Source organism: Micromys minutus (assembly GCF_963924665.1).
Source record: "Micromys minutus genome assembly, chromosome: 27".
Taxonomy (NCBI): Eukaryota; Metazoa; Chordata; class Mammalia; order Rodentia; family Muridae; genus Micromys; species Micromys minutus.
Genome location: NC_137962.1, coordinates 21,950,817 through 22,013,950, shown reverse-complemented (window position 1 = coordinate 22,013,950; position 63,134 = coordinate 21,950,817). Strand labels below are relative to the sequence as shown.

Sequence of the window (63,134 nt, the reverse complement as noted above, 5' to 3'; positions counted from 1 at the left end):
GAACTGGCGGCTCCTCCAAAATATGCAGAGGTCTGACTGGGGAGCTGAGAAAGGGGTTATATTGAAAGGAGGGCCGTGCCGGGCTCCCTCAGTGACCCTCTCTGAGTTCCCAGGGGAAGGGGCAACCTAAGCTGGAATGCTAGGGGCCTCCACGTGGAGTAGAATTCCTAGTCCCTGCCTCAGTTTCCCCACTTGCTGCCCAGTTAGAGTTTTCTGGAGGTCTTCAGCTCCCAAACCTGGTCGTTTAAGGCTTTCCTCCTCTATCCTGCTTCTACAGCTAGATCTGCAGGAGAACTGAACAGGCAGGTGTGGCTGTAGTGAGAGCTAAAGTGGGCGCTGGGTGGTAACTCAGAGGGACAGGAGGAAGGAGGGAAGATCAAGTGCCTTCAGGACCCAGGGGATGCCTGGAGGTATGAGGAACTTGAATCCATCTCCTGGGGAGGTGGTTGGCATAGCAATGGATTTCTCAGAGGCAGACCTGGACACCTTTGTCCCAGCTGGGGATGAAGACAACAAGGTGTGATCTGTGTAAGGCTAATAGTAAATCTACTGCTGCCTACAGTCCAGGGACCCCCATGGGTGGAGAGTCCCCAAAAACGAGAGGCCAGGAGAGGAGATTCTAGATGGGACCCTCTTCCAGGAGAAGAAAGCTGGAAGGGTCTTACTCTTTGACACTTCTCCACCCTCTGGGAGGAGGGAGAGGACGAAGGAGACAAAGGAAAAGGAGGGTACAGGACAAGGCAGTGCTTGGGGACACAGAAAATATCTTACTAAACCCTAAACACACAGGACTGGAGCTGTGTGGAAGCTGTCTTCCCCCAACTGCAGCTGGTGCCCTCAGCCATAAGGGTTCCAATAAAGTTGCCTGCCAACCCTTCAGTCAGAAGGAGACAGACTAGGGTGTCATTAGATGAATACGCCTCCCCCCATATTTTTCTTACCGAGGGAACAGGGAGATAAGACATAGGTGAGAAGCCAGTTGGCTTGGATGAGTGGTCTTCCTGTCTCCCACACAGTACCTTCTCTAGGTCTCATGAACCCTTCCAGATTGTGGCAGGAAGGGCCAAAGATGGGCAGAGTCCTGAACTTACACCCTCCGAGGTCTGAGGAGCCAGAAGTGGCAAAAGGCTGAGTTGAGAAAGCGAGACACCAGGCAGGGCTCATGTCTGCCTCACATCCTCTTGGGATGTCCAAGCAGGTGGTCAAAACGCAAAAGAAAAATTCTGGTCAGGGGGAATGTAAAAAGGTCAAAAGATTACAGCGTTTGGAAGATCTCTTCTAAGATTAAGACTCTGCTGCTCTTTCCTCCAATGGCGGGGCGGGGGTGGGGGGCGCTGACTGGTGCGGGATGACAAGATCCAGCATCCGGCACAACATAATTCTGATCTTTTGCAAAGCCGGAGGGATGCTTTACCCTTTCTCCTTCCCAACCTCAGCGTCAGGATCCCACCTTGCGCTCCACCCACTGCCACCCCCTTTACTCCATCCTTTTAAGCTCACCTAAAAAAGCCCCTTTCTGCCCGGGTTTCCGCGGATGCTTTGGCAATGTCTGGCACAATCCTTGGCAGAGAAGTGAGGAAGAGAATCTCCACCCCGGCTTAACTTGGATGAAATCTGTCCGTGCAACAGGTGTGGGGAGGCCTAGCCAGCGTCCCCGAACTTCCCCCCTTCTTAAGGGTCGGCCCTTTCCTGCAGCCCGGTACGGAGGGCCGGGCACCTGTTGGGGCAGGAGCTGCTTTCATGGCACGGGTCGGGGAGCTCAAAACCATTCCTCCCTCGTACCACCGCGGGGTTTGCTTTGGGTGTCTCCAAGACTTGCTGGGAGCCGACATTGCCGGATCACCTGAGACCTCTCCCCATCGGCTGCCCGCCCTCCTTTAGAGCTCCATTTTCCTGTCTCCGCGTTCTCCCTGCCTCCAGTCCTCTCTCTCCAACCATCCTTCCCGCCGCCCGCACCCTCTCGATGCTCCACCGGGGTCGCGTCGCGTCTCGTCGCGGCGGCTCTCGCGTTCCCCTCCCCCGCGCCAGCCCTTTGTTCCCCGGCGGAGCAGTTCCTGGGTTGCGAGAGTCCCTGTCTCCGCATCTCTCCTCGCCCCGCCTCCTCGCCGCCGGGATCCGCCCCGCCTGCAGCCTCTCCGCCCTTCTTCCCCGCCGCCCGGGCCCCGGAGGTGCCGGGGACCCACCTTCCCTACTCGCGTGCGCCCGGTTCCGCGGCCCCGGCGGGTCCCCCCGGCCGCCGCGCCCTCGCCGCCCGCGTCTTCCCGGGAGGGGGTCAGGTGGGCGGGCACTATAGTGGTGGGAGCCGGCGGCAGATTCCTCAGCCGCGCTGGCGCGCTCGGGGTGGGACCGGCTGGGCTGGGGGGTGGGGAGGGGAGCGGTGATCTGAGCTGCGAGCAGCTGCTCTTCGCGGCTCGCTCCTTCCTTCGCGCTCGCTTTCTCCGCCGCCGCCCGCAGGGCTGCGCGGCTCGGTGGCATCTCGGGCGCGGCCCGCCGTCCTCGCCCCCGGCGCCGCTCGTTCCCCCCACCCCACCCCGGACTCCCCCATGTATGACGACTCCTACGTGCCCGGGTTTGAGGACTCGGAGGCGGTGAGTGCCCACGGGGGAGAGTGGGGGTGGGGGAGTTGGGATGACACCTCTCTCTTCAACCCCTCCCCCAGTTCTGGACTTTGAAAAAAACGCCTTGGCAGCGGGGCAGCGCGCGCGTAAGCTGGGGGGGGGGCGGGAGGGGGCTCTCTAGTAAAGTGGGGAGATGGTCCCTCATAGCCAGGTATCCCAGGTACTCCGGCGTGTGCCCAGAGGGACGGCTCGAGCAGGTGGCCCCAGAGCTCAGGACATTAAGGGGCTGAGGAGGGAAGGACAGAAGGCCTTGACACCGAGGTTCTAGAGGAAACATGGAACGTTTGGAGTTCCAAATCCTGGGTTCATGGGGTCTGAACACAACAGGGAAAACTGAGCTCCAGGGGAGACACTTGGGACCTGTGCCTCAAGTAAATGACAAATTAAGGAGCTGGAAGAACATTAGAGAGTCGGGTACCAGCCTCTGCAGACAGGAATTCTAGAACTTGAGGTCTCTTATTCCTTTTTGCCCACCACCCCTTTACATGGCCTTGACTCGAAACCACTGCCTCTAGCCCAGCTTCTTGGAAAGGCCACCAACCACAGGGGTGGGCCATCAGTCGGAGTTCAGTGTAGCCCCCTGCTGAGGTTTCCTCTGAGGTTTCCTCTGAGGTTTCCTCTGAGCTCCCCTCTAAGGGCCTGGAGGTGAGGCCAGGGGAGCTCAGGGCACGGGGATGGAAAGGAAGCTCTTTGCTCCGAGAACCAGGCAACCAATAAATATTTAATTCTCCTCTTTGCTTTTATCTCCTGACCCACTGAGACAAATCAGCTCATTAGGCAGTGATTCCCGGAGCTCAGAGAGCGGAAAGAATGCCTGGAAAGATGGTAGGAGGGTGGGATCAGCTTCAGAACCCCTCGGAGTCACCAGTCTTCCCTCAGACATCCCACACGAAGGTCTTCTTGGGAAAGGACCCGACGACGACTTGAAAAGGTCCCCTGACAGGATTAGGTCGCGCCTTCTGTCTCAGGCCCAGGAACGATGTGTAGTAAACCTCAGAGCGGGCATGTGTCAGTCGATTCTGGGACCAGGCTCCTTCCGGGCCCAATTTTCCTTGGGGCTTCGGGGCTAATTACATTGCAGCAAGAGCAGAGATGGTTCTGAAGCCTCTGGTGGGCACCTCTTTCTGACAGTTGAAGGGGCAGCTGGTGTAGCCCAGGGAGTCAGGATGAGCTTGAGGAGAGATCTCTCTGTGGGGCTGCAGGGCCTGAGGAGCTTCCTTCTCATCCCTGGTGAGAAGTCAAGAGACTGACACATGGATGTTACTAGAGGGCAGCTTGCTGACCCCTCGCTCCCTCCTGACCCTCCCTGGTTCTTGGATCTCTCCTCCCCCCCTTCCCCCAAAAACTTCCCTTCCTCCAGCGAGCTCCTTGCTCTCCCTGCGGCCCCCTCTGAAGTAGGAGGGAGATCAGGCTCTAAATAAATCCACTGGGCTCATCTCCCTCCTCTTCTTCCCCCGTGCCAGGCAAGAGAGGAGCTGCAGCCTGCCCACACACTCACCAGGCAAGGGGGGCACCACCAGGGCACTGTGCCAGCTCCAGCAGCTCCAGATTACTGAGACTCTGGCTTTTTGGGGCATTGCGGGTGGGAAAACAAGACCCTACCATTCTACGAGGTAGACCGTTACCTACTTCCTAGTTGACACCAGACCAGCACAGGCAACCCCCCTGAGGGCATGGGAAACAAGGAAAGTGGCCTCCATTCTGATCACAACTCACTAAGGAATTTAGGGGGAGACCCTGTCATTCTCTAGGGTTAAGAGGTCCGGAGCCTAGCTACCCTAAAGACGTGAAGGACTAAATTAGGTTCAGAGCTTGGATCAAAGGAGGTCAAAGCCACATTTCTCCCTACACCTACTGGGTGCTGAGGAAGTATCAGACACACTCACAGTAGGTGGTCATCCTGTCTTGCCCCTGGCCCTTTTCACCTGCAGGTCTCTATCCCCTCAGCCAGACACACCCCATACTTATGTCCTGGGAGATCCCTGACCCCCATATCAAGATTTATCAAGATTTTTCAAGGCTTTTTTTTTTTTTTGGCCTTAGCCCAGTTCTCCTGTAGCTGGAGAGATGGGGGGAAGGGGGCAGCCGACGGCCTCTACTTCTGCAAAACAAAAGGCTCCCCCATCCCCCCAGTTCTGGGGCAGCCTCAAGCCATTTGGTTTACAATAGACACAGTCTTTAGCTCAGATTCCGGGGCTACCAGACACCCAGCTGACCACCCCTCTTGCACGTGCAGGGCTGGGCCCTAGGCCTGGTTGACAGCGGGATTGTGAGTTTGCCTTTTCCAGAGAGAGTCCGGTCCCTGCAGCTTGTAGGCAGGTATTCATAGCCAGTGGCTTTAAGAGACTCTTCTTCAACCTCGACCCTCTGCAACCACTTTCCTTAAACACACCCTTTCACCTAACCTCTTAGCTTTTCTGTGCCATTGACACCTGCACAGAAGGAGAAACTGAGTCGGAAAAGTTTTCTTCTCCCCTAATCTTAACTTTCAGCTGCTTTCGTCAACGTTGAACTTACCTTATTTATCTGGCGTCTTCCTCATGGCCCTGAAGGTGAACTCTGTAACCCTCCAAATGTATGCCCCTTGCCCCAAGACCCTACTATGGGCAGGGCTCAACAACTATCCCTCCACATTACCAAAGGCACCCCATCCCCGGGGTCCTGCATCTCAGCTGGGTTGCCTGGCACCAGCACAGTCTCCCTCCAGACGCTGATATCCCTTGGGCCCGAGGAAAGGAGGAATACAGACCAGGTGTAGGTGTGACAGCCCCACCTGTACCCAGGGAGATAGCCTGTATCGTTCTCCCTCATGTCTTCTTTCTGCTTACACCTGTCCAGTTCCCTGTCCCCACAGGTGTGAGAAGGAAAGAAAGCGGTGGGGGAAGCAAAGGAGAGGTAACTTCCAGGAGTCTGTTGCTTTGTCCTGGTTTTCACACGCCCAAAGTACTCATCCATTTAACAGCTTTCCAAACCTTGTTGGAAGCCTGCTGTTGGGGTACACCAAAACTTGGGAGATAAAGGCAGGCATTCTCTCTCTCTCTCTCTCTCTCTGTGTGTGTGTATGTGTGTGTATGTATGTACGTAAGGTGCGAGGTCAGACATACACATGTCACTGTGTATGTTTTAATTTACTGTATTTACATGAGTGTAAGTATGTAGGCTCTGACACACACATGCTGTTCTTTGTGTGTGTGTGTGTGTGTGTATAGATCACAGGACAACTTTTGGAGATGGGTTCTCTACTTCTGTTGGTTCCTTGGATTGATCTCAGGTCATTCGTGTTTGATGGTTTTGGGGGAGCAGTAGGTCTCATAGCCCAGAAAGTGTTTAAGTCTCTAGCTACTAAATTTGACCTCCCAAGTGCTGGAACCATAGGTGTGCAACCCCCCATCCAGCTTCAGCCGGTATCTCTTAGCTAGGTGTGCTCTTTCCTGCCATCTTAAAGGGATAATGTCCAGGCTGCTTCAGGCTAGCGTGGAGAGAAGAGGGCATGGTCCCCTGGTTTTAACACCGTCTCAGATATATCATCGTTAGTATTTTAGTATTTAGTACAGGGGAGAAAAGCAAACAGTGAAGACTTTATTCAGGGCTATAGTATAAAATAGGTGTGGGGTAGGGTAGCAGGCCCTGAACTTTGCACAAAAGGATTGGGCCAGCTTCCCTGTAACCTTTGAGATGACCTTAGACACACTGGGAAAGCACACAGCTTAGGGGGTCAAGTTGTCCCCTAGAGGATGGAAAAGTCACATCAGAGCTAAGAGGAGGCCTATATGGTCCCCTTTACACAGACTCTCCCATCCCAGGGTTCAGCTGACTCCTATACCAGCCGCCCCTCTCTGGACTCAGACGTCTCCCTGGAGGAGGACCGGGAGAGTGCCCGGCGAGAAGTGGAGAGTCAGGCTCAGCAGCAGTTGGAGAGAGCCAAGGTATACCTGCTGGCAGGAGGCTAGGCTGGGTGCAAATCTGGGTCTTAGGTCCCCAGGGTCATGTCAGAGTGTACTTAACATGTGGAAACATGTATGCCTGTAGCAAGCAATAGCCCTTTTGTCTGGGGCTTCTGCCTCCCCATGAGATACTCTGAGGCAGCTGTTCCTCATTGCCCCGATGATCAAATTCCCCAGCACAAACCTGTGGCATTTGCTGTGAGGACCAATGTCAGCTACTGTGGAGTTCTGGATGAGGAATGCCCAGTCCAGGGCTCTGGAGTCAACTTTGAGGCCAAAGATTTTCTGCACATTAAAGAGGTAATGAACCTTATTCTCCCCAGGAGCTTACTCTAACACTTAATTCTTCTGTTCGCTGTCACAGGCCCCAGCCCTTCTTTACTTCTATTTCTAAAATAAGCCCCCACCACCCAGCTCTCCAGTTTCACCCGTGTGTGCACCTAGATGCCCCTCACACAGGACCTGATTAGGACCCCACCATTCTCAGACCTGGCATGGGACGGTAGAGTAACTAACCAGGGGTCTCCTGTGACATCTGGGATTCCACACTTGGAAGAGCACAAGGGCTTGTGGCTTGAACTTGGCTGTCCTGTTCTGTGATGCAGTGACAGCTCCTCCATCCTTCCTGTGCCAGCTTCCCAGCATCTTCCCTGGGTAAGCCCCTCACAGCTCCTCCCTCTTCTCACACCCTCCCAGAAGTACAGCAATGACTGGTGGATCGGGAGGCTAGTGAAAGAGGGTGGAGATATCGCCTTCATCCCCAGCCCCCAACGCCTGGAGAGCATCCGGCTCAAACAGGAACAGAAGGCCAGGTGAGAATTCAGCACACACACACATACACACACACACCCCAAACACATAACACTGCCCTCACAGAACACATTTACACCACGCAACCGCACCCCCCCCCCCCCCGTACATGCTCAGCTGCCACAAATGTAGTTACTAATTTGTAAAACTTTAACGTGTAGAACAACGGTATGGACAGTTTTACCATGCCCCCTCTTTTAGGAGATCTGGGAACCCATCCGGCCTGAGTGATGTCGGCAACCGACGTTCTCCTCCTCCGTCTCTAGGTAGCCTCCCCTCAGCTTGCCCACCTTGGGTAGGCAAATAAGACAGTGGAAGGGGTTCTTCCCAGAACACTTATGGGAAGGGGCTGGTGGACAGATCAGAACAGCAGGGAGAACCCGTTACCTCCCCTGGGGAAGGGACTCCCAAGCCCCTGGGGGCCTTTTCCCTCCACCAACTTTAATCTTTTATTTCCTTTTCCAAAAAGCCAAGCAGAAGCAAAAACAGGTAAGTCAGAAAGGGACCTGGGCCGGAGGGGGGGTCATGGAGTTTTGGTTTTAGGGATCATCCTGGTCAGCCACCGCTGACATCTAAGGAACAGAGGGGAGGGTGCCCAGAACTGTCCACTCTGCCCCCAGAGCAGTCAGGCCTAAAGTGGGCGCCGAGACTGAGATTTTGTCTGACCCCCTGGTCACTCTGCAGGCGGAGCACATCCCCCCGTATGATGTGGTACCCTCCATGCGGCCTGTGGTGCTGGTGGGACCCTCTCTAAAAGGTTATGAGGTGAGGAATTTCCCAAGACCAGAGTTACCCCCTAACAATGCTGCCTCAGAGGGAAACGTCTGTGCGGAGGGTTATGAACTCTGCTTTGGGACACTGTCCAGCTGCTGGAGCCCCCTGTCAGTGCCTTGCCCCACCCCCCTCCAGGTCACAGACATGATGCAGAAGGCTCTCTTCGACTTCCTTAAACACAGGTTTGATGGCAGGTAAGCTGCCCTGATCTGGAATGGGATGAGCGTTGGGAGGAAAATAATATCCCCCTCATGCAAGCCCAGAGCTAGCCTCCTCTCCTCCCACACCAGGATCTCCATCACCCGAGTCACAGCCGACCTCTCACTGGCAAAGCGGTCTGTGCTCAACAATCCAGGCAAGAGGACCATTATCGATCGCTCTTCCGCTCGCTCCAGCATTGGTGAGGAGTCCTTTGTTCCTGGTCCTCTGCCTACCTGGCACTAGCGAAAACCTTTAACTCCTTGTCCTCTTGCCCACGCCCCACCAGCTGCCCTACGCACTGCCCTCCCCACTCGTCCAGTCCACTGCCTGCCCAGGCTTGCCGGTCCTTCCCAGCCGCCACGTAGCAGCTCTCAAAGCCCTGGCAGTTAAGCAGCGGCCAGAGCCCCTGGTGAGCTGCTCCCCTTCCTTAGCCGAAGTCCAGAGTGAGATTGAGCGCATATTCGAGCTGGCCAAATCCCTGCAGCTAGTGGTGTTGGATGCTGATACCATCAATCACCCGGCACAGCTAGCCAAGACCTCACTGGCCCCCATCATCGTCTTTGTCAAAGTATCCTCGCCAAAGGTAAGTGAACCGGGGTCACTGGAGTCCCACAGATGTTCCCTAGAATACAGTGCACCTCTGCTTGGGCCCTGCCTGGCGTGACCGGTTCCTTTTCCTGCCATTCCTTAACACCGAGTCCTTCTCACCAGAGCCCCGAGAAACACCACACCATCTCTGCCCGTCTCCCTTCAGGTACTGCAGCGGCTGATCCGCTCCAGGGGGAAGTCCCAGATGAAACACCTCACTGTACAGATGATGGCGTATGATAAGCTGGTCCAGTGCCCACCAGTGAGTGCCTGGGTCAGCGGCTGCCACGCCCTATTCCAGAGGTGGAGCTCAGCGTTGCTGTGGAGATGCCAACCTCCCTGTGTCCTCTTCCCTCCAGGAGTCGTTCGATGTAATTCTGGATGAGAACCAGCTAGACGACGCCTGTGAGCACCTGGCTGAATACTTAGAGGTTTACTGGCGAGCCACCCACCATCCAGCGCCTGGCCCTGGACTGCTGGGTCCACCTAGTGCCATCCCTGGACTTCAGGTGACCATTTCTAGTGGGCACAAACGTGCAGCCTACCCCAATCAAGGCAAAGCTCCTGGCCTGACCAGGGATTATTCTTGGTCTCTATGTGAAGCCAAGGGATTGCTGAGATTGTCAGCTCTGCCTGCACCACAGACCCAGGTCAAGGGACTTCCTGATTGGACAGAACAGTGTCTGAGATTAGAGATGGTCCTCCTAGGGCCAAAAAGGTTCTCCCAGGCACTTGTTAAACAAAATTATTTTATGCATATGAATACACTGTAGCTGTCCTCAGACACACCAGAAGAGGGCATCAGATCCCATTACAGATGGTTGTGAACCACCATGTGGTTGCTGGGATTTGAACTCAGGACCTCTGGAAGAGCAGTCAGTGCTCTTAACCACTGAGCCATCTCTCCAGCCCTCCTAGGCACTTTTTAAGGGAGAGCCTGAATTTTCGAGGAGCTAAAACTCCCATTTTTCTACATCTGGCCTGGAAAGTGCTCCATCTTACTTCTTCCTTTGCACTGCTTACTCTTTTAAAGACCTAAGAACTGAGAGTAAGGGAAGAAGAACCCCACCTCCCTGCCACAGTCCTAGGAGGAACAAAGGCCAGACTTACCTTACCTTACTTAAGAGCTATTGTTTGGCCCCCCAGAACCAGCAGCTCCTAGGGGAGCGAGGTGAGGAGCATTCACCCCTGGAGCGGGACAGCCTGATGCCTTCGGATGAGGCCAGCGAGAGCTCCCGCCAGGCCTGGACCGGCTCTTCACAGCGCAGCTCCCGCCATCTGGAGGAGGACTATGCAGATGCCTACCAGGACCTGTACCAGCCTCACCGCCAACACACCTCGGGGCTGCCCAGTGCTAACGGGCATGACCCCCAAGACAGGCTCCTAGCCCAGGACTCGGAGCATGACCACAGTGACCGGAACTGGCAGCGTAACCGGCCTTGGCCTAAGGACAGCTACTGACCACCTCCTGCCCTACCCTGGCAGGAACAGGCACATCGGCTGGGGTGTCCACCTCAGGCAGGTTGGAGTTAGATTGGCATTAGGCTGCCGCTAGGTTCAGCTCACACAACCCTCTGCCCAGCCCCGGGTCCAGGGCTGACTGTGGTCCCAAGGTTCTGGGAGAAGCAAGGGGCCCCCCTCACCTCCTGGGCACAGTGACCCCGTAGGTTCTCATCCAGGTACTAGCCGTGTTCTGCATCCTTGGCACCTTCCCCTGCAGAAGAAGCTGCCCCAGTGGGCAGTGATCTCAGGTCAGGATCACTTAGCAGGGGCCTTCCAGTCAGAATGGATGCCCCTGTAAATAGCAAGAGGGTGAGAGAGTGGGCAATACAGCAAGAAACACGTGGCTCCCGAGCGGGCGTAAATCCTAAGCAAAAGGACGTCATTTGTGTCACTGCCGCACATTAGAAATGAATCAATCAGAGTTCAACATGGCGGCGCTTCTGTCCGTCAGCTGGGGTGGGCACTTACACCTAAGGAGCAGTGCAGGTGAGGCAGGACAGACAACTCATGGCTGTAGCTCTGTTAGATAACAGCCCTCCTCACCAAACCAGGAGGCTTAGCATCTGGCAAGACTAGGGAACTGGGGCACAGTCAAGCCCAGTGCCGGCCTGGACTGCGGGGGAGGGTGGAGTAGCTTCCGGCCCCCCTTGCTTTTCTCATTCTTTGCCCTTGCATCTGTCATTTCTGTTCCTTCCCTCCCTGACTCATAGCTGCCACTTGTTAAGATAGGGTTAGATGAGAGGAACAGGACACAGTGAACAGCCCCCGGAGGCTGTCACCTGGCCACCCCTGCCTTATGGCTCTAGCGTGTGACCTACAGAGCATGCTCCATTAAGAACCCACCCCACCTCATTGTCATCTCCAATAAAACACCACGCACAGTCCCTCGGGTGTCTCTGGTCTGTTTGCTCATGTGGCTCTCTGTAACTCTGCAGAGGTGAAGTATTCTGGCCCATTCTCTCCACGGATTCGTGAGTGGGGAGGGGAACCAGCAACTGCAAGAGGCACTGTATTTACGGGTGCACTGCACCCCAGGCCTGATGACTGGAGGTAGTTGGCAGTATACAAGGGACTTGCTCCGAGAAGCTAGGAAGTAGAAGCTAGGAAGCAAGGACTTGCTCCGAGAAGCTAGCTTCCCACTGCCCACTGCAGGCCAGAGGGCTCCACAAGCAGCTGCAAATTGAATTCACATACTTGCCTCCCTTTGAGGGGCAAGGGAGGTGTGTGCCTGAGATGGAAGAGCCATCTATAGTCCACACAGCTCAGAGCCCGCCCCATGAGCAAGGGAGCCAGGACCGGGTTCCACACAGAACAGCAGGAGGGGTACACACTGCCATCCTGCTGCCATGCCCTCCCATCTGCTCCCAAGTGCCACCTGCAGACGAATGTACTAGTTGAGAAGCTAGGCCGTCCTTTCACTTTCTCAGCCAATGCTGCGGTCCTGACTTTGTTTCCCAGAGAAGAGAGCGGAGCTAGGGGTTGACACAACTTTAATATTCATGTATTTATTTTCAACATACAAACTTATCTTCTCAGAGAATAGAAAACAGAAATTTCACTGACTTAATGACGGACAGCCAGCTCTTCCTGCCCCCATATCTTAAAAAAAAAAATTCCCCATGGGGAGGAATGCCCTGAGTGCACAGCACCCGTGGCATAGGGCTGCGCAGTTCCAAAGGCTCTCTACCTGCCTCAGACACATGGGAACCAGCTGTCGGAGTGGCAGAGTCCAAGGTCCACAATTATGATGCCAGATCCCCTGGGTCACTCAGGGCAACAAGCACTGCAGCACAGTCCCACGTGTGCTAAGGAAGTCCTCTCCAGGTGACCAGGTGCTTGTTCGTGCTGGAGATAGTGCTAGGCAGCTGCCCCACAGCCAGGACAGCAAGGCTGCAAGGGGCAGAGCTGAGCCAAACCTGACGTAATATGTTCCTCCCGCCTACCCCACCTTCCTGTCCCCATGGAGCCACCTCACAGGCTCCTGACTGCTTCCTCCTAAGCCCCGTGACCCAAGAATGAGAGCCTGCAGAGATAGGAGTGAGGGCTTTAGAACAGGCACCAGCTTCAGAGCATGGCTTCAGGTCCACTCAGGTACTATGTCAAGCAAAGATGGTCTCTTCCCTGCGCTTCTTGGTGAGGATGGTGCCAGGCTTGTGCTGGGCATCTGGGTGGTTTGCTAGCTCTGGAGGGCAAGACGACACTGGGCTCTCTAGGATGGCTTGCTTCAGTTCATAGAACACAGCTGAGTCCTCCTTGGTGAGGAAGGTGATGGCTACACCACTCTTGCCTGCTCTTCCCGTGCGGCCAATTCGGTGAATATAATCTAGGGAGCAGAAGGATGTTACTCGGGACCAAGCCAGATGTCCGGGTGTGTGGTACCCACTCTTAAAGGAACCCTTCAGCCCACCTCCTACTGTCTACAGCAGGTGAACCCAGAGTGCTCTCCACTCTCCCCGTCCCCCTCTGCTGCTGACTTGTCACAGGGCAACACTAAGCCCCTCCTAGCTAGCGTCATTCTTCACACACCATGCAGCCTTAGCCTAGACACTGGGATGTCACCCAGACTAAAGCAGAGTTTTAGTGCACCCCGACTCTGAGAGGGAGAATATAAGCAGTCCCCCCTAGCCCTGAAGTGAAGCTACCTTCGCAGGCACTAACCTTCAATATTTTTGGCCATGTCATAGTTGACAACCATAGATACATCTTGGATGTCAATACCACGACCAGCCACATCTGTAGCCACCAAAATATCCTTGGCTCCAGCCTTGAGGTTGGACAATGCAAATTCTCGCTGCTCCTGGCCTTTGCCACCATGCAGTGTACAGGCGTTGTACTGTAGGGGACAAAAAAAGGTTCAGGGAGAGGGAGGGCTGAGAGCAGACCCTGGGAGAGAGTAGACAGTAGGACAGAGTTCAGTGACGTGAGGAAAGGACTTGGGAGCTAGAGCAAGAAATGAAAGAAAACATGGCGTTCTGGGGGACAGAGGCCCAGCAGTGTGCTGAGATGACAGGTTCTGAGGGAGAACCGGGGCAGGTAACGGGCTAGGAAGGCTAAGGACATCAGGAGCTGAGTGGTGAGGACAGTCCACTTACCCATCACATCAGCAGCCTCCCCTCCCCCATCCTCTCGGTGCAAACCCCCTACAGCGGCACACTCTGCCTCCCCCGCCCCACCCGTTAGACAGAGAAGGCATCTGGCTGCTGTTGCTGGACTAGAAGGGATTCCACACGTTTCTTTTGGCCCCGGTTTGTTAGATGGTGTAGAGATTAAACAGGGAGTGGGAGCCGGCACTCCCCACTCCATCCCTAGCCTCAGAGAGCAGCAGCACTAGGGTTGGCTTTGCTCTGCTGCCAGACGTACCCCCATCTTCTCCAGAGACTTGGCCAACACGTCGCAACCCTTCTTCTGGTTGACAAAAATGATGATGGGTGGATCAAAACCTTGTTCCAAGATTGCCAGCAGCTTTTTCCTGGGGGTGGGGGAGGAGAATGAGGTACACAATACCCCCCAGACTTAGTAAACCCAACACTCAACCCCAGCAGTGCACAAACTCCAAGGTCTTCCACAGAGACCTACCACCCCACAGCCGCGCCACATACCTCTTTTCTGATTCGGACATGAGGAAGACCTTCTGTTCCACCCGCTCATGGGGCTTGCCGGCAGAGCCGATGTACACCACAGCAGGCCGCCGAAGATAGCTCCTGGCTAGACGCTCTACCGCTGGCGGCATAGTAGCCGTGAACATGACTGTCTATAAAACAGGAGGCTCAGCTGGGCCCAGGCAGATAAGACTCCATACCCTACTGTCAGCACAGGCCGCCCAACACAGGCTAAAACATTAAATGAGTCCTGCTATAAATCTAACACTGTCACCCTGGGAAAGTGTTCTTTGGCTTTTCCTCTCATGCAAGAAAGGACTGGGAGCATCTGCTACCACCTGTGATCTAGGTAGCATCATGACTCCTTACATCATCTTCATCAACACCAGTTTTTCAAGACAGGCTTCTACATGTAGCCCTGGCTATCCTTGAACTTGCTCTGTAGACCAGACTGGCTTCAAACTCACAGAGATCTACCTGCCTCTGCCTTCCAAATGCTGGAATTAAGATGTGCCACTGCCCAGCTATCTATCTATCTATCTATCTATCTATCTATCTATTTATTTATTTATTTATTTAATGCACAAGTGCTCTCTCTGCATTACACCTACACACCAGAAGGGGCATCAGATCCCTTTCTGGATGCTCATGAGCCACCATGCAGTTGCTAGGAGCTGACCTGTGGAAAGGTGGCCAGAGCTCTTTACTCCTGAGCCGGCTCACCAGCCCTCAATCCTCACTTTTGTTTAGCTCTTTTGAGACTGGATCTTGCCGTGCAGATCTGACTGGCCTGGAACTCACATATAAGACAAGCTAGCCTCAATCTTGGACAATCTTTCTGCCTCCTCCTGAATGCTGGGCTTTAGGCATGAGCTACTATGCCTGGTACTGTTTTCTTCCTAAGTAGCACGATTCTTTAGAACCAGTTTTCCAGGCTAAGCTAAATGGCTCTAGACCTTGGACTGTTAAAGGACTATACACAAGCACTACTGGCATGCAGGAGGCGTGTGCAGCAGTGTCAGCATGCAGGGGGCGTGTGCAGCAGTGTCAGCATGCAGGGGGCGTGTGCAGCAGTGTCAGCATGCAGGGGGCGTGTGCAGCAGTGTCAGCATGCAGGGGGCGTGTGCAGCAGTGTCAGCATGCAGGGGGCGTGTGCAGCAGTGTCAGCATGCAGGGGGCGTGTGCAGCAGTGTCAGCATGCAGGGGGCGTGTGCAGCAGTGTCAGCATGCTGGAGGCGTGTGCAGCAGTGTCAGCATGCTGGAGGCGTGTGCAGCAGTGTCAGCACGCAGGGGGCGTATGCAGCAGTGTCAGCATGCAGGGGGCGTGTGCAGCAGTGTCAGCATGCTGGAGGCGTGTGCAGCAGTGTCAGCATGCAGGGGGCGTGTGCAGCAGTGTCAGCATGCAGGGGGCGTGTGCAGCAGTGTCAGCATGCAGGGGGCGTGTGCAGCAGTGTCAGCATGCAGGGGGCGTGTGCAGCAGTGTCAGCATGCTGGAGGTGTGTGCACTGCCGCTAACGTGTGCACTGGGCCCTTCCTAGGCAAGAAAGGTCTGAAAACAAGACTTGAGAACTGGTTCAACTTCTCCCAAGAAAGTTGCCTTACTTGACGGTATTTATGTTTTCCTGATTCAAAGTTGGCCAACATCTTCTCCGGGTCCTCAGCTTCATCTGTGTCTGGCTTCTGGTTGCTGACGGGCATATGTTCTAGAATCTTCTGAACATCTGGCTCAAAACCCATGTCAATCATCCTATCTGCCTCATCCAGAACCACGTAGGTACAACGGCTAAGCACAAGGTAACGGTTCTCCAGCACATCAATCAGACGTCCTGGGGTGGCGATCACAATCTGGAAGATACAGCGTAATCATGGCTTTAGGAGACAACTCCCTTCTTTCTTTCTCTGCTGTGAACCCACCTAGGCAACAGACCATCAATGCTAAGGAACTTGGACCTCAACCTCCAGCCAGATTTCGTACTTAAGGTCCTCAAGAATGGGCATGAAGCCATCTGCTACCTCCAACTTCCTTCAGGAATGAATGAGGTTTCTAAATAAGATCCAGGGTTAGGCAGATGGCAGATCAGGAGGAACTAGCTTAGATGGAAAAAAGGCTGGGGAGCACTGTGGAAACAGAGGCCGGGGAGCACTGTGGAAGGAGGGAGGTCAGGGAGCCCTGTGGAAACAGAGAGGCCGGGGAGCACCGTGGAAGGAGGGAGGCCAGGGAGCACTGTGGAAACAGAGAGGCTGGGGGGCACTGTGGAAACAGAGAGGGGGGAGCACCGTGGAAGGAGGGAGGCCGGGGAGCACTGTGGAAGGAGCAACATGCAGGGATTACACTGAGAGGTCTACATAGAATCACTGTTCAGATCCTTACAGGGTCTCTCCATCTCTGAGGCATGCGTGCTAACAGCATGCTTTAATAACACAGGCTTTAGCTATGAACCACCTCCTCCTTCACAGGGCCCACTGATAGCTGTGTTGGACTACAGATGAGTTATTAACCTCATCTTCATCTATGAAACAGTATGCAATCTCTATCACTAGCTGATCTCATAAGGCTGTTGTGATGTCTATTAATTATTAGCATTATTACGAGTATGTATTAGTGTAATTAACTAAAGCTGATTTGAGAAACAAACCTCACAACCCATGCGTAGCCTGAAGCCTTGGTCTTCTCTGGAGATGCCACCAATGACAGCCACGGTGCGGATGCCTAGTGGCTTTCCAAACTTGATGGTCTCTTCCTCAATCTGCTGAGCCAGTTCACGAGTGGGAGCCAGGATGATGGCATAAGGGCCCTGGTCTGACTCTTCGATCCTGTGGTAAATGGGGGATCCCACAGCTCCATAAGCTTTGGTTTGATCCAACCACAAGCAGGAACAAGAGACAGTCACTCTTAAGAGCATCTATGGGAATGGGCAGGTTGGTGATCCCATGTAAAAATCAGACTACAAGGGAATACAAGGCCTCTCTCGACAGACAACAACCAAAACAGCTGCTATTCTAGTCTGCCTCACCTGTCCTACCCACCAATCCATCCAAATGATAATCAGCTGAGCTTACCTGTCAATTTTGGGAAGAGTGGTGATCCAGACCAGTAATGGAATGAGGAAGGCTGCCGTCTTGCCACTGCCAGTCTCAGCCACACCAATGATGTCACGATTCTGTAGCCCAATGGGAATGGCCTGGCGCTGGATAGGTGTTGGCTCCTACAGTGACCCAGAACAAAAGCAATGGGTCGAGAACCATACTATGTAGACAGTGCTAACACAGTGGGCACAGCATGCTACTACCATATACCGGACACATAGAAAAGGGGGCCCAAGGGAAAACATAAGCCTAAAGGCCCATACTCCCGCCACAAAGTGACAGGCATAGTTAGTTTGGTACTGTGGGCAGAAAAGACACTAGCTAAGGAACAAAGTTCTTGAGTCCCAAACTATATTTACAGTCCTAGAATATAGGACACAAACTGGCAGATGCTCTGGGCCAGTCTGCCCCTTTACCTTGTAGCCACACTTATCAATAACTTCCAAGATATGTGGGGGCAGAGACGAATCTTTCCAGGACCGGATGGGGTTGGGGATCTTGCCACCTTTGGTGGTGATGCTATAGTCTTCACGGAAGATGCGCCAGTCCCTGTCTGTCATCTCATCTAACTTCTTCTGGGACCAATGGCGATCATCCCAGCGTTGTTTGGCTTCCTTCTTTCGAAGTTTGCGGAGTCTTGCTCTGAAACAAGACATGATTGGAGGCTAAGCAAAATCAGTACACTCCTTTTTGTAGATGCTGGGCTCTGCTCAACCACCCTAAACCCAGTTACTCACTCCTCCTGTTCCTTTTCTTCCAGGGTTCGCCTCTTTTCCATTAGGTCTCCATAGAAACGTGACTGTTCTCGCTTCTGCTGCTTTAGGTCAATGCCCGCGATGAAGCCTCGCCCCAACAGCTGCACCTGGTGCCGTTCTTTGTACCTGGGATGGAGACAAGAGGGAGAAAAAGAGCTGCTCAAGGCAAGGGCAGACTGCCAACGTGTACCAATTCTCCCCCAGCCAGCATCTTTCCTGCTCCGCGAGATGGGTGAGTGCAGGTCTACCAACTTCCTCACCCAGCCCCGCTTGCTTCTTCTGTCAGCTCTTCAGGACCACCCAGTGTCCAAGCCCCAAGATGTGGGCACAAAGCCACTCACAGGGGGTTGTAGTCAATGGAGGTGTCTTCAGACGCATCCCACTCAAACACAAACTTTCGGTCATTGAGATGCCTTGTCCGGCGCCGTTTTTTGATGCCACCCAGGTAACGCTCCTACCAGGGAAAGAGCACAAAGCTCATCAGCCTCAGTTCCTGACCTGAGACCAGAGAGACAAATGACTAACTGCTTTGTGGGGTCTCAGCCCGCACCTTAATCGCGTGCAGCTCCTTGCTCTTGTCCTTTTCTTCCCGAATCTTCTGCCGTCCCTCCTCATCCTCATTTCCATTGGTCTCCCGCTCCATCCTTTCCCTCCGTTCCCTCCGTTCCCTCTCCTGAGGATCTTCTGCAGACAAAGAAGGAAAGCTGCAGAAAGATCTCAGGGGGAGGAAGAAGCCACAGAAGGAATCCATTCAATAGGAACAAATGGGGGAAACGAGTGGACACATGGTAGACAGGGGACCTGACAGATACTTCCATAAACATTCACCACTGTTTCCTTTTCCAAACTCTGGAACAGACAGGTCCCTATCTTCCCTCCCTTTCTTTTTGCAATGGTTAGAGATCAAACCCAGGGCCTTTTGTATGCTAGGAAAGTCCTACTTGAGCTACTGCTCCAGTCTAGGTTTCTGTCTCTCTCCATAATTTTACCCCATCCTTTCTACACAGGACAGAAAACAAACCCAGCATCTTCCTGCCCAAATCCTGGAACTGTTTCCTTTTCTTCCTCTCTTCTTCGAGCATCTTCTGGCGCTCCTCCACCTCCTGCTGCCGCCGCTTCAGCGCTTCAGCCTCCCGCTCTGCTTTGGAGAGGAATTTGGGCTTCAAGACAGAAGGGAATGGTTAATGGTATCTAGGGGCTGGAAACAACCACATCACTGCTAGAGACCCAGGAAGGCCCTAAATACTCGCTTAAGATGACAAATATTCTGATAAGAACACAGAGGCCTAGGACTCCACTATGGACTAAAGCTTTTGCTCATCATAAACATGACACAGTCGGGTGTCATAGCCGTAACACAGCAGCTGCCTAGCATGGTGGTTCCATGAGAAATAACAGATCAATACTCTGAGGAGACGAGTGCCCATAGAGGTGATTGTAAGGACAGAGATGGCGTCTACATCTGAGAGCAGGGGCCTCAGCAGACCAAGCACTGAGACTTCTGGAACTCCAGAGTTGAGCTGCCTGGCTGTGGCATTTGCTATGGTAGGCAGAGCATATTAATCCAGGCGCCTAGGTCTTACCTTAGCTTCAGCTTCTTCCTCAGCCTTTTTCTTGGCCAGAAGTTCCTCCAAGGACAGTGGCTGGATCTGAGCACAGAACATGGGAGCTTGGTTTATGAAAACTGTCCCTCATGGAACTAGAGACATGGCTCAGAGGTTAAGAGCACTGGCTGCTTTTCCAGAGGACCCAGGATCAATTCCCAAGAACCACTTGAAAGCTTACGACTGTCTATAGCTCCAGTTCCAGGGGATCTGACACCCTGACACAGACATACATGCAAACAAAGCACCAGTGCACATAAAAAATGAAAAGGAATCATTAAAAAAAGAAAAGAAAGAGAAAAGGAAAAAAGAAAGAAAGAGGACTCTCTTCCTTAGCTGGGCACTGGTAGTAGTGGGTGTGGTACACAAGATTATGCCCGGCACAGAGAGGCAGAGGCAGGAGGATCTGAGTTCCAGGCCATCCAGGGCTTCACAGGGAGACCCTGTCTCTGGGCTGGGCGTTGGTTATCTCCCTTGAAGGAAACAGAGGCATCAGCCGGCCTTTACCTTAGGTCTCTTGTCACCATGCTCATCCTCGTCACCCTTCTTAGAATCTCTGTCCTTCCGAGACTTGAAATCTTTTCCTCGACCAGGAGACAAGCTTTAAGGAAAAAGGAGAAAGGTCCATAGCTGTCTTACCCCAGACCCTGAATGAGGCTCAGGCTGAGCCTTCAAAAAATAGACATTTTCCTATTACTCAGGACTGGCCATGGCCACTCACTATGACCTAAAGCTTTCTCAAGCAAGGCCTAGTCCCCTGCCTGTTCTGAAACCTAATTATGCCCCATCTTGGCTCCACTCTACCTGAAGCTCCTTCTGACTAACTCTTTCAGGAAAGTGGACCCTCACCACTGCTATCAAAAGTTCCAAAAAAGCCAGGCTGTGGTGATGCATACCTTTAATCCCAGCGCCTAGGAGCCAGACATAGGCAGATAGAGCTTTGTGAATTTGGGGCACCCGCATGACGGGTCACGGCCTCAGAACCACACATAACTCCAGTCCCAGGGCATCCAATACCCCCTTCCGATCTCAGTACGATCCAGGCACATGAATGGTATATATGCATACGTGTAGGCAAAACACAGACACACACACAAATACAAATTAATCTATGCTTTGTAATTAAGAATATACTTTTCTTAATTACGTGTGTGTGTGTGTGTGTGTGTGTGTGTGTGTGTGCTCCAGAGGCCATGGCTCCTATGGAGCTGTAGCCACAGGCACTTGGTAAGCACCTGATGTGGGTGCTGGGACTGAGCCTAAGTCCTCTGGAAGAGTAGCCGGTGCTCTTAAGCACAGAAGCAGATCTCCAACCCAAATTAAAAAATTTAAAAGATATTCTACAAAAGTTATTTTGTGTAGCCTAGGTAAAACATTGAATTTTACAGTGGAGCTATAGAGATGTTTGATTAACTAGTAAGCTTTTCAAATAATTTCTCAGTTCCGAAAATAAACTGAACTTCAAAATGTGAGCTGAATTACTTTGCCTGCTGGGTTGTGTGTGTGCAGAGGCCACAGGAAGGTGTCACATGTCCTGCCCCATCACTCTCTTCACTACTTCTTTGACATAGGGTTTCTCACTGAACCTGGAGCTAGGCTGGCAGCCAGGAAGTCTCAGCAATCCTCCTGCCTCTGCTCAGTGCTGAGGTTGCAGGGGGAGAATGTTGCAGCACTGACATTCATTGTGGGTGCTGGGATCTGAACCCCATTTTACTTTCTTCTCTTGTTTTTCTTTTTTCTTTTGTTTATTTTATTTGCATTTATTTTCTGCTGAATTAACCCCTGTCCTATAAGTTCTTGTTTCTGGTTTCTTTCTGGGATATCTTTCCCTTTTGTTCATTCAGCCTTTTCTGGTTTTAGAAAAGTTTGTTTCTTTTCCATGAGGATCATCTTAATATGGAGAGAAGCTCACGAAAGAGTTACTCCAACCACAGCTCTGCAGTGCAGCAGTGCATCTGAGGTACTCTGTCCCCTGCTCTGTCCCCAGCCACTGTCTGGCCTGGGCACACCTATGGGCTCTGTCATACTGCTGGGATGCTGCACACGGCTTTTCTGAAGGGGCATTTTTCAGATACCTGTTGGTTTTTCAAATATGCACACCTTTGGTGGCCTAGGCAATTACACAGGTGTTAAAGTGAGTGCAAAGTCATGGAAGCAGGGTGTGGGGGAGGGATAGCGGGCTTAGGAGGGGAAACCTGGAAAGGGAATAACGTTTGAAATGTAAATAAAATATATCCATTTTTTAAAAATGAGTTTAAAGATTTGACCTTCTTAATTTACTTCATTTTGTAAATTTCTGGGTGAAGACAGTAATCATTTTCACAGGTCACAGACTGCTTTTAGGAAGAGCCTGGACATTTTGAGGAAACATGCTGAGCTGAGCAGAGGCTCACACCTGCAGTCCCAGCTCTCCCAGGGCCGAGGCAGGCGGAGCAAGAGTACAAGGCCATCCATAACTGGTCTACACAGAGTTTCGGGCCACCCAGGGCTATGAAAGAAGACACCAACCAATTAAACAAATACACGGAAAAGGTACACTTTCTGAGGAAAAGGATTCTGTAGAAACTAACAATGGGACCTGCTTTTTCCCATGAGCTCAGCTGCAGAGTAGGAGAGCAGGATGCACCCCTAGAGCCCAGTCCTCCTCACCTGGATCTTTTACGGTCCTTGTCCCGTCGGTGGCCATCCTTGTCCCTCTCGCGCTCCTTTTTACCCCGGTCCCGTTCCTTATCTCTCTCCCGTTCTTTGTGCCGTCGTTCCCTAGAAGACAGAAAATTGAGGAAATTCCTTGCTGGTTCTAGAGTTTCTTACCTCACTGAGGCCTGAGAAGTCCCCATGCTCTTTTCTCCTCAAAGTAATGGTTAACAAACTGAAGAAAGTTTGAGGAAATTCTAGTAAGATCTGTGTGTGTGGGTGCACACACGGGTATGGTGTATATGTACATGATAAATGCATGGTAGTATGCAGGTACAAGCAGGACATCAGGTGGCTTCCTCTATAGCTCTTGGCATTAGAGACAAAGTCTCCAGGATGGCTATACTTAGTTGCATACTTGACTATGTCTTGAACTAAAACCCAAAAATGGAGGGTATATCTGTGAGGGATTTTTGCTTAATCTGAAGTAGGAAGACCCACTTCTAATCCAAATCTGAGTTAGGAAGGCTGCCTTTAATCCAGATCTAGTCTGGTCACACCTTCTGCTGGGAGCTTATTTAAGGATGAATGATGAAGCCTTGGCTCTCTGCCTCCTTACCTCACCTGTCCATTCCTTCACTGAGTCTAGAAGCCTGAGTGACAGTCTCTTGCTGAACTGGAAACTCCCCGTTTTGGCTAAGCCAGCTGGCCAATGATCTAGTGGAACCTGCCTGTTTCCTGGGAATACAGGCATTCATAGCTTTTTACTTGGATGCTGGGGATTTGAACTTGGGTCCTTATGCTTACCACTGGGAGACCTCTCCATTCTTTCCACTTAAAAAATCCAACCAACCAGACAACCAACCAAACAAAAACAACAACAAAACCCCTTATATGTGTGTTTTCCCACATGTATGTCATTGCCCGAAAGCACCACATGTGTTCCTGTTGCTCAGAGAGGTCAGAGGAGGGTGTTGGATCCTCCTGAACTGGAGTTACAGACAGGCGTGAGCCACCATGTGGGTGTTCAGAATTATACAGACGGAGCCTGGGTCCTCTGGAGAGTAGTCAGCACTCGGAGCTGTTCTGCCATCTCCCTTTCCCCCAGAGTATCTGGAGCTTACGGACTGGCTGGGCTGGCTGGCTCGGCAAGCCTCTCCATGGCTGGGAGTATGGCTGCATGCTGCCACATGCAGCTCCTTACCCGTGTGCTCAGGATCCTAGCTCAGGGCCTCATGCTCGCAGACAGAGCGCTTTCCCACTGAGCCCAGGCTTGACTCTACAGCACAGATCCTAATCTCAGGAGGGCCTTCCAGAGCACTGTCAGCTCATGCTATGTTTTAGTAGCAAGGACAGATCAGGGGCTGTGAGAACAGGGGAGCCACCTGCCTCAGCCAACTGTAACTTCACCTTACAAGCTCCTGTTCAATCTTCAGGAACTGGTCACTTAGCTGGGTATCATGGGAACACCTACAACCACAGCCTCAGGAGGCTGGGACAGAGGTACTTCAGGTTCGGGTCCACTTGGCCTACAGGGAAACTACTTCAGAAAACCAGAGGAAAAAGGAAAGGGAATGCTGAGTGTCCCTGGAGGTCACCCGGGACAAGGGGAGGCTCGTGTATGAAAAGCAACTGCTTAACATTGGAAGCACCCCCTCCCCCACTCGTGTAGCAGAATACAAAGTCACTTTACCTTTCTGTAGACTTGGAATGGGACCGAGAGCGAGAACGGCTACCTCCTCGACGCCTTTCCCGTGAGCGATGCCGTTTCCTGTCTTTAGATGGGGAGGACTTCCGGTCTCGGTCTCTATCACGATCTCTCTCAGGAGTCCGAGATCGCTTCCTTTCCTCCTTGGGTGATGCGTCTCGGTCCTTTTTGTCAGCCAGTTCTCCTGCCATCTGGGTGAGAAAGACAAGTACTCATCATGTACAGTTCAGCAAATCTCAAAACTATCAATACATATATTTGTATACCTGCTTCACGGATGAGGAAGCTAAGGCACAGGTACATATACTAACTTGTTTGAGGTAACACAAGTTCTAAATAGCAAAGACCTGGTAGTCTATCTCGAAAAGCCCATACTTATTCATTACACTATATCGTCTCCCTGTGATTTCTTCCTATATGTTCACCATTTGATTGCTGAGACAAGGCTAGCTGGGACTATTATCAAAAACAAAAAGTAATCAATACCATCTAAAAACAAAACACCAGGCTGGAGAGATGGCTCAGTGGTTAGAGCACTGACTGCTCTTCCAAAGGTCCTGAGTTCAATTCCCAGCGACCACATGGTGGCTCACAACCATTGATAGTGGGATCTGATGCCCTCCTCTGGTGTGTCTGGAAACAGTTACAGTGTACACACAATAAGTAAATAAAAATTTTTAAAAAAAGTTAAAAACAAAACAACAACAACAAAATCATCAGAGGAGAAACAAAACACTTTTACTCAGTGTTTTAAAGAAGTGCACCTCTAGGAGTTGGAGAGATGGCTTGGTCTAAGGTGTCCACTGTAAAACATGAAGACCAGAACATGGACCCCAGTGCCCATGTGAGGAGCCATTCGGGCACACAGATGGACCCTGAAGACCAGTGGCCAGCCTGACCAAGGTGATGAACTCTGGGCTCAGTGAAACCTTTGTTTCAAAAGATAATGCAGACGGCCATTGTGTGGGTCTGTGGGTGAAGGTGCTCGACGCCCAGTCTGACAAACTGCGTCTGTTCCCAGAACCTACTCTGTGGAAGGAAGAACTGAGTCCTAAAGCTCATCCTCTGACCCCCCCCCCCATGTGCACTGAGGCAAGTGTGTGTGTGTGTGTGTGTGTGTGTGTGTGTATAGTGTGTAGGTAGCTCCAAGGCAGTTGGAAAAATATGTTTGGCGCTCCTGTGCACCCTTCCCGTTTTTTTCAACTGCTTGGGGAACAACAACTATTTCAATATACAACATTAAACAATAGAAGTGTCTCAACTAGAAGTCCCAGAGGTGACTGACGGACAGGCTGACAATTTCTAATCAGGTCTCACAGCCTGGTGGTCAGTCCTCTTTAGGCGGACAAGCCTATCTACTGTCCTCCTGAGAGGTCTGAGCAGGAGTCCCTGGGGTACGATGCACGGCACGCTACACTACACTGCCAACTACTCTTGAACTATAACATCGAATCCACCTAGGGGCTAAAGGGACATGCAAGTCTGAAACTGCCTCTACTCCACCATCATCCCTGTGACGTGGGGCACAGCATCTGAAGTTTATTTTATTCCTCCTCTCCTGGGCCAGTAACTGCCAGATGCCTAAGAAGGAATCTCACAAATAGCTAAAATGACGGAACGGTCTAAATCAGTATATCGTGCATTTCACGGTACGTCTCTCCTACTGAGAGCCCTAAGAAAACAGATCAAAAGGAAAAAAGCTTTCTCTGGAAAGCATCCTTGAATTTGTTTGTTTGTTTGGTTTTTCTGGTTTTGGGACATTGCCTTTCTATGTTGCTCCTGTCTGGTCTGGAACTCACTATGTAGACCAGGATGGCCTCAAATTCACAAAGATCTGCTTCAATCTGCTTTTAATCCCAGTTGCTGAGATTAAAGGTACATGCACCATATCTGGCCTCATTCTTTCAACAAGTATGTACTGAACACCTTCCAGTGCCAGGAGCTGTTCTGGGTTCTGGAGAGGACACTGCGACTGACAGATTCTCTGATGCCATGAAGCATGAAGTCAGTGTGGCACTTTATTTCAGATCCTCAGAATGAGCTCCGAAAAGGTAACCGAATGGAGCAATATGATGAGATATGAAGAAACTCTCAGGGAAGACTTCTTAGGTTAGCATTTTCACTGAGATCTCATGCTGGGAGAAAAGGCCATGGGGTGATCAGGAAAAAGAGCTCACAGATAGAGACAGCAAGCACTAAGGAAACAACTAGCTCAGCATGGCGCTCTCCAGAGACTGTGGCTGAGTGGGAACTGACCCACAGGGAGGCTGATTTCAGATTAGGTCAGTGGGAGGGCCACAGGCAGGCTCAGTGGGAAGACATGCCTGCTACCAAATCCGACCATCTGAGATTGATCCCTGGGACCGACATGACAGAAAGAGAACTGATCTCCACAAGTTGTGCTCTAGACAACATGGTACTGTTACACGCACACCTCCTACAACCAAACAATAAAGTAAATAACAAATCTTTTTTTTTTTTTTTTTTTTTTTTAAGACAAGGTCAAGGGCTGGAGAGATGGGGCAGTGGTTAAGAGCACTGGCTGCTCTACCAGAGGACCTGGGATTGGTCCTCAGCATCCACACGATGGCTGGTAAACAAGCTCCTGTAATTCCAGGAAACCCAACACCTTGTTTTGTCCTCGTCTAGCACTCCAGTGGTTCACAGACATAAATGCATGACAAACACCCATACATACAAAAAGAAAAAAAGAAAAAAAAAAAAGGCAGACTATAAGCTGGAGTGACGTTTGTCTGGGGGAGAATGGGAACACTGTTAGGGACCAGGGCAAAGGCGTCTGAATTTCAATTTAATCTCAACGAGAACATTAGAACTTTAAGCAGAGCATGATACAACTAAAAATTACATTAGAAAAGAATTCCTCTGGTGACTTCTAAGAAAATATGTAGACTTTTTTTTTTTTTTTAATTACAGAAAATGTTTAGTAGTCCACAACTGTAATCATGGCACTAGGAAGGTGGAGGCAGTTCTGAGCGCCAAAAGACAGCAGAGAGTAAACTGCAGACTCAATTTAAGGCCCGCTTAAGGTACAAAAGATCGGTCTCCAAAAGACCCTGGCCCTGCTTTCCAGTTCTATATAGGGACAAGCCCCCAGTTACTTTCATTTAATTGTTAATCAAGCGCTACTATATATGCAAGATTCATTTGTAGGCCCCATGGAAATTATAAAATGAAATTCTGTCCACAGGAAGCAGCAGAAGGCATGAGACATGCCAAGAATGTTCAGATGAAGAATCTAAAGTTGCCGCTTCTTTCGATTCGTAGAGAGGAAATGGAAGGATCCACAGAGGAAGTAGATCATTTTAATGTATGGGTAGAATTTGAATAACCGTGGGTTAGGGTTAGAACTAATCTCCAGCAAAACCAATAACACTGGCAACGCCGAAGCCGGAAGGCATGGAGTGGGTTCTGGGAGCACATCAGAGTTCCAGTCTGGCCAAAGTAAGGGAACTAGAATTAGGTCAGACTGACGTATAGCAAGCGCGATGTCCATGGGCCAAAGCCTAGGCTCTTAATGTAGTCCTGGAGGTGGCCTGTGCCCAGGGCAGCCAACACTGCACCCGGGGCCCGCGCCCCTTCGCTCTTGCCCGCCAGAGCTGCCCCGGCTCGTGCCCCTTCCCTGAAGCGTTCTTCCCCATCCGGTCCCAGAGGCCGAAGCTTACAGCTATCTTCCTGCTCCTCACCCACTCTCCAAACTCGTGGGAGCCGCCTCCACCGCCAAGACTCACCACCCCGCGCCTGAACCGCCTAACGCGGCCTCAACGTCGCCGAACAGTCGCCATCTTTCGCGTTTCCTGATCACGAAGGAGCGCCCTGGTCGCGCGGGGAGCCGGGAAAGCGAGTTCCTGGGACGGCACCGAGCGAGCTGATAAATAAGCCCCTAAAACTACTAATCCCAGAATGCATAGCGCGAGGCCCGACCAGGCCGCGTGGTCTTCTGGGTAATGTGGTTTGCTGAAGGTTCGGTGTCTGTAGGAGAAAGAATTTTCCAAGTGTTGTCTTTCAAGTTACTTACAAGGTTCTTCCGCAGCACTCTATCTGGAATCTTCTAGTAGGTATTGCAGTTGATTTCAGTTAAAGCTGGCAAAGCTTTCAGCGAGAAAGTTTATACGGTAACAAATTATTTACTTTTTTTGAAAAAGTGTTTTTATAAAAATTGTGAGAGATTATTGCCTCCGTGAATGAATGAAAGATAATGAACTAAAGATTAGTTCACTGAGGTAGCTTAGTATTTCACAAGGAAGGTAGTAGTTTTCACAGTAGAACTACTCCAATCGTAGGAAGGTATCTTAGCGACCTTGGGCCCCCAGCAGTTTGAATTCCTTAACACCTCCAAACTGTCCACCCCCCACTCCCAGTAAATAATAAACTAACATTCCAAAGGTTTTCCTGGAAGGACTTTCCCCTAAAGTGTCTTACTGTTTACTCAACATTCCAGATGGAACCTTGGCTTCCTCGTTTTCTTGATCTTTAGAAACTGCCCACTTGGGCTACTTGTTATTGTTGATTTCTTCCTTCAGGTTCTCCAAACATTAGTCCACTAGATTTTTCTTCTAGTCATATACCCACTTTCTTTCTCTTTGGTTCAAACTGTCCCGTCAGCACCTGGAATGCAGATTGTGTGTGCTAGGATGGTTGAGACTAACTGGAATACCCATTGCTTCCTTTAATGACATTTTTCATCCTCGGGTTTGCTTTAATCCCACATAGATGCTGGTATTTCTTTTTAAAATGTATTCTATTTTTATGTGCATTGGTGTTTTGCCTGCATGCATGACCGTGTGAGGGTGTCAGATCGCCTGGAACTGGAGTTACAGTTGTGAGCTGCCATATGGATGCTGGGAATGTGAACCTGGGTCCTCTGGAAGAAAAACCAGTCTTACCCACAGAACCGTCTATCTCTCTAGCCCCAGGTCTGGTTTTTCACTGTGTGTGTTCTTTAAGTTCTCAGACAGGGTCTCAGTATACACCTTAATTAAAAACTCAGCTTCAGTGGCTCGAAGTTTTTTTAAAGAGACTTTAGGAGAGAGCTCTTGTAGCCTTTGATACTGCAATTTCTTCTAGTGGAGGGGGGACTCGGCCAGGTTAAATCTAATGGGTATAATGAACACTAGAGGGCGCCCCACTCACAGACTGAAACCCTACCCCGCCCGCCCCCCCCCCCCCAAAAAAAAAAGAAAGAAAAGAAAACACATTCACACACAAAACAAAAAAATTGACCCACCACACATGGGTGGGAACTTTAAAAACCTTCCGCTATTGTTTGACAGTCTTACAAGTGTCTGGCTCCAGGCTTGACACTTGGGCTAAGGTTTCTTGTCTTAGTTGTCCTAAGAGTATGAAGGGAGCGTTTCCTTGATTTTAGCTATAAAGTAAGTGTAGCCTGCAACACCTGCCTTCTGCGCTCACAAAGCTAAAAAAAACCAGGAGCCTCCCAGGTTCCCTTGATCTCAGACAGCTTACCTTTCCCTAATTTAGAATACTGTTCTGTATACACACACACAATAATGATTATTTAGATTTATTTATTTTAATTGTGTGTGTGTGTTGTTGTCTCTCTCAGTGGTTTTTTTGGTTTTGGGGTTTTTTTGTTTGATTGTTTGTTTTGCCTGTATGCATAATTGGGAACCATATGGTCCCTGGGGCATAAGGAAGCCAGAAGAGGGCATCAGATGCCCTGCAACTGGAGTCACATAGGGTTGTGAGCTGCCATGCGGGTGCTGGGAATCAAACCCAGGTCTTCTGAAAGAGCAGCAGTGCTCTTAGATACTGAGCCATCTCTCCACACCCTAAAGGAACATTTAAAAAAAAAAGTTTATTTAGACAAGATGCTTGACTTGAAGGGAAAACTATCTAGGATCATTTTGTTCAAGAGTAACTTATCCTACTTAAAGCCCGACATGTAACAGCTACGTACAAAAGAGTTATAAAGTTGTCCTTGGTTTTACAGTGATCAGTGAAAAACATTAAAGTTCTCCAATCGAACAAGGTATGCAAGGATTTTGTGTTGTTGCATCTTTTTGTTAAAACAGTGAGAGCAAAATAACTGACTGGAATATAAAGAGAAGGGTTGAATGAGACACTGACAGAGAAGGGGGTATTTTCACAGAACGGGTACTTTCCCCAGACCGTCTCCATCTGATGTCAACCAAAAGAGAACATTCGACATTTAGTTTTAAAAAGGAAAAGAAAAGAAGAGCAACATGCTTGTGCACATACACCAGTTGTTTTATGTACAATAAAGACATGGGGACAGGGAGGTGGAAGAAGAGAGAAAGCTACACTGTAGGCAGGGCCAAATTGTGGCTTTCTAATTGAGAAAGTATTCTGGTGAAGTGGCAGGTTCCCCTTTTTAGTAGACACCTCCTGCCTGCTGCTGGAACACATCAATCTTCATCCTCCATTTCCAACTGCAGGTGTGTCTGTTTCCTTGGTTGCCCATGAAACCGGAATCTGATCTGCCTCATTGACAAACCCTGCCGTTCACAAAAGGCCCTCATTAGCTTACTGAGTGGTGCGTGCCTCTTAATCTTAAACTTCGCCACAGAACCATCCTGTCCCGACACCTTCAGATTAATATGATCGTTGTTTTTAGTCCTGACTCCTTCCTTGGGTTTCTCCTCAGCTGCAGCTTCACAAAAGAGGCTCCTGGTCCCCACTGAAGGAGCGCACAGCAGCACCGGAAGTGGCAGGAGGAGGCGGCAGCGGTGGACAGGGCAGCAAGGAACGCTTTTATTTTATTTTTTTTAAGATTTATTTATTATATGTGAGTGCACCGTAGCTGTCCTCAGACACCAGAAGACGACATCGGATCCCATTACAGATGGTTGGAATTGAACTCAGGACCTCTGGGAGAACAGTCAGTGCTCCTAACCGCTGAGCCATCTCTCCAGCCCAGAACTTTTTAAACGTTAAAAAGAGTAACCGGAGACTCAGAAAGGTGAAAAGGCTTGTTTGAGTTCACAGTGACAGTTTCCTAATACTTTGTACTTCTCAGGACACAGGTAAGAAAGACACCAATCTTCAAGATCCTTGTTGATTTTTCTTTCCTAGCTCTCTTACAAATTATTCTTATGATAAAGAACATAAAGACTATTGTTGCTATGTGTGTGTTGGATGTTACATGATGTATGTTCATGTATATGGGCCCAGACTTGCCACGAACATGGAGGTCACATGACAACCCAGGTCTCAGTCCCTGGCTGCCATCTTGCCTCCATCTTCCACCTCACTGCGGAAGTCCTGGGAAAATGGGCAGGTAGCCCATGCAGCTTTATGTGGGTTCGGGGACTTGAACTCAGACACTCCTGTCTGCAAGGCAAGCACTTTAACCACTCCAACCCTTAAGGTTATTAGAAGGAGCAAAGCTACTCTCTTATTTAACAATCTGGCTAACAATAAGGGGTTCATGTAATAGAGTTAACAGTGAGACTTGGTTTGAATCCTGACTCAGTCACAGTCACTATGATCTTCTGTTATATACTATACATAATATACAATATATACAATATTCATGTTATATATTCACACATTATGTAACATTATTATGTAACATATGTTACATGCTATACAGTGCGAGTTTTATATAATATGTGATTACATAATATATACACTATATAACATACATATTATGTAGTAGATAGTATTTTCTCTTGCATCATTTATAAAGCAAAGATAATAATACTCCTTGCCTTGCAGGATGGGCTAGGAAGGCAGTTAAAGGTGCACAGTCTTGAAGTGCCTGTAGCACCAGCACTTGTGAAGGTGGAAGTATCAGCCCTTGGTTCAAGGTTACCCTTTGCTACATAATGAGTTCAAGACCAACCTAAGCTGCATCAGATCCAGACAGTGGTAGTTCATGCCTTAATCCCAACAATGGAGGGGAGCAGAGGCAGGCAGATCTCTGTGACTTCAGGACCAGTCTGGTCTACAGAGTGAGCCAGAAGTCTACACGAAGAAAACAAACACAAAAACAAGACCCAGTCTGAGCTCCTACCTGCCCTGCAGAATAAATACATCAGTAAGAAGAAAGCATATTATGTTGCCAAATATGGTGTCAAGTCCAAGGCTGGCATAAGAGGCTCACCTGAGCCCAGAGTTGGAGTCCGTCCTGGGCAATTCAACCGGGAGCTTCCTCAAAGAGAGAGAGCTCTAGAGAACGAGGCTGAAAGCAAGATGGAGAAGGAGGAGGAGGAAAGAGAAAACACATTTTAAGTGCACATTTAAAAGCTAGGCTTGGTACCCACGTCCCTGCAGTCGCTGTACTTAGGTAGAGACAGGAGGATCAGCTCAAGAATTTCTCTGGTACCTTGCAACTTGAAACCATCCTGGGCTGCAGCAGCTGGGCATAGGAGTACCCACTTTTGATACCAGCCCTCGGGAGGCAGAAGTAGGCAGGTTTTTGTGACTTCTGGGTCACTTGTGGTTTTATATATAGTAAGACCCTGTCTCAAAAAAAAAAGTTCTAGAGTTCTATACTTCCTGGATTTGTATCCTTGTTTAAAAAGTCCATGGTTGCATGGTTTGGGCACATTAGTCTCTCAAGACCTCCTTGCCTGTATAATGAAAGGTTACCACAGATATACAAGTGCTTTGACACACAGCAAACATAAAGCAAACATCAACTAGTTTTAGTTTTGAAGTTAAGTTTGATTATTAAGCAGATGCATAAAATGGGGCTGAAGAGGTAGTTCAGCAATTCAAAGCACCTACTGTTCTCACAGAGGACCTGAACTCAACTCATAGCACCCACATAGTAAGGCAGCTCATAATAACCTGTTAACTCCAGCTCCAGGAGGTCTTCTGCCTCCGGACTCTGAGGACACCTGCATTCACATGAACACACGCATGCACACATGCATACACACACACAATTAAAAATAAAATGAAATTTTTTTAAAGTTGTCTTTTGGAGACAAGATCTTGCTATACTGTAGAACAGACTGGCTCCTGCTCAATTCTCCTGCCTCAGCCTCCCAAATGCTGTGCTTCCAGTCATATACCACCATACCTAGTCGTAGTAACTTTAGGATTTTTTTTTTTAATTTTTATGCATACGGGTGTTTTGTCTTGCTGGGCACCAAATGAACGTGGTGACCATGGACACCAAAAGGCATAGGGTCCTCCGGAGCTGCAGTTACAGATGTGGCCACTGTGTGGATGCTGGGAACAGAACTTGAGTCCTCTGTAAGAAGAAGTGTTCTTAAACCCTGCACCATCTGCCCAGTCACCATAATTACCTTCATTTCTATTACCATTCTATGAACCTTTGAGAGTAAGAGGTGTGAGTCGCTAAGGAAGAGGTGTTAAAACTGAACTTCCATTGATGGATATGATAGCTGGAAAATCAACAAAACTCACCTCTCCTCGACCTCAGGAAATGGACTCCCAGGAGCCACCCCTGGGCTTTGAACTAGTCTGTGGAGCCCCCTACCCAGCAGCTTGACCCTCTATTTGAGCCGAGCTTTCTCTCGTCCATCTCTGAAGGTCAGTGGTTTTCAACCTGTGGGTTTTGACACCCCTGCTTGCACGTCAGTTACTTACATCACAGTTCACAGCAGTTGCAAACTTGCCATTATGGAATAGCAATGAAATAATTTTATGGTTGGGGGTCAGCCCAGCATGAGGAACTGTGTTAAAGGGTCAAGGCATTGGGAAGGTTGAGAGTGCTGCTCTAGGGAACTGGTCCTCCACAGGAAGTGATTTTATCCGGGGAACATTCAGCAAAATCTACAGACATGTTTTTGGCTGTGACATTTGGAACATGCTACTCTTGTATAGAACCAGGGATGCCAGGGCTGAACATTATACCCTACATAGGACAGCCCCTTTAAAAATATAGACCTCAGGTCCACAGTATCAGCATCCTGAGGTACAGAAGGAAGCCCTACTCCAGGACCAAGGGGCTCTTTCTTGCCTGAGCAAGATGTGTGTGAGATTCAGAGAAATGGGACAAGGAGCTAGGGGACCATGGAGATTGCCACTCTGACTCACAGAAAGGGATCCAAGACAGCTTTTCCCTGACTGTCACCAAAACCAAAGAAGAAGAACAACAACCCACTCCTTCATATGTTATATTTCATTAATAAATAGGTTTTCTTCTTTAAACACAGAACATAAAACAGATTAAAGCATTCCCCCCTCCCTCCAATTCCAAAGACAAGAGTCTATAAAACAAATGCCAACTGCACTGCCCTAAGGGCAGGAAAGTCTGGTGACCCCACCCATCAGTCCTGCCCCTGCAGCACCACCACCCCCACATTCTGCAAGAGAAGGGGGTCTGGGGCTTTTCCCTTGGGCCCTGGGGACTTCAATGAGAAGCATTGTGAAGGTATGATGTCACCTCTCCATGATGTGCAAAGATGACGTTTCCTTCTTGGGTCTGGTCAGCCCTCGCCCGCCTGGTTTCAGTTATGAAGTATCTGGGTTAAGCCCCCAAGGGAGCTGCCTCCAGGCTTTCCCATTCTCCTGTCCACTATCACTTCGTAAAGGGGAAGAGAAGGGATCAAGGACCCCTCCCGCCCCAAGCCTGCATGGGAGCGATGTGTGGAAGAAACATGATGCTGAAGGTGAGACCAGCATGCCCCCATCTGCCCAGTACCCATCCTTCCTCTGGATTAGGGGGACACTGGGACAATGACCCCCTCCACAGCCTAGTGCCTGGCTTGGGGTGTGATGGCTCTTGCTTAATGTCAGGTCCCCCTGCCAGGCCTGGCATCTTCTTCCTGTTTCCTTCTAAAGCCCTCTGTGGCCGTCTGAAAAAATACATCACATCCAGTGTCCTAAACTGTCTCATCCTCCCTCTCCCCGTGCCTCTGTACCCCAAGGGAGGAAGTGGGGGGCTGTCTACCCCGCCTCCTGCTCCAGCTTCACATGATGGAACAGCTTTTGGCCTTTTCCTTCTTGAATGTAGACGAGATGAGCTCAGAGCGGCTGGGGAGGTGGAGGAGTCGCTTGGAGAGGCTTCGGACGGGGCTCTTCGGGGGCGCTGGGCTAGGCTTGTTCAGACATAGCATGGATGCCGTCCGGAAGATGCTGTGGACACTTGTCTCTGAAGTGAAAGCTGAGCCCTCCAGGTAGATTTCTGCGCCCAACTGCTTGGCTATTGCACAGCCCTGGGAAGGGAAGGGCCCGGTCATGAATGCAATGGTTCAAGATGCCCAGGGGACAGCATGGCATTCTTTCCAAATATCACCTGTCCTCGAAAGTGTCTGCTCTAGTAAAACATCAGGATTCCAGGCGTTGCCCCACGGCCTGCCGGTCTTCCCCCAGCTCCTGCCGGCATTCACAAAGGTGAAGACTGACTGCACCTTAGAATTACCCACAAAGCAGACTGACTCTGAGCAGATGCAGCAGGAAATCTGGGGAAGGCACAGGCCTTAGGCCTTAGTGATGGAACCCAGGGCTTCAAGCATGGTAACCAAAACATTTTTAAACATGTTTCTTTCCTGTGAGTGTCTGTATGTCCGTGTGTCTTCTCACACCACGGCTTCAGAGGATAGTTCGTGGAAACCGGTTCTAGGTTCTCTACTTCTGCCATGTGGGTCTCAGGGATCAAACTCGGGTCATCCACTTTGTGACAAGTGCCCTTACCCTCCAGCCATTTTACCAGCCCCTCATGTCGGGATGTTTAAGACTCCCCCCACCCCAGGTGACTCTAATAAGAAATATTAACAAGCATTCTTAGACTTCTGTGTGCATTAAAATTATTCTGGGGGTGCTGAGATGTCTCAGCAGAGAGAAACAGAATTCCCACCAAACTTGGCAACCTGAGTTCAATCCCAGAAACCCATGCGGCGGAAGGAGAGAACCAGCACTTGAGAGTCCACACCTGCGTGTGGCATGTACCACTTACACGATTAAAAAGTAATTAAAAAAGTATCCTTCAGTCTTATCATAGAAATCCAAATTTCCATATCTTTCTTTCTCCCAGAGTTATTTCACAGGCAGAGAACTTGGGATTCAAAATTCTGACCATTACTTCTTTTTGTTTGTTTGTTTTAATTTTTTTTTTTTTTTTTTTTTTTTTTTTTTTTTTTTGAGACTGAGCTGCCTTATGTAGCCAGACTGGCCTCAAACTTGGAATCTTTCTGCCACCGCCTCCTGAGTTCTGGGATTACAAACTATTACAAACCATATCCAGCTCTAACAAGCATCTTTAATGAGTCTGATCCATATGGTTTCAAAACAAAAAAAAAAAAAAAAAACCTTTAAAAATGCTGGCACACACTCGGGAAAGGCTCATACACTATCCTATGGTAGGCCTGTAAGTAAATAAGTTCCTGCTATCCCAACCCAGGTGGCGCTTGGCTATTTATAATACTATTTCTATCCCAGCGGCGCACACCTGCGCATGCCCATCCGCACATGCACGTGCACACACCTACCTGCTCATAGGAGATGGGTGCCTGCTTCTGGTGGGACAGTTCCATTAGAGTGCTCAGGTCTGTTCGGAGATCCGTCTTGCAGCCAATTAGCAGAACACGGGTGCTGGGACAATAGTCTAGGATTTCCGTCCTCCACTGAGGGTTGGAGCAAAAAGGGAGGTGGAAGGCGAAAGGAAGGAAAGTCAGTGGGGGCAGATACCCAGGAGCCCGGCTGGCACTGCCGAGCAAGCGCACTGCTCAGATTATCAGGTCCCAGTCTTCCCTCTGAGTCACAGTATCTCTGCTGCACTGGTGACATCATCTTCCTGCCCAGGAGGCCTTTGATGGCACCTGTGTGCTAACCCAGGGTCCTATCCCTTCTATCCATGGCAGTCACCAACAGGAACACAGGGCAAGTCTCCCACTCCCTGCCACACAGAAAGACATGGCTCTGTCTTCTTTCCCCAGTCAAAAAGGCGAACAAGCCCTGAATACCTGAAGCTGGGAATGAGGCAAACTCTTCCCTAGGAAGCTTTCCTTCCATGTCTCAGTGTGGGCAGATCCCTCAGACCCAGCACTCCCACGAGCTAATTGAGGCCTGACCTGCCTGACTCAGTGGGCTGGAGATCACAGTCCACAGAAGCTGCTCCCAGAAGGCCTCATTGCTCACATCTCAAGAAGGTCCTCTGAGCCTTCCGCACCTCCCCAAGCCTTGCTTCTAGGATACTTGTATAGGAGACAGAAAAAAGAAAAGGCAGAAGGCTGGGGGGAAAAGAGACCCAGGCTCAATGCAGAGCCACAGAGCTAACAGTAAGGCCTCAAGCAAAAGTCCTTCCTGGCTGGTGGACAGGACACTTATGGGACAAGACCCCTTCTTGTTCTTCTAGGTAGAAACTATACATTTATCCTCCCCGGGTCCTGGGTGTTGAACCCAAGGCTTTGCTTCTGCTAGGGAAGAGGCACTCCCTAAGTGCCAGCCATCCCGAGCTCCATTTGACTTTTATTTGGAGACAGGGTCTCACTAAACTGTCCGATCTTGAACTGGCTCCACAGCCCAGAGTGGACTTGAACTTAAGATTCTCCTGCGTTGATGCCCACTGCCCCTGTAGCTAAGCTTAACAAGCGGACACCTAGCTCTGGCTCAGCCTTACCTTCTTGAGTGCACTATCCATGGTCTCTGGACGGCTGACGTCAAAGCACAGCAATACTGCGTCTGAGTCGCTGTAGCAGAGTGGTCGGACATTGTCATAGTACGGAGAGCCTGGTGTGAGGCGAGAAGAGCTGAGAGTGAGATCCCTGGGGAATGTGATTCTTGATCCCTTCACGTCTAACTATGGGCTGGGGCACTGAGCTGTTTTATAGAAGCTTGGGGCGTGACCATCTGCCAGGAACATCATTTCCCTTGGTCCTCTAAGAGGGGTAAGCAAAGTGGATGGAATCACTCTGAACATGTATGGGTTTCCTACAGTGGGTTTAAGATCTATCAGAGCCCTAGAAGATGCTTCCAGGACCTATGGAGAGACAAGGATTTGTTTCAGGTTCCTTCCATTCGAGCCTGCCCAACCTCTGCCTCATTCTGCTCTGGGGTCTCCCAGTGAAGAAACAGTCTTGCCTGTTACATAACTGGCTGCCCTGATTCTTTACCTCAAGGGTCAGAACTTCAGGAGGTTGATAGGGAAAGGGAAAAGCATCCAGAATTTTGAGTTTTACTCTTCACCCACCCAAGTCAGCTTACACTGAAAAGGGCAAAGGGAATACCGTGGCCCCCACCCCCTCAGATCTCAGAGAGGCGATCTCAAAGACCAGGGACACCAAGAGCTGTGGAGTTAGAGGCCAGAGCAAGGGTCCTTGGTAGAGAGGAAGAAGGCAATTCAGACCCAGGGTCTAATGGGGTGAATGCTACGAGCTGAGCCTGGCCCCCTCCACCCTGGGTAAGGAACAGGAGCAGATTTGGAATCCAGACAATCCGTGCTTAGAATAGCAAGCAGCCCCTCTCCCTGTACTGCAATCACCATGGAAACTGGGGGGAATCCAAGCTGAGGTGGGGGTGTCGGTCATAAAAAGGAAGAAGTAAGGGGGAGTTGGGATAGCTGCCTGCTCCTTCAGCAATCCACCCCCATCTCATACTGAGGTGAGGTGGGGGGAGGGGGTTGGACCAGAGCAGCACTGAGGCAGGGGAGTGCTGCGGTCCTGGGGGAAGGGGAGGAGATCAGGTCTCCATTGGCTCTAAGCAATCCCCCTCCCCTAGTGAATAACAGAAACAGGGCTCAACCCTGGTCCAAAGGGAGACGCTTCATCCTACACATGACTGTCATTTCCTCTGTCCTTACAGGGACCTGTTTAAAACAAGGATAGCTGATTGCCTTCATCCTTTTGAAATGAGGGGGTGGGGTGTGACCTGGGGTAAAAAGACCATCCTGGCTGATTTTTTCCATTATCTGGGCTGTGATTCAAGGGCCACAGCGGGGGTGGAGGGGAAGTGGGGGCAGTGAGGGTTGTAATGATGAGCCGCAGCAAGGTTCAGGGAGGATCGGAAGGTGGGAGGGTACGGCAGGAGAAAACCCATACATCATGCAACCACGCTGCATTCTGGTCCGACCCAACCAGCATAGCATAGTCCAGGATAACCAGAACCCTGCCTCCCCTTTCCTGGAACTGCAACAGAGGACCGTGTACCCGCCTGAGGAATTTTGGTTGCGGGGAGAGCAAAAGAAACACCTAACAGTTTCTGTTTACACATTTCTTATCCCCAGTCTTCCCAGACCTCAGAATTGGAGAACAAGATTCCTTCATAGAAGCGGGCGGTTTATCTCTCACACACGCCAGAAAGCCTTAGTGAGCTACAGCTTCCAAAAACTCAGCTCGAGCATGAGGAAAATGTCCTCGCTGCTAAAGCATGGGCTTTTCTTTTCTTTCTCATACTGTGGGCTCTTATTCTTTAGCAACGTCTGAGACAGACTGTCAAAAAGAAGGGCCAGGGTAGAGAAAGTGGGAAGGGCTCAGAAGCAAAGCAAACGTTAGCTGAGCTCTAAGGGCTTGGGGGGGGGCAGAGAGTGGGAAGACCACTGCTTTCTACATTTCCAAAAGACAGGGCATCTCTGACTCACCCCAATACCAGCTCCAGTGTGGACATGCCCTACATTGACTGTTGTGCCCCCCCCCCCGCCAGAAACATCGGTGATGCATCCTTCATCTCTGAGCCGCAGCCTCTGACGGGAGGGCTGAGTTGCGGCAAGCAGGCAGCAGTGGCCTGAGAAGGGATGTGGGAGAGGAATATTCCCTCCAAAGTGGGCGGGCAGCTCTCTGCCCTACCACAGCTACCTCCAGCACCATTCCCACCTCCCATTTAACTTTGCTCCGGAGAACTAGAGATCGAGGGAGGGAAGGAAGAGAAGGGGTGGGGGGGGATGTGTCTATGAGACAGAGACAGAGAAGTCTGGTGCTCCCGGGGAATACTCAGGGGTCCTGTCATCTTACCACCCAGAGGTGAACTAGACCAGAGACCTGAGTGGTACCCAGGAGTGTCCATTGCTTTCCAGGATCATCCAAAATCATCAATGCCCCAGCCAAAGGCTTTTTACATGCCTTCCTTCACTTTCCTGGTAAGCAACTCTATCCTTAAAGGTAGACCCCCTCCCACTTTAAAAAAGCAGCAGCTGCAGCTAGCCAATAGAGGTAGGATGGGGCATGAGGGGGGGGTACAGTCTTACCTGAGGTATCCCAGAGACTAAGCTCTACTCTCTGTTCCTCTGTCTCCAGACAGGCTGTGTAATTCTCAAACACCGTAGGCACATAGGTCTGTGAAGAGACAGGAAACACTCAGACCCGGGCAGCATGCCCGCAGAACCCTAGACCAAGTGTTGGCTACACATGCGCTGAAACACTAAAGTGTCAGATGATGACAAGCCAGAGGAGGGGGATATATGGGGAGAACTGTAGAGGTACTGACCTTTGCTCCCAGCCTGGGACAAGACCCCCCCCCCCATCCTGGCTGGTCTGAGACACATACATTCGCATTTTCTTCTCATCGTTTAATTTGTATCCCATTTTTTTCCAGAGCCACAAGCCAGTTTTAACCTCCGTTTTCTGCTCGCTAGTCCCTTGACACAGGTGAACAGCAGAAGCCGCCCCGCGCCACCCTCGTAGATCCTTGCAGGAGAGGCAGGCAGGTACTGCGTCAAGAACGAAGCCCAGGCTCTCAGGAGCCTTCAGGTCTCCGGGAAGAAGGCAATGGGAGGGGATATGATGGGTAAAGAGGTAAGGAGGAGCCGACCGGGCGGCAGAAATGGGTCAAGTCTCAGGGGAAGCAAGACAGGCAGTCCTCCAGCCAGAAGGCAGGGTGGGGCAGCCTGCGGGTGGAGGAGACCGCTGTCCCGGACAGGTGGGGATCAACCCCGGGACCAGGGGACAGGGGAGCTCACCTCCGGATAGCAGTCTTTCGCTAGCACCTGTAACATCGCCGTCTTCCCACACTGCACGTCCCCCACCAGGACGAGCTTACATCTGACAACCACTGGCTGTGGTGCTCGTCTCTCCTTCATGGCTGCAGCCTCGGAGGGACGTGGACTCAGGTTCAGTGAGGAGGTGGTCGCAAGTCAAGTGTCCACACTAGTGCCTTGTCGCCGGTTCCCTGCCTGCCTCCAACTGAGGCGGAGGCTTGTAAGGCTCCGTTATATGCCTCAGACTGAGCCAATCACAAGAGGAGGCGGACTCTGCTGAGGCCAATCCCTAAAGTGGGATCCCCTGCGGCAGCCAACAGTAGGAGACTCCGAGTCAGCGCCCTCTTCCTCCCTTTCCTTTCTGTTAAAGCTGCACGGTGGCTTCCTCCTGGAGGGGGATTCCCACGCTTTTTGTGTGGCTGTTAGGAGGTCAGGAGGGGACTGGAAGTAAAGTCTATGAATTAGCGTCAAGACCCGTAAAGAGCTATGGAATCAGGCTGTAGGTTCTGTCCCAGGAAGACAGCAGGACTTGCCTAAACTATGGACAGGTAGTATCTCTGGGGGAGAGGGTGACTCCTTAATTTTATATAGTTCCCATTCACACTGGCTCTGCTTCTAGAATCTCCTAATAGAAGTTTCTGCTGTTCCCTCTTTTACAGCGCGACTCCCTTCCTCAGGAATCGCCTTCACCAAAGCAAATCAAGAAAACAATATATATATATATATATATATATATATATATATATATATATGTATATATATATATATATATATATATATATATATATATATATATATATATTTTATATATCTCCTGGCCCAGAGATAGGCAAATGAAACAAACAAGGGAGTCTCTTCGAGTAGAAACAGCAGAGAGAAAGACCAAACACGATGCTTTCTGCTGGCCAGAAGGCTGCTCATGGCTGGCCTGTGTCAAAGGTGTGTCAAGTTTTGTTCTGTGACCTGGCTCCAGAGTCCAGGGTGAATCAGACGCAGGTCTAGTTACCAGCTGATAGCCACAAACTCTGACGCACTGGTTCATGTTAGGTAGTGAAAGTCCAGCCTGGAAGCCAGGGCTGGGCCTCAGGGATTGGAAACCAAAACCAGTCACTTTAGATTGAGATAAACTACAAACTGTCGGCTGGCCCTAAACTTCAGAGCCTCCACAGCTTCTGCAGTCCCTTCTACTAGACGTGGAGGCACACGGCTCATGAAAGCCACTGGCAACCCAAGAAGTTCTATAAGGCCTCCAGAGAATTGGGGACCAATTTTGGGTAAACTGGAGAACAACCTCGGGTTCCCCTCACCCTGTTTTGTTGGTTTGGTTTCTTTTGTTAGAGAATGTCACACTGGAACTCTCTGCATATAGCCCAGAATACAACCCTCCTGCCTCAGGCCTCAGTCCTGAAATTACAGACAGGGTACACCAGCCCTAGCTCATGGTTGTCTTGAGGTCCCTTCTCGATGACAGGTCCCCCACTTCCGGAATAAGCTTGGGTCTTGGTCTCCCACAGTCCCAAGCTTTGCCCATAAGTCAGTCATTATGCCCACCCAAGTACATTTTCCCTGACATAGATAAAGGGCCCTTGACAGGCTTTCCAGGCCCTGTGGACAGGACTAAGAGTAAGAGCATCGGGCCCATTGTAATGGGAATGAACATTTTCTGGGAAATGTAGCAGAGTCGATGTCCCTCCAGCCTACTCTGTGATTCCCAGGTTTCTCAGGAGGCTCCCAGGCTGGGCGGGGCTGCCCTCTATCCATCTGCCAGTCACCTCCAGGAATGGAGTCACTGAGGGAATCAGTGGACCATCCAGGGTTACCTTGAGTGATTATCCCCTTCCTGAGGCTCTCTGGAAGTTTCTTCACCTTATCTTCCCTGACACTTCATCCTCGGCCTTCACATACATGTCACTCCCTGGAATTCTTCCCCTTGTCCTTTCCTAGCATCCCGGCAGCCTCTCTTTGCTACGTGTGATTTGCAAGAGTTCCAGAGCAGCTGGAAGACTTGTCTGTCGAAACCTGGAGCCCTGTCCCTCTGCTGGGCCACCCTCAGTATCGGCCTGCTCCAACCCTCTGGCCCTCCTAGTGTGAGTCTACAAGAGTCAGCAGGGTTCCTGTGTGTTCTCTTGACCCTGAACCAGGTTTCCTCCAAGTACAACATGAAGGGTTTCGGCGTTCTCTCTATTTCCTCCCAGCCTTACACACACACACAGTAAACATGCCGTAATAAAAATGAAAACGTAAGAAAGCAGGTTAGAAGCTGCCAAGGGTGATAGGGTAGAAAAGAGATGGGGGGCGGTTGCAAGTCCACCAAATCACACAGCCCAACCTGGCAAACCGTTATAGTGTGTGCATTAGATAGAGCAAAGTTATATGCTAACTGGCAAGGTCTTACTCACAGAACTTAAGTATACACATACACACACACACACACACACACACACACACACACACACACACACACAGAGTTTAGTAGATAGCATACTTGCCTTGCCTCGAGGAGTCCAGACACAAAGCACTGGGTTCAGGATCCCTAGAGCTACACAAACAGGTCATAAACTAGGTGTGATGGTGCATGTCTGTAACCCCAGTGTGCAGGAGGTAGAGGCAGGATGGGAAGGTCATCCTCAACTAACACAATGAGTCTGAGGCTCTTCTGGGCTACATGACAACCTGTCTCAAAAACCAAACAAACCAGGAGTTAGAGAGATGGCTCCGTGGGTAAAGGTACTTGCCACCAATCCTGATGCTCTGAGTTCAGTCCCTTTGGACCCCTGTGGTGGGACACCTGTTACAACTTGCTCTCTGACCTGCACTGGAAATAGAGTGCAGTTTAGAAGTTTGCTTGTTTCTTTTTAAACCTTTGGAATCCACAGGTGGCTTTGATCTCCCAGTTCTCCTGCTTCTTCCTCTCAGATGCTGGGATCACAGGCCAGTGTTTCTGCAGCCAGGCCCCCAGCTTTGCTTCTGTAGCTTCTATCATCCATTTTCTCCTTGAAATTTTTGTTTTGCTTGTTAAGGTATTGTTATTGTTTGTTTTATTGTTTTTGTTTGTCCTGGCTTTTTTAAAAAGAATTCTTTATTTCATGTATATGAGTACACTGTAGCTGTCTGTCAGACACACCAGAAGAGGGCATCAGATTGCATTACAGATGGTTGTGAGCCATCATGTGGTTGTTGGGAATTGAACTCAGGACCCCTGGAAGAGCAGTGAGTGCTCTTAAACGCTAAGCCATCTCTCCAGCCCCCCCCTCCCCCCCCGCCATCTTGGGTTTTTTTTTTTGTTTGTTTGGGTTTTTTTTGTTTGTTTGTTTTGTTTTTTAAAAGACAGGGTTTCTTTGTGTAAAAACCCTGGCTGTCCTGGAACTCTGTAGACCAGGCTGGCTTCCAACTCAGAGATCCTCCTGCCTCTGCCTCCCAAATTCAAAGATTAAAAGTGTACAAGTCAGACGGGAAACTTTTTTTTTAATGTTCTGATTTCCCATTCCTTTTTAAAGGGTTTCTAAAAAATAAACTTTATGATAAAAGAATCATAAAAAAAAAATTGCACGCTAAAATTAACCAGAGCAGGACTAGAGAGATGGCTCAGCAGCTGATGCTCTTGCAGAGGACCCAGGTTTGATTGACAGCACTTACCTGGTGGCTCATCTGTAACCCTGGTTCCAGAGGGTCCAATGCCCTCTTCAGACTTGGGTGCGCACTAGACATATGCACAGTACACATACATACATGCAGGCAAAATGCTCATACACAGAAAACAAAATAAATGTAAAAACTAGCCGGACCCAAAGTCTATATATCTCCCTGAACTTCTTAACAGAGTAGCATCTGGTATGGAAGCTGAGGGACTCCATGTTAGATTTTACGATTTCACTACGGAATGTATTTTTAGACACTCTTCACTGAAAACGAGAAACCCATAACAGAATTAGAACTAGAAAACCAATTTAGCCTTCTCTCCTTTCTCATAACTCATGCCTGTTATCTATTGTCTTTCTCTGGCTCCTGATTTTTAAACTGCCTTTCCAGGTCTCTTTTCTACATGTTACATTGTATCCATAGGTATACATTTGTTTACCTATGCGTTACACCTGCCGCTTCTCTGCGCAGGTGAAGGACATCAAGAGATTAAGTGCCCTCACTTAGAAGTACATCCCCTGATTCCATCCAGGTTCCTGCAAATTGTGTGATTAAATAGTATTTTGTGTGTGTCGGGGGCGGGGCCCAGCGGAGCCCCAGAGGGTAACACGTGGGACAGCAAGTGCCTCTATCTGCTGAGCTGGCTCACAGCCTGAAAGGTGTTTTAGGAAAAGAGGTTGACTGATTCCCAGCATTTGGAATCTTGCTGATTGTATCTCCAAGGGTGTTTACACACTAAGGAAAATTTTACCCCAGGCCAGCTCTCCTCACTACTTGAACTCACAAGCTAATTCTTGAAAATGAGCCTTAAAAAGAGCCTTAAAGCATAAAAAACAGAGATGAAGCTTCCCTTGGCCGAGTTAGAATTGGCTTTGCCACAGAGTTCATTCTCCTCCTCCTCTTGAAAGGACAAACCCCAGGGGACACAGTTTAAAGCCGACAAACCGGAATAATATTTTCTACACAGAGACAGACAGAGTCAGAGACACACACACAGAGACAGAGACAACAGCACGAGCTCAAACCTCAGAACTGCCTTTATCTTTTGCCCGGTTCTGATTACTCTGATAAGTTCCCATTCTGGGACAGACGCATAATACACAAAGATGTTCAGGGCAGTAGCCAATTAAAATTCACCCTGACTTTAGCAAAGAGTTCTAGAGCCCAGCCCCTTCTCTGCCCCAGGGACACTAGAGAAGAGCCCCCAGGCACCTGGCCACCTGTGTCTTCCACGTGTCTGAAGAGTTGTGTCCACTCTCTCCGTCCCCAAATATAGCTCATTTCTTCGTGAATATAGCTTCGCTCCACGTCGGGATTCGTAAGTTCTTCTGATCCCAGATGTCTCAGCCTTTCCAAGACCAAGCATGCAAACAGCCTGGTAGGAAACTGGGCCATAAGAAGAGTGACTGTTAGGGATCTAGTCAGGGGATCATTGATGACCATGGGGGGACCTGGACCCGGGACAGGGATGGGGGGAGGATTCTGGATGTTCCAAGGTGCTTGAGCATGATCAAGGACTGAAGAATTCCATCAGGAATAGACAACGCAGGGTAAAGGGTGAAGGCGTTCGCCTGGGAACATAAGTTGGAAGGGAAATCTGCTGCTTAAACACCATGGTAATGATACAGTAGTTTGCTCCCCGGAGAGATACATAGAACTATATGCAGTCTTTTCAAAAATGACGACAAGAAATGGGTGCATAGGTGGTTTTACCTGCATGTGTGTCTGGGTGCCCTGGGCCAGAGGAGGCCACCAGAGCCCCTGGAATTAGACAGCTAGGAGCTGCCTTGTGCATGCTCTTATTGATGGGAATTGAACCTGGGTCTCTGGGAAAACACGCAGCACTCTAACCACTGAGCAACCTTTACAGCCTTTTTTATTGTTTCAGACCAAGCCTTATCATATAGCCCCAGCTGGATTGGGACTCACAGTGTAGACCAGGCTAGCCTTGAATTCACAGAGATTCCCTGGAGTGCTGGGATTAAAGACGTATGCTACCTTGCCTGGATAGCATCTCTTGTTCTAGACTGTGAATGTCCTCCAGCCAAAGGTGACCAGCAGACACCTGCAAAACCAGCAGCACTAAGTTTATTGGCTCATCTCAACAAGGATACATGCCACAGCCGAACGTGGCCTAGCCAATGTTAGCTTAAGGTTAGACTTGGGGATCGACTTAATTTTGATAATCTAGGAGTGAAGTCGAGGCAATGGGGCTTCACGCTGACTGGACTCTGTCAGAAAGGGAAACACTGTAGGGAGGGATGAAGCTTGCAGAGTAGCAGCCATACCAGACTGGGCAGGCAAGTGCAGTCTTATTCTTGTGGCTTGAATATTTTCATTTCAGTCCAGATCCAATTACAGACAGGGTCCCTCCATCCTCTGCCATCATGGTCATGGAACGCCCTTTCCTGACCATGGTCTTGGTTTGTGTGAAAGCTCTGAGTGCCATGGGTACCCAGCAGGAGGGAGCTGCACTTTTCACCTTGGCTACTCCCCTGCTCCACTTCCTGGCAGTCAGGCCTGTTCCCGACATCTGCTGACTCAGCAAAAGGGAAACCAGACCTGAGGGGACTCTCCCTAGAAAACAGCCAAGAAATAGCGCTGAGTTATGATGCAATCAGTGACATCATGCTGGGAGCTGGACGGAGCATAGGGAATGTTCCAGACTCTACCAGCGTATCCTGGCTTGGAAGTAAAAGATGTAGGTCCAGGGAAGACGATGGTTGGTGTTGGGGTGTGCGTGTGTACGTGTGTTTGTTCGTAGGTAGGTGGGTGGGTAGGTAGTGGGTATAGGAGGAGGAAAAGGAAAAAGAAAACAGCATGTGGTGGACTGTGCTTGTAACCTCAGCTCCTCAGAAGACTGGAGGGAAGATAAACCCCAAAGCCAGCTTGGCCAACAGAGTGAGTTCGAGACCAGCCTAGGCAAGAAAGCTAGACCCTGTCTCAAAAAAAAAAAAAAACAAAACAAAACAAAACAAAACAAAACAAAACAAACAAACAAACAAAAAAAAAAACCCACTCTTTAGTGCCAAGGGTGTACCTCAGATATGGAGTTCTGGTTTAGCTGTGCAAGGCACTGCTTTCAATCCCCAATACCAAAGGAGTTGAGAGGAGAGAGGGGAAGGAGGAGAGAGAAGAGGAGGAGAGGGAAGGGGGGGAAAGGGAAAGAGAGAGGAAGCAGCTTGAGGTTGAGCAAAAGTTAGTGGGGAAGTTCATGGTGTTTGAGGATGGGCTGGAGCAGAGTTAGGGAGGAACTGCAGGGAGTGGCCGTGAAGAACCTGTGTCTGTCTGTCCCATTGGAGCGGAAGGAATGGGTGATGGGCAGGCAGAGAGGGTTAGAGGGCAGCCGGTGGACACTCAGCAGTAAGTGGTCATCCATCTGCCTGCAGCACTTGCTGAGGAGACAGGAGGGAGCACAGCCTGGGTCCTATGTCTCTGGCTAAGCCAAGGGTGTGGGGAGACATTTGCATACAGGTACACAGCTTGGAGCTGGCAGACCAGGGCAGACCAGGGCAGACCAGGGCAGACAGCACTGCTATTACTCACAGGTCCAAACGTTTCTTGTGGAGTTGTTTTGTTTCAATTTTGAGACAAGTTCTACAATATAGTAGACCAGGCTGGCCTCGAACTCACAGGGATCTGCCAGCCTCTGCCTCGGGAGTTCGGGACTAAAGTGTGCTACAACGTGGACCCTCCTTTTTCGGTTTGAGACAAGATTTGATGTGTAGCCCAAGCTGGCCTCAAACTTGTGGCAGTCCTCCTGCAACACCCTCCCAAGTTTTAAGATTTCAGATGAGTACCACTGAACCGCCTTCTTTTTTCCCTTCTTCCTCCTCCTCCTTTTCCTCCTCCTCTTCTTCACCCTCTTCCTCCTCCTCCCCCTCCTCCTCTTCCTCCTCTTTTTCCTCTTCCTAGTGCTGGAAATCAAACTCAAGGGTTTAAATTTATTAGGCAAGTATCCTACCACTGAACCAGGTCTAGCTTCCTCCCTGGTCTTTTGTATACTAGATCATATGTACATAACTGTAACTATGCCTTGCCTGAGTTTAACAGCGTAGATTATCCAGGCAGATAACTGTAGTGGTTCTTAAGACAAAAACAGTCCGTAACTGAGCAAAGTGGCCCTTGTGAGTGATCTCTGAACTAAGGCAGACTGAAGGAGACTGAATGATCAAGAGTTCAAGGCCAGCCTTATCTACATTCCAAATTTGAAGGCCAGCCTGGGCTAGGTGAGACCCAGAGCAAGCAAGCAAAAAAGAAGAAAATAAAGCAACACAATAGTGAATTTGAGTTCTGAGAGACCCAGGGGAAGGTCTCACCTTTGTAGAGGAGGGTCGTGATAGGCTGAAACCTCGACTCTGCTTTGGAAGCCCATGTCAGGCCAGAAGGAAATATGGATGAAGACCTGAGGAAAAGGAACAGAAACTTAAAAGCCCACATCAGGCCCACACAGAAGATTAAATGCTTGCAACCCTATTTTTTGGCTACTTTATTGGGTTCTTATATCTACCACCCTTCTCCTCCCCAGTTCCTTCCAAGTCCCCAACACTAGGTAGGGAAGAAAAAAGGTTAGAGGAGAAAGCGACATAGAACTGTTTAGACTACTTCCTGATGATCAGGGGTATTGAGTTCCTTGGGTCAGTCCAATTTTTATAGTCAGGAGATCTGCAGCCAGCAACCCAGCAATGCAGCACCCCAACACCCCTACAACCCAGCAACATAGCAACCTAGCACCCAGCAATGCAGTAACCCAGCAATCCAGAAGTCCAACAATACAACAATACAACAATCCAGCAATCCAACAACTCAACAATCCAGAAATCCAACAAGCCAGCAATCCAGTAACCCAACAATCCAGCAATCCAGCAACCCAACAATCCAGCAATCCAACAATCCAGCAACCCAACAATCCAGCAATCCAACAATCCAGCAATCCAACAATCCAGCAATCCAACAATCATCCAATAATCCAGCAATTCAATAATTCAGCAACCCAACAATTCAGCAATCCAGCAAACAGCAAAAGCAGCAGCTGGTACCATCAGCCACAGCAGTTTTTCAGGGCTCTGGCATTTTATACCCTCTCTTGAGCCCACCCACCCCTACTGACCCCAGAATTCCAAACACCATGGTATCACAGAAACTGTATCTACAGCTGGCAGAATCATTCCCCTGCCAGAGCATGAAACAAATCATAGTCAGCTGCTGTGGACAATCCGAAGCAGCCCTGTATCCCATGCCTGGGATTAAAACAAAAACATATCAACATTACATACCTGTTTGTTTTTTTTTTTTTTTTTAAGAAACCAAAATTCTCACTACAGGTACCAGGAAAGGGTGGGTGGGAAATAAGGCTACAGGAGTGAGCACCTAAGGCAGGTCCAGGATAAGCAGAGATCAGGGAGCAGCATCTCTCCACAAAGACAGAGGAAAGTGGCCAGATGCCAGTGTGCAAGTTTAACATCTGTAACTTCAGCTCTAGAGGCTCCAACACCCTCTTCTGTCACTGCACACACGTGGTGAACAGACCTGCACGCAAGCAAAACATGCATACTCATATAAACAATCAAAACAATAACAATGAAGGGGGAGTCTTAAGGGCTGGGAACGAACCAGATTGCATCTTGTCAGTCAGGCCGGGACCCAGGAAGTGGGGCTCCATGTGGGAGGTGGTGAGCGTTACTGGGTGGATGTAGAACATCTGGGAACGAAGCGCCTCCTACTTATCGAAACTTCGAGTTCTTTATTTACTGCGTGCACGTATGTGTGTGCATGCAGGCATGGGTGTGCACGCGGAGGCCACGAGACAACTTGTGAAAACTGGGCTCTCTTCCTTCACTATGTGGCTTCTGGGATTATGCTCGGGTTGTAAGGCTTGCTGGCATGCTCCTTGATCTGATGAACCATTTAGCTGGCCTTCCTCCCACATTTAAAGAAGATTCGTTTTATGTGTATGAATATTTTTGCCTCTGTGTATAAATATCTGCCCCCATATGCATGTCTGGTGTCCTTAGAAGTTAAAAAAAAAAAAGTTGGGGGCTCTAGACACCTGTAACCGAGCGACAGCTGCACCATGTGGCTCACACCATGTGGGGGCTGGAAATCGAACCCAGGTCCTCTGCAAAAGCAGCAAGTACTCTTAACCACTGAGACATCTAACTCTTCTGTCTGCCTTTTTAAAATTGGTTATTTTATTTATTTTTATTTACATTTCAAATGTTATCTCCCTTCCCAGTTTCCCCCTCCGAAAACCCCCTATCCCATCCCCTTCCCCCCTCCGGAACCCCCTATCCTACCCCTCCCCGCTCTGTCTACTTAAAGTACCATAGTTAGCAGAGGTGTGGCTCAGAGTTTAACACATGTTCAGCATACGTATATAAAACCCTGGGTCCTAATCCCAGCACTGCCAAATAACAATAAAAATAAATACCCTAATTGAGGGCAGAAGCACCGTTGGGCAATAAATGGGTGAAGACGGATCATCAGCTTTTTATAGCCATGGAACTGGAGTTCAGAGCAGTTAAACAACTTGGCAAGGCCACACAGCAATTGAATGCCAGGCAGACTGTGCATGCCTGCAATCCCAGCCTTTGGAAAGCTGAGGCAAGAGGATAAGAAGTTTGAGGTCAGCCTGGACTGTGAAATCTCTCTCTGACACACACACACACACACACACACACACACACACACACACACGCCTCAAAAAAGGGGGAAATTGGAACTAAACCTTTGACCCAAGACCTGTGAGAATTCTATCACCCACTCCTTGCTAAGGCAAAAGGATATTCTGCTCCTAGAGGGGTGTCAAAGAACCTCAAGAACTGCTGGGACTGTGCGGCCAATGTGAACTGCTGGAGACCAAAACTGGAAAGAACAGACAAAGAGCTAAGAACTAAGGTCAGGGCACCATGGGGTCTTCTCCAGTGGCCTGGGAGGTCTAGTTCCATCTCCTTCGCCAGTGTAATCTCCTGATGTTCTTCTTTCACTTGGCCTAGACTACCTAATGAGCTCAGGGATAGCCTAGAGTATACCCTGTTTCAAAAAATTGTGTCCCCACCACCACCAAAACCCCTCACACATAGTTCCTCTTTTCTGTATGTTCTGTCACTGTGATAAAACACTCTCCCCAGGGCAGCCCATGGGAGACAGAGTTTACTCTGTGCACTTCCAAGGTTGTATGACTGTAAGCAGCATCCTCATCCTAACCATGACCTATGGCAGAGAAATCTGATGCCCTCTCTGTCCTGTCCAGCATGGCTTGGTCCTGGGATCCAGACTCAGGTGATGAAGGAAGAAGAAAGACATGAACACAGGACAGAAAAGCTGGGCGATCAGGTAGACCATGGTCTCTCTGATGGAGTGGTACCAACTTCACAACACCTCAGATCCTCAGGGTGGCTACTGAGGTACAGTGGGAGAAGGAGGGACTAGCTAGTTTCCTCAAGAGGCCTCTGTAAGGAGCTGTCTCAGGCTGCAGTCATCCCGGAAGGAGAAAACTGCAAGAGATGCTTTCTGTCAATTCAGTTCCCATGGGTCTGAGGTATCGGCCCTTGTGTGTCTTAGTCACTGCTTTTATTATTGTGAAGAGACACCATGACCACAGTAATGCTTATAAAAGAAAGCATTTCACTGGGGCTGGCTTACAATGCTAGAGGTTTAGGTCATTGTCACCATGGCAGGAAACTGGGCAGCCCAGTGCTGGAGAAGTAGCTGAGAGCTCTAAATCCAGATCTGTAGGCAGTGGGGGGTGGGGTGGGAGAGCGTACCATTGAGCATTTAAAACCTCAAAGCCCACCCCCAGAGACACTCTTTCTTCAGCAAGGCCACACCTCCTAATCCCTTTCTAGTTAAACCATTTCCTCAAGACCAGAGTTCAAATCTATGGGGGGGGGAGGGGGGAGGCATTCCCATTCAAACCACTTTTATTCAGACTCCACTGCTGCTGCAGCTCCTCCTCCTTCTTCAGATTTATTTATTTATTTTATGCAATGTGTTGCTCTCTTCAGATACCGGAAGAGGGCATCGGATCCCATTACAGGTGGTTGTGAGTCACCATGAGGGTCCTGGGAACTGAACTCAGGACCTCTGGAAGAGCAGTCAGTGCTCTTACATCTCTCCAGCCCCGAGATTTCATTCTTAAATACGACTCCACCGCTTCTTACCCTCCGCTCCCATTTCTGTGCCTTCCGTTTGGTCTTTTTGGCCTTTCGCATCTTTTCCTCTCACAGGAGCAGACAGCTAACCCTTGCCCACGCTTGGGTTTGCCCCACTACCATGGGCGCAGGGCACCCGCACTCTCGGGTGTGTGTGTGTCTTTCCATCAGTTCTTCCAACCTTATGACCTTAACTCTTTTTTTCCTGGTCCCTTCTTAAGAAACATTCCCTGGGGTCAGCCCCACATTAAAATTGTCTCCACGCCATCACAGACCCCACAGAGCAGGAAACAGGTCTACAGAATGAGGGAGGAAAAAGGATTTCTTTCTCACAGTGTAACCAGATGCCTTTCTCTTGGTATATTATTCGAGGCTCCAGGACTTCTGGACTAGATGGACCATTCTGGGTCAAGTGGCCTTTCTGGGTCCACTTACCATCTTTTTTTTCCCTTCGAGAAAAATATGTTTTCCTTCCAAACAGGCAAGTTTTACATAAACTCTTTAAACAGGCAGCTTAGAGTTGGGAGCTGCCTTACAGAAGTATTTAGGTAACGCTGAGTGGGAGCTCACAGGGATCAGAACACAGTGGGCCCACTCTGAAGCTTTGCCAAGGAGCTTTTGAAGCAAAGAAAGAAAAATGACCAGAGTCAGACAAACCTGGGTTTAAATTCTAGCTCTGCCGCTCTCCACCTCATGTGCCATTCTGACACACCGAACATTCTCTCAGGTTCTCCTTCTCGTGCTAAATAACAATAAAAGCAAGGAGGAAATTCGGGAGCTGAGGATGTAGTTCAGGGACAGAGTGGTTGCCTAGCAATCGTGTAGCCCTGGGCTCTAATCCCAGTAGTTATGGTGGCTCATACCTAGAACTTCAACACACAGGAGTTAGAGGCAGGAGGATGAGAGATTCAAGATCCTCCTCAGCTGCATACAGAATCTGAGGCCAGCCTGGGCCACATGAGACCCTGGGTGAGGTAAGGGCGGGAGAGAATTCAAAATAGCCTTTCTATGGAGGTCCCCGAGGACTATCTTAGGATTTCTATTGCTGTGATACATGACCAACAAGCAAGTTGGGGAGGGAAGGGTTTATTGAGTTTCCACTTACTGTTTCTGACCAAAGGCAGTCAGGACAGGAACTCAAACAGGACAGGAATCTGGAAGCAGGAGCTGATGCAGAAGCCTGGGAGGGTTGGGACTTCCTGGCTTGCTCAGCCTGCTTACTTATAGAACACAGGACCACCAGCCCAGGGATGGCACCACGAGCCCTCCCCCACTGATCACTAGTTGAGAAAATGCCTTACAGCCGGATCTCAGGGAGGCGTTTCCTTAGAGGAGGCTCCTTCCTCTCTGCTGACTCTAGTTTGTGTCAAGGTGACACACAAACCAGCCAGCACAGGAGCTCTGAAGAACTCCCCTCCAAGTTTATATATATATATATATATATATATATATATATATATATATATATATATATATATATATATATATAAGTTTCATCATAGAACAAAAAAAAAAAAAAAAAAGCCACACACTGTAACCTCACCGAGTGGGTGCTGTCCACTGGCACAAAGGCATCCTAATGTAACGGTTCCCAAATGAGGTAAAACTGCCCATGGCCCACTAAAGTCCTTGGAGGTCTGTCCCACTGTTGGGGCTCAAACTTAGCAATGAGAGGACCCTTCCGTCTTTAAATAGAAACTTAGGAAGATACAGAGCCAAGAGGGATCCTAATGAGCAGAGGTGGAGAGGAAGTGTGGGAGCCTGAGTGTCCCCAAAGAGTAAGGCTTCCGTAGGGGAGTGTGTCTGTCATGGATAGGTAGCCTACCCACCTCAGTTGACAATATGCAGAAGTGCCATGGAGTGGCTGTCCTGGGACTTGGGAGAGCCCTCCCTCCCTAGGGCTGCCTCCCTTGGCTCCCTGCAGTCCCTGGCCTTCCCGCTGAGCCCGCTGCCCTCTGGCCTCTTCCCTTTGTTTACTGACTTGGCTGGTTTTCCCTTCTAGAAACAAAAAAAGGTGTTCAGTTCAGAGCGGTGCTGGACTGCAGCTCCCAACCCCCAGCCTCCTTCCCCTTAGACCACAGACCCCTTTTTGCTGCTCGAAGGCCTCCTCTTCCCAGACTGAAAAAAAAATTTAAGTTGGCACCCCCTTATTTTCTAGTAGTTTGTCCCCCTCTGTTGTCAACACCCCCCCCCCAGCTTCACTTGTCTAGGCCTGAGACAGCTCCTCTCCCCATTGTCTGACCAGGATTTGGAAGCTGTGGTTTCCATAGCAACCCCTGGGCATTTAATTAAGGGAGGAGGCCTTCATCTCTTCTAGGCTGGGCAATTCCAAATCTCAGCCGGAAGAGGACACCCTGAGGGGGCGAGGGAAAAGTGCTGTCCTTCAGAATAGCAGCGTTCAGGCGGCTCCCCAGAGCCCACTGCGGGTTTCCCCCCACTCCCTCCCACCTGCAGAAGGATCCCCATGTCACCCCAGCTGGGAGACCTCTTAAACCGACTTTCAAAGCCTAATCCCAGGATGGTAGAGGTCGCGAGGGGTCACAGGCTGGTTAGAAGACCCCTGCTAGGAAAAGTACGATGAGGTGAGATAAGGGTGGGGAATAATTCAGCATGCCGTTCTATACAGGTCCCTAAGGGACTCTTGAAAACCCCCTCCAAGTAAAATACAAAATGTGTGTATATGTTCCTTGTAAATCTTTCCCCTAGGTACCAAGTACTCGGCTTTCATTTGACCCTCGGGGACGGATTGCCAACAAGCAAGGTACCCGCCCAGCACTGCTGTTTCAGACTTTAGGCACTTTAAAAAAACAAAACACAAGAAAACTCTTTGAGCCTCTGTGTCAACAGTAAGTGGAGATAATGTTTTTTCATCAGACTGTTGACCTTCGATGACCCTGTGGTCAGGGGTTGTGGTGGTAATGTCCCTTATTGCTGCAACACTTGGTTAAATGAAGGGCCACACAGGGGATCCATCCCCACTGCCCCGAGGTGACTGGGTTGGCAGACAGCCACCTCTCCCACCTTCTAGTTCCTTCTCCGCCCTGCCCCGCTGCTGGAAAGTGCTCCTGATGGGAAACCTCACTCATCACCCGGTGGAATTTCCAGGCTCACAGGTCACTGAGTTCCTGAAATTCCTGAATTCCCAGCTCATTTCTCCGTCATGGCTGTGGCTTCTCTCCACTTCTGGTCAGGTTGGCTCGAGTGAGTGTATGTGTTTCCTTTTCTTGTATTTTTAGACTTTGGAAAGAATAAACAGAGTTCACACAGTGGCACCTTCCTGAGTCCCACTTCTCAGGCGTGGGTGTTGGGCATTTCTTCCCCTGACCAGTCCTTACCCTGCTGCCCCATGACACATCATTACATTCTGTTGAGCATTCCCTGTGTATACGGGTGTGCTGGCAAACGCCTGTAGTCCCAGCACATAGGAGGTGCAGGCAGGCAGGGTAGAAGTTTAAGGTGACCTTCAGGTTGGAGCGGGACTCTTGAGAACTTGCCCCAAACAACAACAAAAACAGAAAAGAAAGAAAATTTTAATTAAATCCCTGGGGCTGGAGAGATGGCTCAGTTGTTAAGAACACTGTTTCTCCTGCAGAGGACCTGAGTTCAGTTCCCAGCACCCATGTGGTTGCTCACAGCCGTCCAGTTCCAGGGACCCAACACCCTCTTTTGACCTCCACAGGCAATAGGTAGGCAGCTGGGGCATATAATATAAGAAGGCAAAATACTCAAATGCATAAAGTAAATAAACCTTTAAAATAAAATCTGGCACTCAGGAGGCAAAGGCAGTCTCAGGGCCAGCCTGCTCTGAAAAGCAAGTTCCTAGCCAGTCAGGACCGGTACACAGAGAAACCCTGTCTGGAAAAGCATAAAAAACATAACAGAAGAGGGAGAAGGAGCAAGAGCAGGAAGAAGAGGAGGAGCAAGAGGAGGAGCAAAAGGAGGAGCAAGAGGAAAAGGAGGAAAAAGAAGAGGAAAAGAAGAAGAAGAGGAGAAGAAAGAGGAGGAGGAAGGAGAGGAGGAAGAGGAGGAGGAGGAAGAGGAGGAAGAGGAGGAGGAGGAAGAGGAGGGAGAGGAAGAGGAGGAGGAAGAAGAGGAGGAAGAGGAAGAGGAGGAGGAAGAGGAGGAGGAAGAGGAGGAAGAGGAGGAGGAAGAGGAAGAGGAAGAGGAGGAGGAAGAGGAGGAAGAGGAGGAGGAAGAGGAAGAGGAGGAGGAGGAAGAAGAGGAAGAAGAGGAGGAAGAGGAAGAGGAGGAAGAGGAGGAAGAAGAGGAAGAGGAGGAAGAAGAGGACACTCTGAGTCTTACATCTCATGTGCCTATATTGCTGTCTTCTTTCACTCCTAGAAACTCTCCACATTAGGGCTTTGGTCCTACTGTCAGAAAAGGCAGCTCTGTCTCCACCACGTGGCTTGCCTACTGCATCTCTCTAATTCAAAGCCAATGCTGTGAATCAGAAAAAGAGTGGCCCCTCCCCCTACCAGTTGAATTCAGCTATCACTATCAATAAAACAGCATCAAAGGCATAGAGTTAAAAAGGAGGTCTGGCTGGGCATTATGGCCCACACCTTTTATCTCAATACTCTGGAGGTAGAGCAGGCAGATCTCTGTGAGTTCAAGGCCAGCCTGGTTTACAAATCGAGTTCCAGGACAGCCAGGACTACACAGTCTTAGAAAACAAAATCAAAACAACAACAACAAAAAGATCTTCATTAAAAAGTAAAAATAAATAAATCTTGAGGGCTGGAGAGATGGCTCAGTGGTTAAGAGCACCGACTGCTCTTCCAGAGGTTCTAAGTTCAAATCCCAGCAACCACATGGTGGCTCACAACCATCTGTGATGGAATCTGATGCTCTTTTCTGGTGTGTCTAAAGACAGCTACAGTATAGTCACATATATTAAATAAATAAATCTTAAAAAAAGAAAATAGAATAGAATAAATAAATAGATTAGGACTGTTAGGCTGGAGAGATGGCTCAGTAGTTCAGAGAGAACTGAAGTTCAATTCCCAGAACCCACATGGTGCTCTTAAATAATCTTAACTCTATTTCCAGGGATCCAGTGCCCTCTTCTGTCATTCATAGGCACAAGGTTCATAGAGTTGGGAAGGAGAGGGCTCAGTGGACAAAGGGCCTGCAACCACAGGAGTTGAGTTTGATTCCCCAAATCCTAGTCAGAGTTGCTATTGCTACAAGGAGATACCATGACCAAAGCAACTCGGGAGGAAAGGGTTTATTTGGCTTAAACTTCCACATCACTGTTCATTATCAAAGAAAGTCAAGACAGGAACTCAAATAGGCCAGAAACCTAGAGGCAGGAGTGGATACAGAGGCCATGGAGAGGTGCTGTTTTTGACTTGCTTCCCCTGGCTTGCTCACCCTGTTTTCTTATAGAACCCAGGACCACCAGTCCAGGGGTGGAACCATCCAGAATGACTCAGGCCCTCTCCCATCAATCACTGATTATGAAAATGCCCTATAGGCTTGCCTACAGCCAGATCTTACTGAGACATTTTTCTCAATTGAGGCTCCCTCCTCTCCAGACTCTAGCTTGTGTCGAGCTGACAGAAAACTAGACAACACACCATGTACTCTTATGCACAAGTACCTGCACATACTTGGACATGCATGTCCACTTTACACACACACACACACACACACACACACACACACAGAGAGAGATCACAGAGTTGGACACAGACCCTGGATTGGAGCCCCAGAGCACAAAACAAAGCAAAACAATATTGGGTATTTTCAGTAGCAATTTTATGTGCTCGCCTGCAGGAGACAGACTGGGTTAAAGAGGCTGAGGTTGGTCACCAGAACAACAACCCTGTTCTGAATGCAACCCTGGCTGTAAAAACCCAGAGAACAGCGGTGGTGGCAGCACACACCTCAAATCCCAGCAGAGTCAGAGGTAGATCATCGAAGGCAGCTCAGTCAACAGAGCAAGTTCCAGGACAGCCAGAGCTACCCAGAGAAACCCTATCCCCAATACAAAGCAAAAAGCAAACACACAAAAAAAAAAAAAAAAAAAATCCAGAGTGTTTTCCTGAGGAAACAAAGGAACCCAAACTGTGGCTCATTTAGGAAAGATTGGACCTCCACCCACTCAGAGCAGAGCCTCCCATCCCTAAACTGAACTCAGCTCAGCTCAGAGCCCTCAGGGACATGAGGAAAAGAAGCCAACAGGACAGTCCCAGTTGGCTCCAGATTCCTGATTCCCAGGAAGGGTTCCTGGCGTCCTACAGGGAAAACATGAGGTAATTCAGTTAATGCGGTACACCAGAGCCATTAAACAAGACAACTCCAGGAGAGGGCGGGTGATTCATCTAAAGTCACCAGTTGGTAGCTGAGAGGGATGTGATCCCAAGCAGACAGGGCTGGCATGGGTTCTCCACCTGCTTCTTTGCAAGGGTCATAGTCAGGCTTTGAATGCAATCTGATGACCTCACGGGTCACTGTGCTCTGTACCATGAGTTCTAATCCACCCAGAGGAGTGGCGGACAGTACAGGCAGAGCGCAGAAGGCCCACCAGCGTGGTTGTCCTCACTGTGTCTGGTGGGACTCCAGGCAGACAGCCCCTTGTTTTCTGCTTTTCCCTAGTATCTGCTGCATAGGATTGTGGGTAGCTAGCTTGACCTTTGTCACTCCCACTATGCTGACCTTAGGAGTCTGGAGTACATGCTGTGGTGTCCAGACACGGCACTGACTGTGTTGTTGAAGGGATTCCCAGCACTGCCCAGGGTTCCACACTGTAGGCGGGATGCTGAGCCCAAAGAAGGCAGACTTTAGTGAGGCGCACTTCTTCACTCTACCAAATCCCTGAGCTCCAAGTGCTAGTCTAGACGTGATACTGATGGGTCCCTGTCCCTGGGGAGTTCACCCTGTCACAGGGCAGGAGAGATGGCTCAACTGTTAAAGGCGTCTGCTGCCAAACCCAATGGCTTGATTCTGATATCCAGAGCCTACTTCATGGAAGAACAGAACTGACTCTGGGAATTGTCCTCAGACCATCGATGAGCACCAAGGCATGTGTGCACCCCTTCACATACATGTATACATACATACAAGTTAATAAAGCACTTAAAAAGCAGCAAAACAATAACAGGAAATATGTAAACAAAAAATGTAAATAAAAAAGAACCTGACATGGGCTGGAGAGATGGCTCAGCGGTTAGAGCACTGACTGCTCTCCCAGAGGTCCTGAGTTCAAATCCCAGCAACCACATGGTGGCTCACAACCATCTGTAATGAGATCTGATGCCCTCTTCTGGTGTGTCTGAGGATAGCTACAATATACTCAATTAAAATAAATAGGTCCTTTTTTAAAAAAAAGAAGGTTGAATGATTAAAAAAAAAAAAAAAAAGGTGACAGAGGCCATATTGAAGATATGGAAGAGAAGAAGCAGGCAGCCCTTTTAGTCTGGGAGATAAAACTTACCTGAGAGCTGCAGGATATAAGGGGTTAACAGGCACAGTTAAGGAAAAGGACATTCCTGGCAGAAGGAACAATCAGTGATGTCCCCAAGTGTGTGTCTCATGTGGCAGAGTATAGTGGACTGGGAAATTTACTTAGTGTATCCTGACAGGATTTTTTAAAAAAGATTTATTTATTTATTATATATAAGTACACCGTCGCTGTCTTCAGACACACCAGAAGAGGGCATCGGATCTCATTACAGATGGTTGTGAGCCACCATGTGGTTGCTGGGAATTGAACCCAGGACCTCTGGAAGAGCAGTCGGTGCTCTAATCACTGAGCCATCTCTCCAGCCCTCATGACAGGATTTTTTTTAAACTTAAATTTAGTTCATTTTATTTGAATGGATGTTTTACATATCCTGCCAACTTCCTAAAATGTAATGTATTCTATGTGTACTATGCGTGTGTCTTGTGAGACCAGAAGGGTACACTGGCTCCCCAGGAAATGGATTCCCAGATGGCTATGAGCTGCCATGTGGGTGCTGCGGATTTAATCTGGGTTCTCTACAAAAGCAGCAAGTGCTCTTAGCTGCTGAGCCATCTCTTGGCCCCTGACTTTTTTTTTTTAAATCAGAGTGCATTGCACTTAAGTGTTCCAAGGCACCTTAGAAGACAGATGCACATGTCTGTGTGCATACATCTGTGTTTTCCTCCAGGACCCACGTGTTAGCCACATGCAGGTCCCTGGGACTCTGGCTGAGCAGCCTTGCCTTCTAGCAGAGACCCCGACCAAAGGGAGACTGCCTAAAAACCAAGGTAGAAAGTGACTAAGGAGTGATAGCTGAAACTGTCTTCTAGTGCGCGCGCGCGCGCGCACACACACACACACACACACACACACACACACACGAGTGCACAAACACACCTGACAAAGAATACAAACATACACAATTTCTGCATAGCTTCTCTATACTGGCCAGGGTTTTCTAGAACAGAACTTATGGAATGCACACATGTGGAGCAGGGATTGGAGAAAAGATCTACAGAGACGGCCTCACCTGGGGATACAGCCCATATGCAGCCACCAAACCCAAGCACTGTTGCTGATGCCAAGAAGTGCTCACTGGAAGGAACCTGATATGATGCCTCCTAAGAGGCTCTGCCAGAGTCATACAGATATGGAGGAGGGATTTGCAGCTAACTGAGCACAGGGACCCCTATGAAGGAGCTATAGAAAGGACTGAAGGAGCTGAAAGGGTTTGCAACCCCATGGAAAGAACAAAATGATCAACTAACCAAACCCACCACAGCTCCCAGGGACTAAAACACCAACCAGTGAGCACACATGAAGAAACCCATGGCTCTAACTGCATATGCAACAGAGGACAGCATTTTCTGGCATCAGTGGGAAGTAAGTAAGGTCTTTGGTCCAGCAAAGGCTCATTTTCCCAGTGTAGGGGAATGCCATGGTGCTGAGGTGGGAGAGGGTGGTTGGGAGAGGGAGCACCTTCATGAAGGCAATGGGAGTGGGGGGAGGAGGATGGGATGGGGGAAAGGAGATAACATCTGAAATGTAAATACAGAGAATGTCCAATTAAAAAAAATAAACACATATATAATTATATATTAACCTATATTATATATTACATACAACACATTAATACACATTAATTCATATATCAACATAAATATAAACACAAATGTGTATTAAATATGTATTGGCATATATTAACATATACTATATATGAATATAATTAGTATTAATATATTAATGGATATTCATATAATGTATATTAATCGGTTATATAATATAGACTATGTATAGTGTGTAGTTATAGATAATATATATAATGGGATTTTTTTTAGATGGCTTACAGATTGTAGTCCAATAATGGCTGTCTACCAATGGAAGTCTAAGGATCCGGTCATTGTTCAAAGCATTGGGACTGGATGTCTCAGCTGGTCTTTAGTAGAGGCCAGAATGCCAAAGCAGGCTCTAATGCCAGTTTAATGGCATCGAATGGACTCATCAGCGAGGGCAAGAACAGGAAAAGACAAAAGCTTCCTTCTTCCCTGTCCTTTATATAAGCTAGCTCCAGAAGGTGTGGTCCAGATTAAAGGTAGATCTTCACATTTCAAACGGTCTAGATTAAAAGTGGGTCTTCACACGTCAAGTGATTTAACAAGGAAAATAAAATCTCTCACATGTGTACCAGCCACTTGGGTTTTAGTTAACTCCAGATGTAGCCAAGTTGACAACCAAAAATAGCCATCACCCCCTCTACCCCCAAAATCAAGTATGCCTGTTGCTGCTCTTGCAGAAGAACTGGGTTTGGTTCCCAGCACCCATGCGGCAACGTATAACCATCTGTAATTCTAGTTCTATGGGATCCGGTGGCCCCTCCTGGCATTCATGGGCACCAGGCATGCATGTGGTACTCCTGGTATTCTTGCTTTCAAGGCAGGGTCTCTGTGTACCTCTGTAGACCAGGCTAGCCTGGAGCTCAGAGATCTGCCTATCTCTGCCTCTGGAGTGCTGGGATTAAAGTCATGCGCCACTATTGCATGGCCTATTTTTGTTTTCTCTCCTGCTGTATCTACCGTCACGCACGCACGCACGTAAGCAAGCACGCACGTAAGCACGCACGCACACAGAAGCAGCCAAGCACTGGATGGGCACTGCAAGCAACGCTTTGCTTTCCTTCTGTTGAACAGAAACCATTTATCAGGCAGGGGGCTTTTGGGGCTTCAAAAACAGTATGAAATATTTTTAGTTTCATGGTATGTTCTTTCTGGGGGAAAATCTACACTCTTTGTCACGATCTTCAAAGATCTCCAGAGTCTCACCAGCTAAGCACACTGGCTGCTCTCATGGGAGCAAGGTTCGATTCTCAGCACCTACAAGGGCAGTTCACCATCTGTCTGTCACTCTGATGCCCTCCTTCTCATCCGAGGCACACATGTGGTGCACAAACATACATGCAGACCGCCCATGTGCATAAAAAAATCAGTTTAAAAAAAAAAAAAAGAGATGTGCCACTTCCCCCTCAAAAAAAGGTTAAGAATCATCGTGCGGTCTGTAAATACTTGTTCTGATTGTATACTCAATAAACACTCTCTAAATGAATGAGTAAACCCCCCTTCATTTTTTTCAATGGGGGACGGGACCAACAACAGTCTCAAGAGAAGACTGTGGGGAAAAAGCATTGATTACTTCTGCTGCCTATCCTGTGACCCTAAGTGCTGCTCTTTCTCAGCGGGGCCCACCGCTTA

The 63,134-nt window shown here is 49.4% G+C and overlaps 3 protein-coding genes and 1 pseudogene across 6 annotated transcripts; 1 reads left to right on the top strand and 3 right to left on the bottom strand.

The window, feature by feature from the left end:
- The first annotated feature begins 2,486 nt into the window (after nucleotides 1–2,486).
- Nucleotides 2,487–11,210, top strand: CACNB3 (calcium voltage-gated channel auxiliary subunit beta 3). The gene is made up of 13 exons (XM_080939117.1): nucleotides 2,487–2,588; nucleotides 6,422–6,544; nucleotides 6,740–6,862; nucleotides 7,259–7,374; nucleotides 7,574–7,638; nucleotides 7,842–7,861; nucleotides 8,057–8,137; nucleotides 8,282–8,340; nucleotides 8,437–8,546; nucleotides 8,779–8,930; nucleotides 9,102–9,197; nucleotides 9,295–9,444; nucleotides 10,082–11,210. Exons 1-13 carry the CDS (start codon nucleotides 2,544–2,546, stop codon nucleotides 10,394–10,396), a joined length of 1,455 nt encoding a protein of 484 aa, XP_080795243.1. The 5' UTR covers nucleotides 2,487–2,543; the 3' UTR covers nucleotides 10,397–11,210.
- A 709-nt stretch (nucleotides 11,211–11,919) lies between these two features.
- On the bottom strand, nucleotides 11,920–27,646 carry DDX23 (DEAD-box helicase 23). Of its 3 annotated transcripts, none has more exons than XM_080939108.1 (17): nucleotides 27,575–27,646; nucleotides 23,811–24,016; nucleotides 22,133–22,243; nucleotides 19,991–20,084; nucleotides 19,463–19,528; nucleotides 18,901–19,039; nucleotides 18,430–18,563; nucleotides 18,221–18,333; nucleotides 17,862–18,005; nucleotides 17,541–17,766; nucleotides 17,098–17,243; nucleotides 16,674–16,851; nucleotides 15,640–15,882; nucleotides 14,038–14,189; nucleotides 13,799–13,907; nucleotides 13,097–13,271; nucleotides 11,920–12,761 (listed from the first exon to the last, which is right to left on the bottom strand). In XM_080939108.1, exons 2-17 carry the CDS (start codon nucleotides 24,014–24,016, stop codon nucleotides 12,538–12,540), a joined length of 2,460 nt encoding a protein of 819 aa, XP_080795234.1. In that variant the 5' UTR covers nucleotides 27,575–27,646; the 3' UTR covers nucleotides 11,920–12,537. The 3 variants fall into 3 exon arrangements, with proteins under 3 accessions (XP_080795234.1, XP_080795233.1, XP_080795235.1); XM_080939107.1 differs by having other exon boundaries at nucleotides 27,509–27,643; XM_080939109.1 differs by having other exon boundaries at nucleotides 27,530–27,641.
- A 2,552-nt stretch (nucleotides 27,647–30,198) lies between these two features.
- On the bottom strand, nucleotides 30,199–31,013 carry LOC308438170 (small ubiquitin-related modifier 2-like; annotated as a pseudogene). The gene is made up of 2 exons: nucleotides 31,001–31,013; nucleotides 30,199–30,504 (listed from the first exon to the last, which is right to left on the bottom strand). The product of its transcript is annotated as a small ubiquitin-related modifier 2-like (transcript).
- Nucleotides 31,014–34,426: 3,413 nt separating this feature from the next.
- RND1 (Rho family GTPase 1) lies at nucleotides 34,427–40,752 on the bottom strand (the record flags this gene model as incomplete). Its single annotated transcript, XM_080939136.1, has 5 exons — nucleotides 34,427–34,960; nucleotides 36,233–36,367; nucleotides 37,363–37,472; nucleotides 39,922–40,009; nucleotides 40,633–40,752. 5 exons carry the CDS (start codon nucleotides 40,750–40,752, stop codon nucleotides 34,715–34,717), a joined length of 699 nt encoding a protein of 232 aa, XP_080795262.1. The 3' UTR covers nucleotides 34,427–34,714.
- Between the last annotated feature and the right edge of the window lie 22,382 nt (nucleotides 40,753–63,134).

What these genes read in the sequence shown, in the direction of transcription:
- CACNB3 (XM_080939117.1), top strand. Translation starts at nt 2,544, where the DNA reads ATGTATGACGACTCCTACGTGCCCGGGTTTGAGGACTCGGAGGCG. An exon ending in AAACACAGGTTTGATGGCAG is followed by an intron (nt 8,341 to 8,436) that starts GTAAGCTGCCCT and finishes CTCCCACACCAG; the next exon opens with GATCTCCATCACCCGAGTCA. An exon ending in TTCCGCTCGCTCCAGCATTG is followed by an intron (nt 8,547 to 8,778) that starts GTGAGGAGTCCT and finishes CCCCTTCCTTAG; the next exon opens with CCGAAGTCCAGAGTGAGATT.
- DDX23 (XM_080939108.1), bottom strand. Translation starts at nt 24,016, where the DNA reads ATGGCAGGAGAACTGGCTGACAAAAAGGACCGAGACGCATCACCCAAG. An exon ending in AAGGACCGTAAAAGATCCAG is followed by an intron (nt 20,085 to 22,132) that starts GTGAGGAGGACT and finishes TTTTCCTTAAAG; the next exon opens with CTTGTCTCCTGGTCGAGGAA. An exon ending in AGGAAGAAGCTGAAGCTAAG is followed by an intron (nt 19,040 to 19,462) that starts GTAAGACCTAGG and finishes TCTGTCTTGAAG; the next exon opens with CCCAAATTCCTCTCCAAAGC.